Here is a 72,089-nt window from a genome sequence, read left to right as displayed (position 1 = left end):
AGCATGGGAGTTGATGGCATTGATGTTATAATGAGTGATTTTCTCATTATAGAAATAACTCGAAGTGCTCACATCAGTACTTTTCATTATTACCCTATCAATCAAGAGTCTTTGGGGTACTTCTATATCGCTCATCACTTATGATTTGTCTGACATCTTCGGGGAGTCCGCTCTCACCCATCCACGTGGTAATTGTCTCATTTTTAACCGCCACATTGGCAGCCTAATCAGCAAAACAGTTGGCCTCTCGATAGATATGGGAAATATGGCATTTTTTAAAGGTTCTAATAATGTCAATAGTAGAAGTGATTATGTTGTGAATCGACCATGAGGGTTTTGAAGTCCCATTGAGGCACTTTATTATATTATTTGAGTCCCCTTCTATCCATAGATAGGGGCAATTTGTCACTGATACCCACGTCCTTAATTGATCTGAACTTTATTTTGTCTCAGGTTCATCTTCTTCACACGACCCTTGCATCTCCCTTCCATGTGGGTTACGGTTGTGATTGACCTCATCTATTTGTTGAAAATGGCATGGTAAGCAATTTTTTGATCAACCACAAACCCCTTCGTTGCATCGGCATGAAACTATATTAATAAATTTGGGGCTCTTTTTATTGCATCGGCTTCACCATTTTATGACAATTAGGTAGGCGACAATGGTTTTCTGGTGATTGATGGCCAATGTTGATTTATTTTATGAACTTCAGATTTCACTGAAGTTGTAAAATTTGCTCCTTAAAGTTAGTTTAGGGTCTTTCTATACGTTAGAGACAATTTGTGGGCTCATTTTGTTTGCATGGTATAAGGGACTTTAGTCCCACATTTTCAGAGCAATGGACTCTTTCCCATTGTGAGTGCTCGCAAAGCATCAACTGCATGAATGCATGAATACCCTTGTTGGTCGGGTGCTTAGTAATTGGACTTTGCTGAATTGGTCTATGTGGCACAAGCCACTTACCACCTAATCATGCTATCACCCAAAAGGGGTTTTTTTCTACCCCCATGTCTGTTAGTGGTCGGATGGAGTGATAAGGTGCTTTTTTTTGCATTAAACCCTTTAATGCTTTGAAAGTGCCTCTTATGGGCCTTTTTTTCATTTCTTTTTTTCAAATTTGCATAACTTTTGCAAACGGAAATCGATTTTTATAATCCAAATATTGACAGAAATCTCTTTTCGTCAACTTCGCAATGGATAAGGTATTTTCCAGTTATTTTGTTGTTTGATGCTAATTTTTTTTTGTTAAAATCGTATCTTAGTTTCACACAATTTTTTTTTGTTGATCTCTATTCATGATGTGAGAAGTGCATAGGTCATGCAGCACATCCTTCTGTTATCACTATGACTAAGGAGAATTATGAGCCATAGGCAAAAGGAATCATCACAAATATGGCTTAATCTCTTGCCTCGTCTTTAGGAACAAGGCAAAGGCAATCAATTTGATGTAATTGAAATGATCATATTATAGATTTGATTGGTTGTAGCATCCTTCAAAGCTTCCTTTATGATGTCTACCCCAAGTTCATAGGTGTATAGTTTGGCCCATTGTTTAGGAGATTTTTGGAGATCCACATGTTCCTTCATTTCTAGATGATCCTACTTCAGATTACCTTCTTACACTTGATGATGTTGACAATATTCCCTTTGATGATAGTATGTTAGAGGAGTTTGAATATGAAGCAATGCTTGAGATTTATGATGATCCAAAGACTCCACTTGTAGCTCCTACTTCTCTAGTTGGGATCACACATTCATCTTTTGTTGGTGATTCGTTGAGATCTATTTGTCATCTTGTTTGCAATTCCTATTTGCCATGCATTGGTGTTGGCTTGATGATGATTTGAGGCATTGTGATTGATGGCACATGTATACACACAAATATGTTCCATTGTCTTAGTCATCTTAGTTAAGACAAACTGGTATTACTCCTAAGTCTTTGCATTGCAAAACTAGTATTATATGTATAGTTAAGTTCAAACTATTTTGAGGGTGTCTAACCAGTATATGCAGACAATCGGTATACTCGGGAATAGCATAACACCAGCTTGGAGATTCAGTGGAGATCATCAAAGAAGCAAAAGGAGGAAAATCAGTCTATGAGTTGGAAGAGGTTAACTGTTAACCGGTATTGGTGTTCCAACCGGTTTCACTGATGTGTGATGAGTTATCACCGGTCGTGATGAGTTATCCCTAACCAACAGATTTGGTGGCAATCTATGATGAGTTATGTTAGATTGTCCAGATACACTGCACCTAGGAAATTGTGATATGATTCCTGAGCCGACATGAAATCTAATGTCTATATAATGACATTATCATGAACTATTTTAATGATGCAAGATAGAAGTGTTAAGTTGTTATGATTTACTGAAGGCGTAGCAGAGTATGTTGGTGATGTAGTTTTGAGTGAGCAGAAGAGGATCTATTCAAACAAGTTGTGCTACTTCTAGATCACACCACCTATTGTTTTCTAATCACTACAACAGTCAAATCCCCTAACCGGGTAAGCTCTAACAAGCTTCAATGTACAAATCCTCTAACAAGGTGATCCATTAGTTTGGGTTTGAAATCCTCTACCGAGGTTACTCCTAATAGGGTACTACCTTTAACAGGGTATAGCTCCTAACAGGTCTTTGGGATCTTTAACAGGATTCGCTCCTAGTAGAGCACTTTTGTAGACCTTAACTGGTCAGTTACCTATTACTGCAGATAGTTAACTTGTGAGTCCCATCTCACCGTGGTTTTTCCCGGTTGGGTTTTCCACGTATAAACACTTGTGTTATGGTGGATGTTTTACTTGTTGTGGATGCTTTAATATCATTTTGGATTGCATGCATAGTATTAAGTAAATTGGTTAAGTATCTTTACCGGTCTGTATTTAAAGTGGTATTGTTTTTGTTGTCACTGATTCACCCCCCCCCCCCCCCTCTCAGTGCTTTATAAGTCTATCAATTGGTATTAGAGCCAAGCTTCCTTCAGGCTTAATCGCTTGGAAGGAAACCCTAAAGCCACCATGTGGGAGATGAGTTACTTAGAGATTGCTAGAGTGCTTGATGCTACAAATGAGGAGCTTAAAACCCTAAGGGTCAGATTTAAAGCTTCACAAGTCACAAGGAGAGAGTTGACTAAACAAATATTGGATATATCTGATAATAGTTCTTCAGATGAAGCTAACATTGATGCATTGGCTGAAGAAGTTGAAAAACTGAATGGTGAAAACCTAAATCTAAGGAGAGAGCTTGAAGCCCTAACCATCTGCATGAGCCAAGAGCTTGAAGCAAGAAGGGCAGCTGAAGACCTAATCAAAGAAAGAGATCATGAGATTGATAAGATCAAACAAGAGAATGCAACTTTGCATGAGCATTGGCATGAGGAGAAAGAAGAGAAGGAGGTTTTGCAGCTAGATCTTGAAATGGCAACATCTCTAAGAGAGACTCTGACAAAACACAATGAAGATCTTACCAGAGAGCTCACTGAGGCTAATGGAAAGTTGGAAAAGTTCAATAAGGGTTCTTCTATGTTGGATGAGAGGATCCAATCTTAGAGGATGAAAGGTGACACATCTGGACTAGGTTTCAATAATCTGAGAAAGGAGAATCTTCTGGTACAAAGAGCAACATACACAAAGGTAAAACTAGACACAAACCTAGACATACTACAAATGTATGTAGAAGCAGACCTAATGAGAATACATGCTATAATGCAAATGCTAGGTATATATCTAGGATATATGAAGGTCATTGTTTTACATGCAACATGTATGGACATAGATCAGTTGAATGCAGATATGGAGCAAACAATCTGGCACCACACATGAATCCAAGACCTAATGGTGACTGGAGGAGAACCTATGACAACCAGGGAAACATGAATTGGCCAAAACCCTATGTCAACCGGTTTAGGCCATTTCAAATAAAAAAGGTAACTAATATGATTTGCATCATTTGTAACAATTATGGTCATGTGGCTATGAACTGTAGAAGGAGAACTAGAAGAGGCAATGTGGGACCTTGGAGAACAAACCGGGACACATGGAAAAATTCTATAGAACCAGGAAGGACAAACCGGTCAACCACTCTGAAGATCGGAAAGGTAAGCAGAAGGTCAATGTTGAGGAAACCAGAGAGGAGATGAACAAAATCTAGAAAAAGAAGAGTGAGGACAAGCTTGCAAAAGAATCTATCCCTTCACCCAGTGTGGAGAATCCTGCATGGGAGAACTAAGTCTTTCAAACAAGCCTAAGGGGAGCATAACAATAAATCTACTTCCAGGCCCCTTGAAGAATGTGTGGTAAGAGAGTTTGTATTTTGAGTTGTTTTGTGAGAATTCTTGATATCTTTGTCTATCAATTTTTCAAAAGATTGTCAACCGGTTATATACCTGTCTATATTGGGAAATTTTGTTAAGCGGTATATTAGGGTTTGTTACCCTATCGGTCGAGCAATTAATGCAGTAGGTAAAGTTTATAAAAGTGAGATTTATATGTTATTTTTACCCTAATTGCATTTGAAAGAGAGTTTTTGAGCACCTGCACAGCGAAAAATAGATTTGCTAGCTGATTGTAGATGGATTTAAGTTGAGGATTGAAAAATTCAATCGGATTCGAAGATTAGCAAAGGCGAAATGGGTGTACATTCGAGAGCGAAGGAATTAAGGTATTCTTTTGTTAATCTCTCTCAAATCGAGTTTATCCAGAATGGCATCATTGTCTAAGCAAGTAGAGAGACTCATGATCATTGTTGAACCTATGGAGTCTATAGAAACAAACAAAATAGTGTCATATAATGCTTTGTCTCAAGTTCCTGATGGTGTTATGATAAAAGGTGATTTATCCAGTTACATTAACTATAAAATTAAAGATTTAGGATCATTATCAATTTACTCTCAACTGAAATCCTTGTGTGATAAAAGCGGCAAAATCAAACATGAGTACATTAGGGTTTATGAAAAGGGTTTTCACAATGCGGAATATTTTCTTGAAGATTTTGAAGAAGAACATGTTAGGATAATTCTTAGTCGTGTGCATGGTGAAAATATGTATCTTGAAAGGTCGCATACAATCATGAAGGAAGCAATTCATGCAGTGACTGGTTTTTGGCAAACCGGTGAAGTTCCAAAGTTGAGGAAAATTTCAAAAGAGACTGTGGTTACGCTAACTTAGACTATCTCTGACGGTCATGTGTTTTCAGTCAATAACATCAAAGACCAAATATTTATAGTGGCAACTATGGTTATTGGTTACAAGATATTTTATTCCAGCAAAATGAACAGTGTGCCATCTGCAATTGTGCATGCAGCTTACATAATGATTGTTGAGAATGCAGATTATGACTTATGTGAGGCTATAAGGAGTCAATTGATGTTGAACCTGCAATCAATTAAGAAAGACAACAGTCAAAAGTTCAAATTTGGTCAACTATTGATTGGTCTATTCTTTTGTTTTCAGAATTTCCTATCGGGAATAAGTGACATTCAATGGTCAAAGGACCTACCGATAACTGCTCAAATCAAGAACATCATTAAGGTTGTAAAGAACACATTCTCTGCTGCAATAAATAGATATTTTAATGAGTTCCAAAAGAATATGAGTGTGAGGGCGAGGCTATCTGAAGATGTGGTGAAATACTTTGCAAAAGACATCTGTTTCACAATCACTACAGATTTTTGTCTTATGGAGGTCGTAGAACCCAGGGAAGATAAAATGGATGAAATGAGTTATGAAGTCAACTATGACTTATTAATCGGATATGCCAACAAGCTTTTGGAATCTCCCAAGGATAAGAAGAAGAAAAGACTGGGAACTTATGAAGAAAGAAATGCACCTACTGAACCCAATTCTGCCAAAGAGAAGAAGAAGAAGAAAGTTGAGCAAGTACCTTCAGTGACTACCGGTACAAGGGTGACAAGAAGTGTCCAAGTCAAAAAGGAACTTGCACCCAAAGTGAATGCTATGAAGCAAACTGCAACGAAGAAGAGAGGTAGGCAACTTATTCTTCAAGCAGAATCTGAGGATACCAACACTAAAGAAGAACCCAAGAAAATGAAAGCAACTGTTAAGAAAGCCAAATTAGTAGAAGAAGTGTCAAAGCCAAATATTCCTATTACTGTTTTATCTTACAAGCCTATGACTAATTTTGAGAAGACATTGAAAACATTAGGGAGGAATAAGTTTGATAATGTGAAAAAATGTTTTGATTCATCTGATGATGATCAAAAGCAACAAATAGTTCAAGAGATAATCAACCACTTGTGTCAATACAATCGGTTGCCTCGGGATATTGAAAAGGATATTTCTGATTCTTTGTATTCTATTCTTGCAAATAAGTGGCAAATGGTTGTTAACCAAGATCAAGAAATTATTGATAGTGTTTTCATTCAATATTTTCCTGAATTATCTAGAGATGAATTATTAGCATTCCTTGATAATTTCAAAGGACAGTTTCTTTTGAAGGCAAGAAGATTGAAGTTATTCAATTGAAAAGCTCAATCTGTTGAAGTTGACACTCATCAGATAGCTTGAAATATTAAAAGAATGCATGAGAAGATGAAGTCTCATAATGATGACCAAACAGAGACTAGAGATAGACCAAGGCTAGATGAAGAAGAGATTATTCCACCGGATATTGTCTATCCTATTAAACATAAGGATGACACTACTTCTCTACCGGTTATCTTTGTAGATGATACTAATGAGATCCAAGACACTATTGATGCAACTGGTAATATCATTGAACCAATTATGGAACCATTACAGCAACCGGTCATTCATGTTACACGGGAAGCAACTGAAGCACCGGTAATTCAATCTAGTGTGGATATTCAACCGCCACCAGAAAAATACCACCGAGTGGAAAATCAACTGCCACCGGTTACAACAGAAACATGGGAGAAACAAACAAAGGTAGAAATAGAGAAAGAGGAACCTAAGAAAGAGGTTGAAGTGAAGGAAACTAAACAGACAAAAGGAGGAAGAGAAAGAGAAAACAGAGGAAAAGATATCAGCTGAAAAGGAAAAAGCAATGGTTAAGCAGCAAATTGATGATAAGGATGACTCAATAGGCATCAAAACACCTATAGATGTAGAAAATATGAGTGCATCTAAACTCATGGAGATTGCAACAGTAATGCAATCCAGGGCTTAGAAGAAAAGATTGAAAGAGTAGAGGAAGGAAGCATAAACAATTCAAATTGTCGTTGAGATTCTGTCCAGTCTTCTACTAGAGACTGACATTGGAAACTTGTCAACTCCTATTGGCAAGTTTGGCCTGTTGGTTTCTGATGCTTCTAGCCAACTGAAGTCCCTTGAAGAAGTTGCTCAGACTTTAGCTGAAAAGAATTACAAAAATAAAAGAGGAGAGCAAATAATGAAAGATATTGATACAGGGAAGATTGTTTTATCGCTGAATAAAGATCTTTTGAGGACTGCTATTGAAACAGGAGGAAGGATAGTAGCCCATACATATAATGTTTCATTTTTCTATACTGATTTGATTAAGAGATTAGAAGAGACAAAACAGGAACTGGAAAGGATATGTACTGCCTACATACCTTTACATGATTCAGCCTTAGCATTTGGCAAATCAGTTGATGATTTGCAAAATTGGTTAGATGTCTATGATTATGAATAGGCTAAGAGACTCTGATCCTTAAAAGAGCTAAAGAACCAGTTAAGACCCAAAGTAGACATCTTACAACAGGCATACAAGGATGCAGAAGCGGTTTTGGCTACTCCAAAGATGAGCACAGTGGATGTGATGGAAGAATTCGTTGCACAAGTTATAACAACCATTGAGATCACTAAAACCTTATTGGAAACATGGGAAAATGATTTTTCTCAGATGAAGATCACTTTTAGTGACATTTTCTTGAAAATTGCAGTGAACACTCCTTGATAAAGACTCATACATTTTTTTTTGTATATGTACTTTTTGATGCAAATTTTGATATAATATATATGTATTTTACTTTTCAATTTGGCATTGTTGTCAAAGGGGGAGTAGAAATATGTATGTGTTATGAAAATTTTGTATGTATTGTTAAGGGAGATTAGAAATATGTTTGTAATTTTTTTGTAAGCACACTTAGTTGTAAAGTTGTAAAATTTTCTAAGTGTTGCCATAAATGCCAAAGGGGGAGATTGTTGGCTTGATGATGATTGTAATGGATGAATTCATGTGTTGTCATTGATGGCACATGTATACACACACATATGTTCACATTGTATTAGTCATCTTAGTTAAGACAAACCGGTATTACTCCCAAGTCTTTGTATTACAAAACTGGTATTATATGTATAGTTAAGTTCAAACAGTTTTGAGGGTGTCTAACTGGTATATGCAGACAATTGGTATACTCAAGAATGGCATGACACCAGCTTGGAGATTCAGTGGAGACCATCAAAGAAGCAAAAGGAGGACAATCAGTCTATGAGTTGGAAGAGGTTAATTCTTAACCGGTATTGGTGTTCCAACCGATTTCATTGATTGTGTGATGAGTTATCATTGGTCATGATGAGTTATCCCTAACCGACAGATTTGGCGACAATCTATGATTAGTTATGTTAGAATGTCCAGCTACACTGCACCTAGGAAATTGTGATATGATTCTTGAGACGACATGAAATCTAATGTCTATATAATGACATTATGATGAACTATTTTAATGATGCAAAATAGAAGTGTTAAGTTGTTGAGATTTACTGAAGGCGTAGAAGAGTATGTCGGTGATGCAGTTTTGAGTGAGTAGAAGAGGATCTATTCAAGCAAGTTGTGCTACTTCTAGATCACACCACCTGTTGTTTTCTAATCACTACAACAGTCAAATCCTCTAATCGGGTAAGCTCTAACAAGCTTCAATGTACAAATCCTCTAACAAGGTGATCCATTAGTTTGGGTTTGAAATCCTCTATCAAGGTTACTCCTAAAAGGGTACTACCTTGTTGGTTGAAAATTTTATACACTTGGGGAGATATACAAAATTGTGGTTTCAACCACAGTGCGTGAGTAAAACTCTCCTAATTAAGGGAAGACTCCCCCTATCTAACTACTTTAAAAATAAAATAGGATGGGACAACAGTCTTTCTTCTTCTTTCAAGAAAGTCAATATCCTTTTCTCTTCACAGAAAAGTGATAGCAATTTAACATAAAACAACAATAACAACTTTTGAAATGAAATGAGAGAAAGGAAATGAAGTTTCTTGAAAGCTCAAAGACTTTCGTCACTTCCTTCGGGACGGGACAACAATATCAAGCTCAAAATGTTGATTATATGAAGTCCTATCTACCCTTTTCTATATTAACACTATCAAGAACAAATTATAACAACTCAAAGACTAGAATATCTTATTCTTTTCTATTTAAAACAATGGGAAGTAGTATAAGCTCAAAGACTCACAGTTATTTCTCACAAAATCTACTTCTAAACTCTCTTAAGAATAAGTGCAAGCACAAAGACTTACAACTCCTCTCAAAACAATATTTATTCTAATTTATATTAACCTCAAATACTTGCAGCACAAAGACTGCAAATCAAATTCGATTAAGTTCTTTGAAGAAAAACTTGCAAGAAAGATAATATAGAACACAAACTCAAGTATGTAGCACAAAGACTCAAAGCTTGAGCAATTTCATTCTATTCCTTTCAATTTTTGAATTCACATGTGAAAGCTCAAAGACTTATTTGTTGTAAATTTGGTAGAGTTTTTGCTTGCTTTCCAAAAGATAAAAAATTACAATAGACCCCTCAAGTATTTATAGAAGAGGAGCCTTGAGAAAAAGGTGGGAGGATCCTAACTCACTTGAGAGATTCTCTCAACCACCAAGACTTATTCAATAACTAACTAAGACATATTCCAACTACAGTCCTAACTGAACACAACTTGTAGTTGTCTTACATGTAATTACAAAAGTGCAAGTAAAGACTTAACTTGCAATTTACAAAAGGCTTTTACATGTAACTTGTCAAAAGAAAAACTATAACTAAAAGATTACAAATTTGGAAAAATACAACTAAGTGTTGAAAAACACTTAAGCTGCAACATGTGAAAACATGAATCCTTCAAACTTATGGATGATCATTCGTAGTTCATCAAGATCCGGTTCATGGGTGTTCTTGGCAACAACCATGGTCTCTACAATGGTATCATGAGATCGGAGGAGCATAGAGTTGTTCTTCTCCAAGATTGACTGAATTTCATGCAAAAAGATTTGGTGTTTCATCAAAATTTGAATTGAAGCAGCTGAGAATTGTTGGCTCCTCTATTCATTATGAATCCTCATTTGTAAATCTGCAAGAACTTCTTCTTCTGGTATCAACTCTCCATCCTGACTTATGGTGTTGCAAGAGGCCTTTTCACAATGAGAAACAAATATCTTGGAAAAATTCACCCCGTAATCTCATTGCATCACCAATCTCCTCAATGAGGGATTTAAGAAAAAGGGCCTTATTTTCCAAAAGCTCTTCAAATTCCAAGTACATGACCCTGGAAGGGATAATGGCATGCTCATGTAGAACACTCAACTGTTGTTGGGGCATGGTGCGCCAGATTGTCAAACTACCTTCAACACTTTCCAAATTCTTCTTAAAAGCATTGGAGGTATGACTTAATTTATCTTCAATAGTCTCCAACTTAGACATCATCTGAAAAATGTCTTTCAGCACTTGTGCACATAGATCATGAAGTTGATCAACCCAGGAATCCAATGCTTGTACTTTCTAAGCAGCCCTTTCAACACTACAAATTGATTCTCTTACCTCGGTATAACTTGAAGGATTACTCACCTCACCAGTATGTTTTGTGATTTTACGAACAGCTGCAACAAGTTGTCAGTCGTCCTCTTCTAGCTTGTCTTTCTTAGCTAAAAGTTCATCGCACTGTTGTACCAGTGAAGCTACAGAAAATTGAGCATCATGTTTAATCACCTCGTGTGTTTGCTTACCCAATTCTATCCTTGTAACTTTTTAATAAGCAGCTGACATCTCTTCAAGTGGCTTATCTGCAAGGGGTTCAACAATTTCAGCTACCTTCATCTTGTTGTTGTCAACAGTTACTCTTGAGATAGTCTTGGCCTTTTTAGCAACCTTGGGTCTAGACTGTTTAAGTTGTTGATAATCAAAGGCATCAGGTGAGATTTCTTGCTTCTTCCTTTTTGGAGTAAAAGAACTAAGCCACGGAGGTAAATCCATTAACTCTCCTTCAGTAACAACTGCAAGCAAAGGAGAAGCAGTTTATGTTTGAACAACTGTGGTCATCCTAGGAGGAGTATCTGTTTGGATGGCGACCACAGTTTTCTCAATATCCAATGGGCATGAAGATTGCCTCATAAATTCTTCAAAGCCAAAAGTGGAGGTATCAATCTCTGATAGTTGGATACATGTAGGAGTATCTACAGGAACTTCCAGCACACTCTCTTGTTGATGATCAAGGGGCGGCTCATATGCTGAAATAGGAACAGCATTCTGAGGAGACTCTTCCACCATTATGTCAGGAGGAGAAAGGGGCATCTCAATGGAAACTAAGGAAGGGATCTCATGAGGTGAGTCCAAAGTTGTAGACTTAGGAGCATCATCAGATTGTTGCCCTTCTTCTGGATTATCAAGATCGATCACCTGAACATGAAACTGTGACTTTTCCTTCCCACGAACCGTCACCTCCTCAGGAGGAAGCACTACTGCCCGACTAACTCGCAATTTGATCCTGGTGCCAAAAGATGATGCGCCTTCCTTGTTGTCAACCTGAATCTCAGACTTACGTCCAAGAGGCCCCGTAGAATCATCTTCTTTCCCAACATTGATTTTGATGAGTCTAACATCATTACTTTTCAGCCAAGCGTTGGTGTTAGCCAAGATAGGCTAAAATCTCTCAAGAATGGATATGCACTCCTTGTGTGGCCATTAGATTAAAGGAAGTGAAGCTTCCTCAACCCTTCATGAAATATATTCAAGATCAAGTACATGCCCATCGTCAATCATCCCTTGTGGAATATCCACCAAGTTCAAATCAACAACTTGCTCAACAGTGAGCCTGCAGTAATCCATCTTCAGAATTTCCACTTTTGTACAGAGATCTACCCAGATATCCTCAATACGATGCACGTGCACGAAGGACTTTTTGATCTTTTCCTTCATACCTCGGTAGTCAAAATCATTTCTGGACTTAAACCTTTTGAGCTTAATTTCCTGCATCTCAGTCTCCATAGCCTTGGCTTTGACGGATGTGACAAGAGAATACCGGCCAATTTTCAATGGGTTTGTTGTAGAAATTCCCATTTTGACCTTATGTCTGACAGACTGATGAGCGTGGACAGCCATGATTTGTCTTCCCAACTCCATAAGAATGATCTTATCAGTTTGGTATCTAGGGAGCATGTATGGCTGCCCACTATAGCATGTGACTCTCATATAGGTAAAGGTCAAGAATTGAAGAAACAAGCATCCATACTCATTCACTCTTTCCCATGCCCTATCTGATACTCTTTTGTTCTTCAGAGTTCGGTCAAACTGACACATGAAGTAGTCGAAGAATGCATCTTGAACTCTTCTGAAATGCAATCTATTGGGTCTCAAAGGCAGTTGATCATAGTATTCCCATACCGGTATAAGCGAGCAGTCACCCTTGGTAGAAAGACCAGGGAAATGTCTGAGTGACGCTGCCAAATATACTAAGTATGAATTCATATAGAAAGTCATGGTGGAAGGGACTGCTGCAAGTTGTTCGCACAAGGCATCGCTGATGACTTCTCCCCATGATAAATGATGGGACTTCCTTATGAACATGACGAACTGGTACATCCAGGGCTCAAAAACATTAGAATTTTTAAGACCCATTATCCTGCTAAGGAGAGTAATGATGTCCCCAATCTCCCATTTGAAGTCACAACGGTATAACTTAGCCCACCTTGAGAAGGCATCTTGTGGCTCATGAATCCACCTGTTAATATGACGTTTGCAGTCCTTTTCCCTTTTTACATAGTACTCAGCTGCATATCTTTGGAGATTTCCATATAAATAGGTGCAGGTGGTATTCTGAAGACTTTCTCAATTGTGTCTGCGTCAAGGCGGATTATTGCTTCACCATCATGATTTTTAATGGTTCGAATCTCCTTGTCAAAGTAATGGGCACAAGCGAGAACAAATTCAGGTTCTAGGGCAGCCACTGGAAAAGAAGATGTGTGATGGATATGGTTGTCCAATAGTCGCTGCATATTGCTATCCTGCGGATCCTCTACCCTCTTGACAAATTCTGACATGTCCACATTCCCTATCTCTATATCTTTTATGTGATCCAAAGGAGAAGAGAGTTGAGAAGGTGAAACCTCATTTTGGTATTTATCATATTTATACTTCATCTTCTTCGGAATTGGAGATGACGGTAAATTTGATATTGAAGGACAACCTGGTATATTGCGATGAAGACTTGAAAGTGTTCAGGCAACATCATAATCAGCTACAACTAACATTTTTCCTTCTTCAAATGAGAATAACTCCAACCCTTGCACTTCACGATTTTGTGAGAGAAAGAGGGGAAATAAATGGGAAATGCCAGGAATCTTGACTTTGACCAATTTCGAATCTTGGGGAAAATTTTACAAGTATACAAGTTTGGAAGAGTGCACATGCAATCGGATTTTTACAACCCGAATGGAAGTATACTTGTAAAATGGTAAATGGTAATGGGTGAAAAATGGGAATTAGACTTGCGGGAAATGACGTGAACGGAAAGTACAGATATAGGCGTTATGGGTGGATAAAAATGGAAAGATTTTGGGAATGACATTTTGATGAATATGGGAAGAAACTTGAACATGCAATCCGGTTCTAAAAACCCGATTTTGGAAGGATGTGCATTTTTCATCTTTGCAACTTAGAATTCCAACAAAAGATGGTTAAAAAAAATTTAACCGTAAGGGAAGAACAATGATTTTCATCCAACTTGTAATCGGGGTTTAAAATCTCGAATACAAGTAAAGAGGGAAAATGGGGAAGAACAATGCAATTGACAAATTGCTTTTCAAAGGGAAAAATCTCTCTCACAAAACCAATTTTTGGGGAAAAAAATAACATGTTTACAAATTTACAACTAGAAAGGAAAAATAAGAAAACAAGAAAACAAGAAAAGGAAATAAAACATACCTTGTTTCAATCTGAAAATGCCTCTCCAAAAGATGATCAATCTTTGGAAGAAAGAAGAATAGCTCTTAAATAGAGATAAATCACAATCAAAAACCGTAGCCACGTTTTTACCAAAATGTCATAAACTGAAAAACGTGGCAGTAAATGCAAATTAAATGGCCCAAGGAGGGATCAAATCTTCTTCCAACTTCAACGCCTAGGCAAGAGAGGCATAAACACCTTAGGAGATTGCAACTTTATGGAGTAAAAATCCTCCAAAATGTGGATTCAAGGGACCACGTGGTCAACCGTTTTTGCAAAAAATAAGGGTAAATCATCACAAAACAGAAGCAACGTGTTCTTCAACCCACATAAATCACCTTGCTACAAAATCGGCTCTTTACTCCTTGAATTTTTCCACAAAAAAATTGGGAAGAATTTGTGGGAAAATTGGCTTAGGAGAAGAAAATCAAGTTTTTGGGAAGAAAATACAAGTTTTAATTCATGTATTCACATGCAATAGAGGAAATCGGGTTTTAATTCCCATATAACAAGTTTTAATTGTCACTTTTCCCTCAACAAGGCAAAATCGGGTTTTTAAAATGCAATTACAAGTTTAAAATTCTCCAAATTGCACTTTATAGAGAAAATCAAGTTTTTGGGCAAAATAGCAAGTTTTAAATGTCACTTTATTTCATTTCTAGGCAAAATCGGGTTTTGGAGAGAGATGTGCAAGTTACATTTTACTTGTAAAGGGAAAATAAAATCCCTACAACAAGTTTAATAACTTGCACATATGTAATAGAGGTTAAAAATCCCTATTACAAGCAAAAGACATTAAAATAGGGGTTTTCCAAAAGAATTACTAGTAAACTTGTAACTTATCCAAAAAATCTCTATTTTAACTTAAATAACCAAAAAGCAACAAGGGGGAAATAAAAAGATAATTACAAGTTCTTATTTTTCAATAAAGTGCACTTGTAATTAGCAAAAAATTTACCTACAAAAACCAAAACAAAGAAAATCATTAAAACTTGCAATTCAAGGAAAATTTTCTACCTGCAGTCAGGGAGAAAAAACCCGAAATTGAAGGAAAGACATAGCAAACGAACCCAGAATGCGACGAAATTCGAAACACAGTTTGAGGATGGACTAAGGATTAAGCCAATCCAAGGATTAGGCAAAATTTTGCCTTGGGAAGTGTGCCATAGAGTAAAAAATTTCATTTTTTGACAAAAAATTCATGTAATGGTCCTTCATTTTTTAAAACAAAAATGAGGACAACATACCTTTAACAGGGTATAGCTCCTAACAGGGCTTTGGGATCTTTAACAGGATTCACTCCTAGCAGAGCGCTTTTGTAGACGTTAACCGGTCAATTACCTATTACTGCAGATAGTTAACTTGTGGCTCCCATCTCACCGTGGTTTTTCCCAGTTGGGTTTTCCACGTATAAACACTTGTGTTATGGTGGATGTTTTACTTGTTGTGGATGCTTTAATATTATTTTGGATTGCATGCATAGTATTAAGTAAACTGGTTAAGTGTCTTTATCGATCTGTGTTCAAAGTGGTATTGTTTTTGTTGTCACTGATTCACCCCCCCTCCCCCCTCTCTGTGCTTTATAAGTCTATCAATTGGTTCATTGTTTGTAGAGCCTCACATTTTAGATTTGGAGAACACATTTGAGGATTTATCTCTTATTTGATGATACTTGTTGCACATCAATTGTCACTTCATCTTTGTCTTTCAAGCTTGTTCAGAATCGGTTTCCATTGGTTCCTTGTTTGTCACCTTATATTGTGATTGGGTGTGTGCCTGATTGATTCATGGCATCTTCATCATCCAAGGATTTGGCGATATATGTGTAGATTTCAAAGACATCGTCTTCATACATTTGGATTTCACTACCTACCAATTCGTATCCTAAATGGGAAGCATTCCTGCATTTGTAATTGATTTATATTCTTCCTAAGAGGAGAGATGTTGTTTGTAGGCATTGGACTATGTTTTGTCTTCAAGCACTCACCATTTTTGCAGTGGTGACTTGAGTCTATGTGGCATGAGCCACTTACCACCTCACCATGTTATCACCCAAAAGGGGTTTACTTTTCTACCCCCATGTCTGCTAGTGTTTGTATGGAGTGATAAAGTGTTTGCCACATTAAGCCCTTTAATGCTTTGAAAGTGCCTCTTATGGGCCTTTTTTCATTTCTTTTCAAATTTGCACAATTTTTGCAAACGGGGGTCGATTTTTGCAATCCAAATATCGACAAAAATCTCTTTCCATCAACTTCATAATGGATAAGGTATTTTTCAATTATTTTGTTATTTGATGCCATATTTTTTGTATTGAAGTGACATCTTGATTTTGCACAATTTATTTTTGTTGATCTCTATTCATGATGTGAGAAGTGTATCATTGAGTAATCATAGGTCATGCAACACATCCTTCTGTTATCACTGTGACTAAGGAGAATTATGAGTCATGGGCAAAAGGAATCATCACATAGATGGCTTAATCTCTTGCCTCATCTTTATGGACTCGTTTCTGAACCAAAAACAAGGCGAAAGCAATCAATTTGGTGTAATCTGTCACAACCCTCCTTTATCACCTTTGGATTTAAAATACAAACTCTATTATATTTTTTGATAAACTATTTAAATGATTGAATGAATATTATAAAAGGATAAAATAATAAAACACACACACACACACACACACACACATGGAAAATATACATTTTTCTTAATTATTTATTTAGTTTTCCTCATCCAATTATGGCACATGTTGTAGGAAAAATAAGAAGCTTCTAGAGGATTCTCCACCACCTTGCATGTAACTCCTCCCACTAAGTCTAATCAATTTGCATGAAGTCCAAAATTGGGAAAGAATCTCCTTTTTTTTAATTAAAATTATAGATATTGGAATGGAGGGATATTTCTTATAAATGATATGCAAGTTTTCAAAGATGGGAGTTGGTTAGTCCATAGAGAAATTCTTCTCTCAAGAAATTCTTTTTGTAGTCATATTTCATTTTTGAAAATAGCTAAGATTGCTTTGGAGGATTTCTTTCAAGTTTGAAGGATCAAGGGAGGCTAATTGAAAGATTCATAGGGATTCTACATCAATTGCAAGCATCCAGGTTCTTTTTATTTAGTTTTACTTTATTTTGAATCATGCATCTTGTTCTTGCTGCGAATTAGAATTAGATCAATTGTTTCAATTTCTTGATAGGAATTAGATCAATTTGTTTTTCTTGATAAGAATTAGATCAATTTCTTGTTGAAGAAGTAGATTAGGTCCATCTTTATTTCCTCCCTCTAAATTCATCTCTCTGGTTTTTCGAATAGAAATCTGAATCTCATCCTTTAAATAGATTTTTGTTGTGATTATTTCCTCTGTGATATTCTCATTTGATTTCATTATCTAGTTATATATTTCTCTGTAAAAATTAGTTGAAATGAAAGGATAGATTTTCGATGTGATTATTTCCTCTGTGATATTCCCATTTGATTCCATTATCTAGTTATATATTTCTCTCTAAAAATTAGTTGAAATGAAAGGATAGATTTCGCTATGAATAATCCTCTGTGATATTCTCATTTGATTTCATTATCTGGTTATATAAATTCTCTGTGAAAATTAGTTGAAAGTAAGGATAGATTTCACTGCGATTATTTCCTCTTTGATTATTCTAAATTTCTCTCTGTAATAATTTTAAATCTCTGTGATTATTTTTAATCTCTGTGAATATTTCCTCTATGGTTATTCTAAACTCCCTCCCTGTGATTATTTTTAAATCTCCCTGTGAGTTGAACAAAGACCTCACTGTGAATATCAGATGAATAAATCCTCCTGTGAACACTGGAAATGAATCCTGGAAATAAACAATTTCCCTATGAAGTCTGGAAATAAACTCCCTCCCTGTGATGGCTGGATAAAGCTCTCTCTCTCTCTCTCTCTCTCTCTCTCTCTCTCTCTCTCTCTCCCTCTGTAAATGATAAACACCTGTTTACTGTGATAATCAATCAAAAAAAAAAACAATTATTTGATCATCTATTTTTATTCTTACTTTCATAAATAAATCTCTTTTGTTTTCTTTTAAGTAAGGAAATATGAAACCATATATATATATATATATATATATATATATATATATATATATATATATATATATATATATATATATAAAGTTATTTCGAATGTTAACATATATATATTGATGTCACATTACAAATATAATAAATTGCATTAAATGTCAACATATATTAATGTTCGGCTCGGTCTTAGAAAACGTTTGAAGGCATGCAGGGCAACGGTATTGAAACCGCCGGGGGTAGCGGTACCCCCCACTACCCTGCGGTCACTGTAAGTGGTCGTAGGGGAGTGGAGGGGACCACGAGGCCCCCTCAACCCTGTGGGCCTGCACATGCAGGACCGCAGGGGGGTGATGGGACCCGTGGTCCCCACTCCCCCCCCCATTTGCAAACAAAACATTAATTCATTATTTTTTTATTTTTTTTTTGTTTTGTAAATAGTTTTTTTTAATCTTTTAATTTGTAAATTAGAAATTTTTAGTAATTACTTTGAGATTAAAGTTAATTGCTTAGATTTTTTTTAAAATTTTAATTGTTAAACTTAGAAAATATTAAATTCCTTCCTTAGTATAAATTTTAGGAAAGTATATAAATATTGGGGATTATTCATGATTAAAGTATCCTTGGAAAATTTTATATTCGTAAATTATAATGGACCAATTCTTTAACTAGAATCATTCATTCCATATAAGATCCATTCGGCACTTAGTTGGCCTTTAGCAACTAATTCACATTAATATAATTTGAATCGAATGCCTAAATTAATCACTATTTTTTGGTTCCTTAATTATGCATGCAAGTTACACTATTCTTATATCATGCAAATTTCTTATAGATTAACTACATTTGTTTGATGATATCATGCAAGTACACATGTAATTATTAATATGCAAGTTTTTCATAACCAAGTTATATTTCAAGTTATGGTTTTATTCTACGTAATTCATCAAGTAGTTATTTCAATCAATTAGAAATTATGCTCGTTCAATTAGTAATTGTTTTCAAGCATGATGTTTTCATAACTTCTTAGTTAGAAAACTAAATAAAGGAAGATGGAAACCTAAACCTAGTAGCGTTTGATATATACGGTGCCTATGGGTCACGCTTACGGGTAATGTTGTTGTGTTGAACTACTGCACTTAACGCCTAATAAAGCTACATCAACGACGTCTGTGGCATCGTCCCTATAAATCGTCGGGGAGTAATAAGGGACACTTGGAAGTTAAAATCCAAGGGGCGGGTAATTCCCCTTGGATCAATAATCTAATAAGATAATTTTTAAATGATTTTTCATCCGTTGAGAGAAACCATAGTAAACCCCTTTTAGGGTTGGATAAGTAAAATGCTTTTATGAAATTGATTTTTAATCTTGAAGGGGTATTGGTGATTGACAATTTGGCCAAGGGTGACGCTCATGATAGGTGTTAGGATGTAGTTGTTAGGCCACAAACAATAGGCCATCTTGAGCCTTTGTTTAAGTGCTACCATTGTGGGTAGCAACCGCAGAGAAACTGTCTGGGACATTGACCCTAGAAAGGGTTGCGTACCCACTAATCAGTTTACATCAAACCATAGAATAGAAAATAGAACTACATACTTTATGCCTTGATCCCGTGCCGAAGCGGGTATGTAGGCAGTCTTGGGACGGAGTTGTCCCTCGTACTCAGGCGTTCGTGGGTGGGGTCTAGGCTTGGTAAAGGAAGGATTGAGTAAGAATCCTATTTTGAAAGATAAAGATAATTAAATTGGAAAAAGTAATTCAATGCATACTCGGAAGGAATCCTGTATGGGTTCGCTTGACTTCCCGAGGCTTTAAGACAAATTCCGAGGCGGAATTCAAGCTTGTATTATGTTATTTAATTACTCCCAAGGATGGCAACCTCGGTGCACTTCTGTTAAAAGAGTGTAGTACTTAGTGAGTGGCTCAGGACCCGAATGGTCCCGATGAGTCTAAGTCTCTGGCTAGAGCACCTCCTATCCCGTATTGGATAGATGCCTACCCCATATGGGTAGATGCCTATCCCGTATTGGATAGATGAAATCTTATGTCCCGTATGGACAAATGTCTAACCCATATGGTTAGATGCTCATCCCGGATGGATGAATGCCTAATCCAAATGGATGGATGCCCAGAGTATGCAATTGAATCAAACATAATGATTAAATTAAACACAAAAAAAAAAAAAAAAAATACTCAATTTTGTTGAATTAATTATGGTGGGTTATTACATAATCGAAATGATCATATGATAGGTTTGATTAGTTGTAGCATCATTCAAAGCTTCCTCCATGATATCTACCCCAAGTTCGTAGGTATTCAGTGCCCTCGCACAGTTTGGCCCATTATTTAGGAGAATTTTAGAGATTTACACATTCCTTCATTTCTAGATTATCCTACTTCAGATTTCCTTCTTACACTTGATGATGTTAACAATATTCTCTTTGATGATGGTACCTTAGAGGAGTTTGAATACGAAGCAACACTTGAGAGTTATGATGATCCAGAGACTCCACTTGTAGCTCATATTTCTCCAGTTGAGATCACGCATTCATCTTTTGTTGGTTATTCCTTGAGATCTACTTGTCATCCTGGTTGGAATTCTTATTTGCCACACATTGGTTCATTGTTTGTAGAGCCTCACATTTAGATTTGGAGGTTGCATTTGAGGATTTCTCTCTGTTATTTGATGCTAGTTGTGGCACATCTTTGTATTTCAAGCTTGTTCAGAATCAGTTTCCATTGGTTTTTTGTTTGTCACCTTCTATTGTGATTGGGTGTGTGTCTGATTGGTTCATGGCATCTTCATCATACAAGGACTAGGCGATATATGTGTAGATTTTAGAAACATCTTCATACATTTGGATTTCGCTACCTACCAATTCGTATCTGAAGTGGGAAGCATTTATGCATTTGTACTTGATTTATCTCCTTCTCAAGGGGAGAGATGTTGTTTGTAGGCATTGAGCTATGTTTTGTCTTCAAGCACTCATCATTTTTGCATGACATATTCATTATGGGGGAAGGGGGGCTATGTAGTCGCCTTCTTTCCTTCCTATGGGAAACGATTGATTGTATGTACATGATGTATATAGTCCTTGGGGGTATTAGTCAGTCCTCCATGTACATCTTCTTGTTTTATTTTCTCTCTTTTGGAGAGGATTTTTGTCCCGTGGTGTTTGCTCCTTTTCTCTGCTTTGTGAGAGATTACATTGCATTTGCATTGTACATGGGTACTCAACATGGCCTTGTTGTCGGGACCCATATTCATAATAATCAACCATTCACTTATGCTTAAGCTTACTTAGGCATCCAACATTACTTATTAGTTATTAGTGGATTTAATAATTAGTTGGTTGTCGGTTATGTTTACCGGCTCTCTCTTTGCCTTTGTAAGCAAGGATTTGTACATTATTTTTTGCATCTCAATACAGCTATCTACATTTTGGTGAAATAGCCTCTTTGCATCTCTCATGTGTGTGAACATGGTTGTTTACAAATTGTGGTCCTGAGCGATGATTTACACGAACAAAAAGTAGGGATCAACAATAGAGAGAGGAATTCAAAGTCTTGATTGCATATGGCAATCACATATCATGCAAAATAAGATGAAGACTATCCAAAGCCCTATGAAAGAGATTCATGAATATAGGTGCTAAAGTATGAAGAGTAGTAATGAGATGATAGGTCTATGTTGATAAATAATGAAAGACAACCGAGAGCAAAGAATAGTCAAAACAAGTATCCATGATCCTACACACAAAGATACAAGTTGTCAAAGAACAATAGATAAAGGCAAGAGGATAGCCACCATGGTATGAATAATTATGAAGCAAAAGGATAAAGTTCTGGAAAAGATTGCATACATGCTTCTAGATCACAAATCTTGATAACCACCCACCCTGCATGCTTATTCTAGCCCTCGTCATGAAAGAAATGGGGATAGAGAAATGGCAGGGACACCTATGCAATTATGATAAAGTGGTCAAGGATAGTTATGGTAGTATGTCAGGAGTTTGTGTTTGCTTTGATGATGGAAAACCAAAGAGGGCATCTTTTAGGGAAAAGTTGTCAATAAGAGTGTGAACTCTACTATTTCAAGGGACTGTTTGAGAAAATGGTAGACTTCCAAGCAAAAGTAGTAGGGGCAACAAAGAAGCCTTAGAGAAAAAAGATAGTCCTTTAAAAAGAGCTAAAAGAAATTGAATGCATGCATATAAAGGTATGGCAATCTCTTACATGCTAGCAAATGACAATCCAAACAGCAGCAAATGACGGTCTTTCTTTAAGAAGATAATAACTGAGTATGAGGATAGTCACAATGAGTGACATTCAAGTCATAACTAGGGACTTACTTCAAGTATTTATCCTTTTGGGGTTCATTATGGGTGAATAGATATCATAGACCTAGTAGTGATGAATTGTTGTGGACAATAACATGAGAAGTTTGAATGAATTTGAGAGGTCATGATGCATGGAGTGGTGAGTTTCATAATAAGGCAATCAAGCTTGTGTCTATTGATGATAAGGATGAATTTATAAACAAAATATGACAAGGACCTCATGGTAAATCGTGATAACGCCTAGAAGATAGCAAAAGGGACCTATTAGAGGACAAGCAAGAAGGATCAAAAGACAATCAAAGCAAAGGGCAGTAGACCAAGAGCAAAGTCAATCAGCCTTAGTGTTGAGAAAAGTGAGCAAACCAATGCATATGACATAGATTTAAGAGATATAGTCATAAAAGGAACAATCATGTTCAAATATGAAGATGGCCACTAAATGAAGTTGAAGATACTTATAAGAAGAGCAATTGATAACTCCCAAATGACCCTTTTCACATGTACAAAGACTATCTATGGGTTAACCAAGCATCTAGGAGCAATTTTAAGCCTTTAAGTAGTTTAAGGGGTCTCTAATGGCATTTTTGTTTTCATCTGACCCAAAGCACTTGCAACACAAAAGGGAGCATAAAAACATGTCCAATAAGTTACAATGTTGCTTGAGGAGTTGGATAAGGTGAAGTAGGAATGGAGACATAATGGAGAGAATATAGGGCACGTTCGTGAATTGTTGAAGTGGTTGAGAAGTTTGAGGTGGTTTTGACTTAGTTAGAGCTTGTTGAAGATATATAGGAGTTGATTGAGGGCACTGTCAATAGATGGGTCAAGCTAGAAGATTTCTCATCTTTCCATTATTTTGGAGCACTTTTGAGGCCTCAAAAAAGGGGACACATCAATTGGACGCCCAAGGAGGTTTTGACCAAGAAAGTAATGGAATGCTTATCTTTTCTTCTCTCAACATATGTTCCTTCCTTGTAGCAAGTTATTGCACACTATAAAGCACAACTTTAGGCTTTTTTCACTTAGATCCTTCCTTGTAGCAAGTTATTGCACACTATAAAGCACAACTTTAGGCTTTTTTCACTTAGATCTTGCATTTTTGGTGAAGGATTGGTACCTAAAACAAGATTCTTTCAAATCTACTATGTCTTGCAACTCAATAGTAACTTAGTTTCAGACTGAGAAGTAGCATTACAAACTTGTGTAAATTGTTGTAGACACTTTTTTATCAGTAAAATCAAACGATTTTAGCTTCTTAGAGTTGTTACATTGTGCAAGTTTGTCCAAGATGATTGATGTTATCTTGGGATGATGTTTTTCCTTGACTTGTGTCTCATCTTAAATTTTTTATCAACAAAAGGCCGAAGCCAATAATATTAAATATATAATAGCAAAAAATGCATAGATAAGGTTTAATACGCTCTAAAGTGACATACCCTAAAATAATACATTAACAATTTTGCCCTAATATTACTTAGGACAGAAACTTTGATCTAAAAACAAAGTCTCTTACTTAACCTTAATACTAATACTAACAGGACTGAATTTTTTTTCCAGAACATAATATCCTAACCTAGCCATGAAGAGCTTTTGTCAAACTGGATAATCATCAAGCAGGAGAAGAAAGTCCAGGGTTGAGCGAAGTATCCACCCATTGGATAATTACTGGAAAATTCTTGCCCGTCCATGCTGGATTTTTTGGAATTGGGACTTGCATTCAATCACTTCCACCAGCGGTCTTGGACCCCCACGAACCATAACCTCTTTGAGTTTTGTTTCCCAGTACAAGAGCTAGTTCTGTTTCCCAGTACAAGAGCTAGTTCTGTTAAGCCATGGAATTTATATACTTCCTAATCCAATTTTCTTCAATTGTTTTGGTCATGTAATGCTTTTTCACCCTAGGCTCTTTCCTAATCCAATTTTCTTCATGGAATTTTCTTCAATTGCTTTGTTTTGGTCGGTTTATTCACCCTAGGCTCTTTCCCATGGCAAGAGCATTTGGTCATATAATGCTTTATATGATTGATATTTCACCTCCCTTTCCCATCGTATAGGTCATTGTTATCTCAATTCTCACCAATTTGAGATAAATCTCTGTTTTCTCGATCCTCCCAATCTAGGATCAATATAACTCCTCCCAATTCTCACCAATCTGGATTAAACTCATGCTTTGCAACCTTTGGCCTCTTTTCCTATTGGCACAAAATTTAGAGCATGTTGTAAAGGTCTTACCTAGCACTCGTCTCAAAATTCCCACCAATATAGGATCGTTCAAATTAAAATTCATTCATGGGTTTATGTTTAATCATTTCAAGATTACCTCAACAAACAGTCATTACATTAATTACACGTTTCCTCATTTATTTTTGTAATAATTACAACACCAGGAAACCCACTTGTACACAAACACCTTCGAGCATTTATTTGAATGTGCTGGTGCATTTGCTGTAGAATATACAGTAACAAGTAATATATCGTCTAACAAAATAAAACCATTTTTATGCAACACTACGAATGGCAACAAAAGTATCTCAATTAGAATGTCAGAATACAAATCAATCTAGCATGATTGCAAAATCTCACCATGTAAGGAGAAAAGGTAATTCTAAAGAAAACGTATCAAATAAAAATAAAGCATCCAACTGCATTCTGATTAGATACCCAATAAAAAGCATTTTCATCACAAAAACACTCAGAATATACTCAACTCAAATCAGCAATAATGTTTTAGCCCCTCACAATTCAACTTCGAATCAAAGATGCCAAACTTCAAAACAACTACAGACAATAGATGAATAAATCTGAGCATTCATGTTTTGTTCCAATGGGAACATCATATAACATCGCTAATTAAAGCATTGGGATGCCATGACCAATTTTTATTTCAAGTTCAAACAAAGAAACCGCCTTTGGAAGTATATATTCAAAACTAATTAAGACCGGCAGAGGATCCCAGTTTTGAAAACCTTGGGACGGAGCAACCTCCTAAATCCTCATCTGAAGAAATTGACCTGCACTACTCAAAAAATCTGTTCTTGTTAGACGTCTTCCAGTTTTCATCAAACAAGGACATATAGAATGGTCAACAGAAGAATTTAAACTAAAAGTGGTTTCCTCAAAACCCATATATGGTATTTATGTAAAAACAGTCAAAACCCCTATACCCGTTACAATATACATGTATACTCTACAATATAATCCCTCCAAGTAAACGAAATGGAGAAAAAGCATCAATAATTAAGAAGCTAAACCCACTTGAGCATTTACTCTTACAGAATTTCCAAAGCCCGTATAGATGGTCACACACAACATATAATAAATTTTTCAAAACATTCATGCTGAGTCATATCTTCCTGGAGTTTTCTAAGATAAAATCGTGCCTCATTAGATTAGCCCGCAAAAGCATCGCCCGTACATCCCTGTCAAATTCGACTCCAGTTTGTAAAACACGCTGAAATGTTGTATTCCGCTGATCAGCATGGCGAGCATATAAGATCTTGTTGTGCGAATCAATGCGGGCCTGAAATGGAGAATAAATGAGGCACAAGTTTTCAGTACAATTGTGCAATTACATTATAACAAAATTCAGGTACATACACCCACTAGCATGATACGTAACAATATGAAGTAACTCCTCTCACACAAGAACCAATACCAGGAGAAAGCCTTACCTGAATTTGATTATCCATTATCAAAGCCTCAAGCTCTTTTTCAAGACCACCCACACTTGTCTTGAATGCATTTGCCATGGTATGGAGGTCAACTGATATGAAAGGGTTCGTATACTGGATTAGTGCTTTATGCCGAATTTGATCATATAGTGTTTCTACATGACCATGAAGATGTATATCAAGTAGTAAGTTTGATTTGAGATTTTGGAGATATTCCAAGCATGATGCATATCGACTGCAACACAACAAAATGGATCATTGTCAGATAAACAAAAACCCTTTAATTTTTTTAAGAAAACAATAAAAACAGTTTTTCACAGAATGGGCAATCATGGAAAAATAGAAACTCAATAGAGAACAGGCAGACAGCTTAGCTGATCTAAAAAGTCTTGAAGGACATTGAAAACCATTATAGTGGATCAAGATCAAGTACTAGTCCTTCTATGGCCAATTTATACAAAGCTTGGATGAAAATAAAGCATGTTCACTGTCATACCTTTAAGAGACATACAACAACACAAAACAAGATCAGGCCCAAGTGTGTCCATTACTAAAAACAGGTTCAAGTGTGGTGAATGAAGATTGATGTAAGAAATTATGTCATTCAAATCCAATTCATATGGTACGCCACCTCTATGAGGGAACTAGATTGTTCCATGAGGCTAAGGGGATATAGAGGGTACTGCCCTTGGAGGAGACCAATCATAGTGAGAAAGGGAAAAGGTTGGCCAGATGAGGGGACAACGGAAAAGTAACCTCACTGGATAGACCACCTCATATGGATGGCATGGGTCACATGAGGCCAAGAGGGATGGTACATCCGCTCTTATGCCTAGGGTAGAGGGTCCAAGACACCCTATTGAAGTCACATTCTCCCAAGTTCTCCAATGGTTGAGTTCTCCAGAGATATTTAATATTTTATGGCTGAACTAATAATTCTGCTATGAATTTACTGATTATGATAATCTGATTTAATTTACTGATTATAATACTCTGATTATTATTGGAATCATTGTTGTAAGTAGCTTCTAATCCGTATGCAGAGTTTAAATCAGGAGAAAGGTATACTCTGATTATTGTTGTAATCTGATTATTGGAATCATTGTTGTAAGTGGCTTCTAATCCGTTTGCAGGGTTTAAATCAGGAGAAAGGTATTTTCTAACACACTTATCTATTTGGAAATTGAGAAATTGAGGCAAATTTAGGGCATTCCCAATTAGGGGATATTACACACGATCATTGGCAAAGCTTAGCATCATATAAGGTCAGTGAAACCCAATGTCATATGTTCGGAGAACTAGAACAAAACAAAACAGTATCAGGTCCAGGTGCATTTGTTACTAAAAACAGGTTCAAGTCGTGTCTGGTGAGATGAAGATTGATGTAAGAAACTGTCATTCCACTCCAAGACATAGTTTATAGTATGACCTCCACTAGTTTCCTATTGGCACCAGAGCCCATTCTACCTACCGAAACTTTAGAATTTTCTTCGGTTCAAGCTCGAACTTCAACACAATAGTTGGTGTCATAGAACTATCACTAGATCCAAATCAATTAAAAGCAAACAAGCTTGCTTTGCAATTTTACCTAATATCCCTAGGATTGTAGGTTGACTATCACATTATTAGTCCTACACAGCCATAGCTTTTGCCTCAGATAGCCACAATCGACTGCTTGATTTTTGAAAGCCTTGCAATGGATTGCCCTTGACTGCTCAACCTTTCCTTTTCCTTGCTGGTTGGATATTATAATCACAGTTATAAAAACTGCCAATTAATCTCAAACTATGTTACCAAAATCATTTAAAATTGATTGTTCCCAGGTGAGTCATAGGGTATGAGTTGGAATTGACTGTGCAATCAGACAGGTTGAGGCTTGTAGCAATTAGAATTTTCTGGAAAAATTCCAGGGCAATCCCCAGAAATTCTGAGGTCGTAGCAATTTCATAGCAATTACAGCAGCATTGGTGAAGTTTTCAAGGCATTTTTCGTTGACTCTTTGACCCATGAAACCTTAAATGACCGTCCCCAATCACTATACCCACACATTTTTCAAGACATATTTACTCATTACATTTGCCAAGTGCAGCAACAGGGAAAAAGTAAAAAATTAAACAACATTTCTTGTCAGGCACAGCGAAAATGAAAGTCGTCGCTGTAAAAAAAGGAGAGGTGCAAACAAGGAAAGGAAACGAGGTGCGTTCAAACAGCTGACAACTCAACCACCTACCTCGCAGCAAACAGCCAACTAGCAAAATAAATTAATGTTATTAAGTGGCAATTTATTTAGTTATATATACATTTATTGTAGTGGCAATATTATGACGTGGTAATATTTATTTTATTTGCACCGTTAATTTCTTTTGCATATACATGTTTTATTTGTGTGGCATTAGGGTTAACCACTGCTCAGTTGACTGTGCAAGTAATTTATTTTATGAATGGCATATTTGTTTAAAAATAAAAAATTAAACTATTTTCTAATTTTTAAATAAATGAAATATTTAAAATATGAATTTTATAACCATTTAGTTTTTATGTATAGATTAATATTAATTATATTATTAAACTTTATTCAGACATTTATATCTAGTATCTACTTGTATATGCTACTTCAGACGATAAATTTATATTGATTTATTAACATTTTTAGTATATTAATATTATATTTTTTGTATGGACATACCCAGAACGTACCTAGTTGCCATACCGGTCTACTGTACCCACATAGCTATATGGGTACCTATCCCTGATTCCAATTTGGTAACTTATCTCGATTAATCACCACAAACTTCCTTCCTAATTTATCTTTTAAAAAATAGCAACTTTTAAATTTAATCTCTTGACCCAGATTTTGACATTTTCTGAGGGATTTTATCACGAAAAAATAACATGCCAATTAATCCTGATTAATCACCACTCAAGCCCCTTTTCCTCCCCCTGCTGATTTTATCTCTTATAAGGTAAGAAAAGGATTGATCTCCTGAACTCTGTCAGGCACAAAAAATAGATCATATTTTGTTCCAGAAATATTGCACTTCACAGTGTGAATGTGTCCAATGTAGCATCTTTTTGCTTTCTATTCTGTTTCCACAAGCACTTGCAGCTCACAGGTATCTCTGTGGAGTTAGTTCATTACCATAATCCTTATCAATCAGCCTTCTGGGTTCTTTATATATCCCAGTTAAAACATGGAACACAACTCAAACACCAAAATCTAATTCATTGCCCATCAAAGGGATGTGAGATCACACTCAGAAGTTTCATGGAGGTTGACAATGAGGTCTATCAGTGCTTCATCACAAGACAAATTAGGATCAATCTTCACCTCTAACCATGGCATTCGTCAACCTTAACTTCTTTGGCAACAGGCTTCCTTTCTCTTGGCTATTTGTAATGCTTGTAATTGATGGCATTATTGATTTCCCAAGTTTAAGGGTCATGGGTTTTAAAACCTGGATACTAGGCTCTTCATGCAATTTTAATTTAGTTTTACCTTAAAACCTCTAATTGGAGCTTCCTTTTGTTCCACTTTGCTATTCTATTTACGCTGATTGTTTTGGTTCTGTGCTATTTTGGTAGTCCATGGACGTTAGTACAATTTCTTTCTTTCTTTCTCAAGGAAGATTAGGAAATAGAAATTAGAGAACCCAAATCCTGTTCAAGACTCAATTTTAGTATCCTTTAAAAGGATCTGAGAGTCCAAGATATGGAGAAACATATTTTGCAAAGGACATTTTTGTTGGAGTTATTTCCACCACACAAGATTTTTCTTGCCACAAATGAATATATATATATACATATCAAACATACAATTTCCATTTTTGTGCAAACGAGATATTGTTGGAAAGGTAGTTCCGAGTCCAATTTAGTGAAAGAGGTGATTTTCCCACCTTTTTCTCTTGGTGCATTCTATAGGCCTTTGACATCAGATCTAGGAGTTTGTGCTTCCAGAACCATACCTTACACATTCGGACTGCTTTTTTGCAATTCTTGCAGCACCAAAAAGCTAGTTCAGTCCTCTACACATATCTCAGGCCTATTTTTCCAAGAATTTTACCAGGTACTTGTTATATTCATCAGATCTCAGATTTATTTTTTCCTTTCTTGGAAAACGTGCAAATCGAGTCATTGTTTTTTATCAAAGGGGAAGTTGTTTGCATTGACTTCATTTTTGTACTTTTTTTCATCATTATATCATGGATCCAAACCATATTACTCCCCTCGCTCCATTCAACTACTATGGTTGGAAAAAAAAAGGAGATTCATCTAAAGAAATGGGGGTTGTATAGAGTGATTATATTGGTATAACAAAACTTGAGCCTATAGGTGTTGTGTATAACAAAGCTTGATGTTGTCACGAAATGTGAGTTGCTTATCTTGAATTTGATCTTCTTGACTTCTCCTTGTGACTGGTCCTCCTTGCTTCTTTGAATGCTCATCTTTCCTAGCCCTTCATCTTCGTATCAAACGTGAAAGACCAATAAAATGCTTCGATCAAAATTGTAACAAAAACACTAGGTTAAAGAAATATGAGATAATTCACGGGATTCATTTCATGAAACTCTTCAACGTCTGGAAATAGCACCAAGGGGTTCTGCACATGATAATTCAAATCTGCAAATGCACTTTCAGACCTACAAATGACATATCAGATATGGATCTGCACAAAATTAGGGAGTAAAACACCCAGATTTGAATATGAACAGCTTGTTTGTCCTCACGAATTGCTTCCCTTCTCTGATTCGACTTAAATTTGATATTTCTTCATCAAATTGCATTAATCTCTGCTTGAACTCATATCAGGACTGAATAAATTTATTTCCAAAATCTGATGTGGATTATAATTCATGTCTGCCAGATTATTCACTTAGATCTGCACCTCCTGAATTCTCCTTAGAACGTGATTACCTCAATTCAAATATGAGTTCGCACCTTTGTCTTGTCATTTACTTATGCTCTGATTTTGAATTTAATCCTCCAATGTTTTGCTTATGTGACACATCTCTTTTTTCTTTTTAAGGGCCAGCTTCTTTATTTCCTTAGTGCCACCTTGCCTCGTGATTCAACGTGGATTAAAGGGGCTTAGGCATGTGCTGGGGATGCTGAGGTGGATGCTCTCCCTTTTGTTTAAAATGCCTTAGAAAAAACTTTTTCTTTCATTTTAGAACTTGGTGGGGTCCAACATATAAAATAGCAATGTTTATATCTAAAATAAACTTTTTAAATTTCCACCTCAAGAGCTTGTGGGGCCAGTAATGTAATACGGTAGAGAAAATCAAAATGCCTTAAAAAACTTCAAAATCTCCATCTTAGAGTTAGTGGGGGCCAAACATGTGTGACATGGGGGAAGAGAAATGTGAGGTGTTGTGGGGAAGGGGAGAGTGGAGTGGTAGGGAAAGTGCCGTGGAGGAAGAGAAATGGGGGAAGAGAAATGTGAGGTGTTGTGGGGAAGGGAAGAGAAGAGTGGTAGGGAAAGTGCCACGTGAGGAAGGGAAGAAGAGGATGTTGGGGGAAGGGAGACATAAGGGATATGGATGATGAAGGTAGGAGATACGTGGGGTAAGGTAGATTTAGGATGTGGGAGGTAAAAGGGAATAGTAGAAGGGTAAGGGGGTAATGAAAGGGGTAGGCTAGGATGGGATGGGGTTTAGGCTTAAGATGGGATGAGGGTTAGGTAGGTGGGGGTAGGTAAAGGAAAAGGGTATGGTGGTAGGGGAATAAGATAGTGGATGGGTAGGCTAAGGGAAGGGTAGTAGGTAAGGAAATAAAGGGAGGTCTAGAGAATATATGGGAAGGTAGAGGTAGGAGTAAATGTAGGTGTAGGTAAGGGTGAAGGTATAGGTAGGTGTAAATGTAGGGGAAGGGTAGGGGCAGGGGTAGGTTAGAATGTGGGATGGAAGTTAGGAAATATAAGGTAGGTTATGTAGAGGGAGGAAGGAAAGAAGTGAATGGGATGGAAGTGGAAAGGGTAGGGTGAAAGATGAAGAAGGATGGAGGGATAAGGGGTGGAAGGGTGGAAGGGAAGGTGAGGGTGCATAAAAAGAAATGGAAGAAGATAGGAGTGAGAGAGGGAAGGTGGAAATGGAAGGAAATGGACAGTGAAATGATGATGGCAATGGTGAGGAATGGAAATGGGTGTGATCGGGTTTGGGCACCCACTGACAGTGCTGGGAGAAGTGGAAGTGATTATGCCTTGGCTGGGAAAGGAAGTGTTGTACCTCACTTCATCCTAAAGAGAGACTTGATCAGCCCCTGAGCAACTACAAATAAGAGGCTAATAGCAAAGACTCGACAACTACCAACAACTAAGCTAAGACAACTAACCTAGAAAGCGAAAAAGTTGGGGTCCCTATTTGCAATGGGGAGCTATTATTTCCATGTCGTGTGTTTTTGTAGGTGCCATTTTTTCTGTCAGAATATTTGAAGTTAAGCGCTTCATGGTTTTGACACCTCTGGGCTGAGTTAAACACATCATTTTTTTTTGGGTGGTGAAGGCGGCAGTGGTTCTGTGATGATTCTTTTAGAATGTCTTTGGTGTCCGTTTCTGGGTGAATCAAAAAAAAAGATCGTGGTCTATATGTTTTGTGTATGTGGTTGAGCCATGAAGAATGTTTTTTTTGCAGGCGAAAGATATTAGATTCATTTTTTGTTGTTTGTTGGTGCGTTTTTCTGGGCGAGTGATATTCATTTTTGGAGAGCTGCCGTAATTTTTTGAGAGAAGAGTCGTTTTTGGAAAACCCTTTCGGGTAAAAAACCACGGCATCAAAAGACTTCCATTAACTTCCATGGGCACCAACCCAGATTACACGGCTAAATTCAAAGAGAGCAACAACTCTCCACTCAGCACCAACTGAGACCAGTAGAGGTTCCAACCCCATACAAAAGAGAGCACCAACTCCCTTCAAAACCCAAAATATGAACTCAGAATTACAAAAATCAGAACTTTGTCACTGATAAATAAACATTTAAATTCAGTTCTTACTTTGCGTTCCTTCTCACTGCAAAGAAGAAGTTTGCCTTTCAAAATACTTCAAATATACCCACGATCGCTCACTGCTTCAAACAAAAGATGCAGTCTATATAAATATATACAAACTCCAATAGAGTTATCTCTTAACTAAACTTGCAGCATCACTTGCAACACCAAACTGTGCGAACTCATACAAACTTTATAATTTTCAATTCCTGCCCTTTAATCTGCCAGCCGCTAATATATTTTTTTATTTCCTACAGGCGACTACATATATATAAGACTCCATACAGAAAAGAATTTATATACCTCCATTAAGCGCACTACATCAGTAAGTACAAAACGCATACCCAAAAAAAAAAAAATTCCACCACAAAAAAAAACGTAACTAGTGCGCAGACTTCACACACTATCTTGACCACGTCTAGCACTCCTCAAAATTAGATGCACCTTATTTTTATTTAAAGGCACCCCCGATAAGAATTTTACAACCAACTCTGTTCCTTCTTTAATGCGCACACAGCTGAAGCCATAACGTCTTTGACCTCACAGCCAAAAAAAAAAACTTACGCCAATGTTTGGAGCACAACTTCCAAGTTATTCGCCATCCCTTCTATCGAACATACGCAAAAAAAAAATCCTTTCATATACCACACATCTGGCAGCCACTCTGACAAAGCTATAAAAACATATCCAAAATGATAACAAACTGTTTAAATACGTGCTTATCGTGGAGATAGCCATCATGCGTAGAGACAACGCCAAACTTAGTAAGGTGTTACATACAAAATCTGAACCTTGCAGGAGTATGTCGCTGAATATATTATCTCCAGAGAAACGAAAATCGCCATGAATAGCATAAACTCGGCGAGTCCGAGCCATGCTCGCCGACTCTCTGGGACTCGAACTCGGACTCCGAGTCTGGCGAGCAAACTCGGCGAGTCCCAAGCCTGAAACTTGGCTACTAGCTGGGTTACGTAAAATGACAAAAACAAAAACATTTTAAAAAGTTTTTTTAAAATGAATGGTCTCGTCTTTGTTCACTACAACCTCCGCCTAAGAATGAGAAAAATTAAAGTTACAACATGTCAGCCAATAGAAAAATAACACCCAACGCCTTTATTAAATAATAAGTTTTTTTGGCCTCACTGCCCCTTGACCCCGCAAGGGGCGCTGCCCCCAAACCCCCGTCGAAAAATATGGGGGGAAACTGCGTCGATAGAAGTAGGGAAAATTTAACCTCCGAGTCTGACACTGATTGGATCGACCAGGTAGATATAGAGCCTAAGACTATAGCCATGGCAAAGGAGGAGCGAAGAGCACGAGCACGGATAGGAGATTCAGAGGCAGATAGTGACACGGATGTTCCTAATGTTGGTGAGCATGGCATTGTGTCACAGGGAGCGGCTATGGTTGTCGAATCATCCAAGACAATATTTATATATCTATGTTTGTTATTTCCTTCAGCTACAATTTGCGTTTATGCTTATGTGATTGATGTATACTTGTGTATGTAATCAAATGAGCCGAGTTTGATGATGTTATTGTGTGTTTAAGGTGTATTCAATAAAGGGTGCCTGAAACAAGTTTTAAATCTTTTAGAATCTCTAAATTTCTTGAGTTTTTCACTTTCCCGAGTCCAGCAGAGTCTGAATCCGAGTCCGATTCGGCCTTGCCGAGTCTGAGTCCCGTTTCTTTGATTATCTCAACCTTCCACATCAGCTAAAGAAAATTGTCTTCATCTTGAATAAATTCAATGCTAGAATTAAAACTTAGCCGCCACACATAAAAGAAATCGAGCCTCTTGACTTAATCAAACAATGACATGGCCTTTAGGTTGACTAAGCAGTTGACAGAAATGACAAGTAAGCACACACCTTGCTGAAGCAGACACACACATAGCTCAAGCGCCTCAAACATGTCAAGCAGCTCAAGCACCTCAAGCAGCTCCACCAAAATTGAATAAACAGTAACTCAATAAGGCACTTCAAACTCAGTCCAATATTACTTTGAGTAATCCTCCAGCTTGAATAGCACAAGCTTGACAAAAACACTTGACATCAATGACAAAATATCTAACACAAACATCCCTCAGGGGAATGGACAAGCAGAATCTAGCAATAAAAGCCTTTTGACTATCATCAAGAAAATCCTAGAAGAAAATAAGAGATCTTGGGATAAAAAATTGAAGTTAGCTCTGTGGGCAGATAGAATAACAGTTAAGAAGGCCATTGGAATGTCACCTTTTGAACTAGACAGCCCATCCCAAGGATAGGTAGCATATCAACCAGTTTTTTCTTTTAAAAAGTCCAAATGAAAAAAGAACTATTTTGATATTTTTTATGGGCCCCCAAAAAAATTTAACAAAAATAAGCCTCACACATTTTAACTCGTTTTACATGCCAAAAAAATTGTAGTCAAGTTGGAGGAAAAAGTTTCATTTTGGGTAGGGTTTGGAGGTGTAGCTGAAAAAATCAGCATTAGTGAGTGGCAAAGAGTGAGATAGCAAGAGAAGTGGAAGACAAAAGTGATCTTTCTTTTTCTTTTTGTGATGTCCCCTTATTGACTTACTTCGAAAGTGGGACAATTTCTTAGATTCTTCTTCTTACTCTATCAATTGTCCGTATGTTTCTGAGATACAACTTCACTATTTGCAATCCCTTGGTGCCGTTTATGCTCTGTATTATTATTGCTTGTCCCCGATAATGCCACCAGCATCAGTTTTTACTTAGCAGATCCAACTGGGTTAAATAAATAATATAATTTCCTCCTAATTGCTGTATGTCTGATTTATTGATGAGGTATGAGGGTTCAAGTGTTACTATCACCCTTAATGTTATGATGTTGCAACTGAGAGGATGCTGTTGCTGTGCCTTATGCAAATGTTAAGAGCCCTAAGGTTACTCTTCCATATTATTGATATCCAGTCTAAGAAGTCAAAGATGTCCTTCCATGCTGTAAAATCCAATACTCGACTCTCAATATCGCGATGCTTGTAAATGGAAATTAGTAGCAGAAGGTATCAAATCGTCTATATTAACATTTCCTCCCGCCAGGTAACTCAACGTCTTTCCTAAGCACGGTACTATTAACTTAATCAATCTATATTGTTAGGTGGCGATACTTGATGAAATCGCATATTCCTTTATCACTGTCAATACTATTTCATCTCCTCATAAGGTGGTTGCTGTCATTCTTTGGCAGATTGTGTCGCTGCCACATATACTCTTAATTAATCGAATAACTATATCGTTTTCTACCTATTTCCAATAAGGAGTCTTCGGCAGTCTTTAGAGATATGACTATATGTTCTTTGAAGGTCGTGGCATATGATTCTTTATAAGTAGATTATATTCAAATCGTTGTTGAATGTCCTCATCCTAGTTATCCAGGGCATATAGACTATGATAGGCAGCGGTACTATAATTAATCAAGATGTAGTGATCGTTTCTTGATAAAATACTTGTAATTAATTGTTTTCATAATAATAAGTTTTTAAATCTTTAATTAAATCTTATCTTAAGCGTATATCTTTATGTTCTGAATTGGGGAACATTACAGTCTCCCCTCCTTGAATTTGCTTGCCCTCGAGCAATATTATAATCTTGATTATTGGGTCTGCAATCACATTTGAACAATACATGGAAATATACATATATGCATCTCCCATTGAAAGGATTAAGCAACTACATCATAAATAATATAAGCATGTTAGACTTTGGAAGGAAGAGACGGGATGGGTTTGCTGAGAGCCATTTCCCCATCAAGGCCTCATTTCCCTAAGCACTTGCCATCTTGTGAACTTGGGGGGAGAATGTCAAAACTCTATTGCATCTCAAGCCCACAACACAAGACTTGTGAAGCTGGGGGGAGAATGTCAAACTCTATTGCATCTCAAACCCACAACACAAAACTTGTGAAGTTGGGAGGAGAATGTCAATACTTTGTTGCATCTCAAGCCCACAACACAAAACTTGTGAAGTTGAGGGAAGAATGTCAATACTTTGTTGCATCTCAAGCCCACAACACAAGATGGGTTTCATACTATCAATCTTTATGCATTTCCTCTTGCACAATTGGGGAGAAGATTTTAAGGGGTGACTTGACTCTTCAATTGTAAGTACCTGCTTTTGGGTCACTTGTGAGCCCCTCGCGATCCATATCTTACTCTTCAGGCCATTTCCCATATTTAGCATGCATGCGAAAACATGAAGTATACACATGAATGCAATGAAGACACTGAGCATACACAACATATACACTTGTGCAAACACGGAGCATACATTTTAAGAACTAGATTGTTAGATTAAGATTAATACATGTTATCTTACATGTATTAATATCGGAATCATACCATAAGTCTGCTTGGAATTTCTTGAGTAAGTATCCTCCTTGCCTTCTTTCGAATAGGAGCTACAATGATTCTTGTTCCTCCAAGAAGCTCCATCTCGAAGTTTCTTCTTTTTTTGATTGCAGGTTCTTAGGATCTTCCTCTTTGTACCTTACCTTCTTACCTATATTCTTTTGTGCTTCTTCATCAACGGATGCTTCAATCGTATGGATTTGGTTTCCCTTTCCACATATATGCCTTCATCCCCAAGGTTCATTGCACTTAAAGCACAAATTCTTCTTTCTTTGATCATCTAGTCGTTTTTGGTCATTTCCCTTTTGGCATACATGTCCATGTTCCCATTTCTCATTACAATAAAAGCATGTCTTTCCTTGGAATTCCTTCTTGTGTTCCTCCTCATCTGAATTTTTGGAATGTGTATTTGATGTTGAAGTTTCGGATTTATCTTTGGATGGATGATATCGAATTTCATAGCCTTTAGGATTGCTTCCTCTAAGCTGGTGGGGTCCATGGCACTTACAATATTGTGGATTGATTCTTTTAATCCTTCCACAAAGAGGTAGACGAGTCTTTCTTGAGAGATTTCTGGTACCATGACAGCTAAATTTTGGAATTCGGAGGCAAACTCTTCTACTGACCCTTTTTGCCTTAGTTGAGTTAGTTCTTTGAAGTACCATTGTGGATGCCTTTGATCGAATCTCTTGATGAGTTTTTGTGTAAACTCATCGTAAGTGCTTATGTATTGATGGCCTTGCGTGATGAGACCATGATGTCACCAATCATGGGCTGTTCCTGTTAAGTGTAGCACTACAAATTTAATTGCATTCTCCTCCGTCATTGGGCTTAGTGACAGATAAGTATCTAACTTTTGAACCCATGAACGTGCTGTAAATTTTCCAGATCCGTCAAAACAAGGAAGGGTTATTTTGTTTATTCTATCTTTAATATCCTTGTCAGATTGTCTTTTTCTCTTCATATTAGGGATGGCCCTCATTTTGCAATCACAATAATCTCTAAAAGACACATTTCCCTTTAATTCGGGATCAAGTTTAGAATATGCTTCTAGGATTGCATCAACATTATCCGTCGGTCGAGTGTTTGCTTCTTCTCCTTCTTCCTCCTAAACTTCATTTGGTAGGAAGGGGGGTCTAGTTGGCCTCATATTACAAGTATTATTGTTATGATTATTTTCTGAATGGTTGGAATCGGTGTCCCTTCCATTACTCTGGTGTGGTCTAGTCTGATTGTTACTAATTGATTGTATAGCTTGAAGGAGAAGTTGATTAGTTCTCTCATTTTGTTTAATCAATTCTTGGGGGGTTTGAGCTGTTTGCTATAAAGGCTCTCAAATCATTGCTTAGCTGTTCACTCATCTTGTTTCCCCTTCTGGTATAGGTTTGCATGTGGTATCTTTCACAGGCTTACTTGGAAAGTGGGACAATTTCTTAGATTCTTCTTCTTACTCTATCAATTCTCCATATGTTTCTGAGATACAACTTCACTATTTGCAATCCCTTGGTGCCGTTTATGCTTTGTATTATTATTGCTTGTCACTGATAAAGCCACCAGCATCAGTTCTTACTGAGCAGATCCAACTGGGTTAAATAAATAATATAATTTCCTCCTGATTGCTGTAATGTCTGATTTATTGATGAGGTATGAGGGTTCAAGTGTTACTATCAGCATTAATGTTGTGATGTTGCGACTGAGGGGATGCTGTTGTTGTGCCTTATGCAAATGTTAAGAGCCCTAAGGTTACTCTTCCAGATTTTTGATATCCGGTCTAAGAAGTCAAAGATGTCCTTCCATGCCGTAAAGTCCAATACTCGACTTTCATTATCGCGATGCTTGTAAACGGAAATTCGTAGCAGAAGGTATTAAATAGTCTATATTAATATTTCATCCCGCCAGGTAACTCGACGTCTTTCCTAAGCACAGTACTATTAACTTAATCAATCTTTATTGTTAGGTGGCGATACTTGATGAAATCGGATATTCCTTTATCGCTGTCAATACTATTTCATCTCCTCACAAGGTGGTTGCTGTCATTCTTTGGCAGATTGTGTCGCAGCCACATATACTCTTAATTAATAAAATAACTATATCGTTTTCTACCTATTTCCAATAAGGAGTCTTCGGTGGTCTTTAGAGATATGACTATATGCTCTTTGAAGGTTGTGGCATATGATTCTTTATAAGTAGATTATATTCAAATCGTTGTTGGATGTCCACATCCTAGTTATCTGGGGCATATAGATGATGATTGGCAGCGGTATTGCTATTAATCAAGATGTAGTGATGGTTTCTAAATAATATGCTTGTAATTAATTGTTTTCATAAAATTAAGTTTTAAAATCTTTAATTAAATCTTATCTTAAGAGTATATCTTTATGTTCTGAATTGGGGAACATTACACTTTTCCAAAGTTTTAAGGAAGAAATGTATAATATTTTTCATTTATATTTTCAATTGACACTTGCATTATTATTTCAGAAAACAACATGAACAGTAGTAATAAAGGTAGTGAACATGAAATTAAAAAAGAAATGTGAGCATTTCAACGTCAATTGGGGGCTCATCGAGGTGTGGGAGTGTCATGGGTGTGTTTGTGTTTTCTAGTTAATTCTCTGAACTTGTCTAAAAGTAAGCTACTTCTTGTGGTTAATATTAAAATAATATTGTAATATTGATGTAATGGTCATCTTAGTCATTAATTTAGTATTTAGAAACTTCCATTTATGTCTTTCGTGTTTGGTTAGTTTTAGGAAGTTTCCTTTCTATCTTTCAGGTTTCTAATCTCAATCGTTTCCATTAAAAAAAAAATAGTCTTGTAATTTTCTATATAAGGAGTATTCCTCTCCTTAATTAATTACAACATCGAATTATCATGATGGGTTCTTTCTCTACTGGAAGGTTCTCTGAATTTTTTCCACAAAAAAACATGATGGGTTTTTTGAATGATTTTTCATACAAAAATTGTGGATTTTGAGAAGCCGATATCAAAGGTCGGGATGGCTTTGTTACCCAACATTATGCTGGAAGGATTGTGGTAGAAGGATTATGGTAAACTTGGCCATATCCAGAAGTTCTGCAGAACTAGAGAGGGTATCAACAGCAAGCTCATGTCGCAAAGCGTTCTAAGAAGTGGGGAGCCTTCTATGCATTCGTGACCAAATGACCTGTAGATTATGTCAAGTGTTAGTAGAATGACAATTAAAGGAGGGTATTAGAATAATATTGTAATATTGATATAATGGTCATCTTAGTCATTTAGTTAGTATTTAGAAACTTCCATTTATGTCTTTTGTCTTTAGTTAGTTTTAGGAAGTTTCCTTTCTATCTTTTGTGTTTTTATTCTCAATCATTTCCGTTATAGAAAGATTGTCTTATAATGACAACAAAAAAACTTTACTTTTATAAAAGGCAGCTTCTATTTTATTATTAAATCACAAAGTCCCAAAAAGTGTGTTTTTAAATGAGGAATTAAAATATTATCAAAAGTGTCACTAGGAGAAGAGGGCAATTTGAAATATTAAATAAAAAAGCAAAGAATTTCTAGAGACTTCTAAAGGAGGCTAGAAATAGCAAGCAAGTGATTATAAAAGAAGCTAGGCTTAAGGAAAATGATTCATTGTTTGTTACCAAAAACTCCTTTTTTAAAGATTAAGCGGGGTGTTCTTTTTTGGCCAAATGAAAACCATGTTGGCAGCAAGATCAAAGGGTGAAAAGTCTCTTGGTTTCCAAATTGGATTTGGGGACTAAAACTTTCTTATCTAGCATAGGCTATTCCCTCTAGGAAGTTCAAATGTGTAGAAAAATAATTTTGGGAATATATTGAAGATTAAAGGATTTGTGCAGAAGTTCAAAGAAATGTCAAATTTCAATAGTTTGTGGTTTTCTAGTTTCAGCTATTTGTGTTGTTTGTGTATTTTTTCTAGTTTCCAATTTGAAATGAGAATCTAGTGATCTAGGGAAACCTAGGGACATGTTTCCAACAAACATCATGGCATTTCAGAAACGGAAACTCTCCAAGGACGAGGGGATGTCCCCTTGTCATCACCAAAACTCAGGAATTTGGCATAAACATTTCAAACAATCAGAAACGATGGAGACGAGTTAGGGAGGCAGCCAAGGACATCTCCTGATCATCCCTAGGACAGGCTGTCAGTCCCCCCTGTTGATTTTAGGCAATCAGATGTTAATCTAGTTACTTAAATTATACACAGACTGAGAATAAGCAGAAATAATAATAAAAGTACACAACACAAGACACAAGTACCCTGGGAAAACCTTCCTCTTGGAGGTGAAAAACCCAGCAACAAGATCTCAGTTTATATTAGACAATATTAGTATACAACTTTGCTTCAACACTTGAAGCAACATATAAATAAGATCAGCAGAATGAAGATTCCAAACTAGGGCACAAGGAATAGCTTGATAGACTTATCTGCAATATCAAGGTTTGCTACTTGTTGTCATACAGATCATTCGCAAAGCATAGGAGTGAATTCGCTGACTGTGAATGTGATTCACTGCCACTGAGACAATTTGCTGGTTCCTAGGACTGAATCGCTGCCTCAAAAAGATAGTTCGCTGCTCTTGGAAGGATGATTCACATAAGGCTAGCAGTGCTTAAAATGAAGATGATACATTGTGTAGAATGAATCTTGTTTATATACAAGATTCATGTTCAAGTCTTCTAAGTCGGCCTTAACCAATTCCCTTTATTTTACATATTTCACTTTACACTTTGGCGCCCAATTTGGGCCCTACGTAACTTGCAACTTGTGACACGTTTCCTTTTGGGCCCAGCCCTATTAGACATGAAATGCTTAACCACACGTTACATTTGGGCCCAGCCCTATAGACATAAATTGCTTAATCACATGTTACATTTGGGCCCAGCCCTATAGACATAAATCACTTAACCTTATTACAATAAGATAATATTTTAATTGCCACAAGGCAACATTAAAATATGATCCGAACTAGCTAACCATTTCAACACCCCCTTATTTGCAATGTTTTTTTTCAACTCTTATTCTATTGCTTAGTGGCCCCCACACTTCCAGCTCAGCCTAATTGAGTTAAAAAACCTAATTTCTTCATTGCTATCTCATTTTGAATGAGAGCAAAAAAAAGGAGAAACAAGCAGCAAGGTTTGGAAGTTTTAAGTTAAAAAAAAAGGGAGGAAACAACAGGGTTTGAAGGAGCAGTTGGAGCATTGAGACCACTCTAGGTGAGTCCCTTGTTTTGTTTTGTTTTCAAGTTCAACAAAAGAAGAAATATCCATCAAATGTCTGATTTTTTTTCCTCACATTTCTGTACTTAAACTTGCATTGCACCCATAAAACATGAGCAACAGTGGCAATGACAGTAGTGATCAAGAAGGGGAAGAAGTTGAAAATGAAATAAATATAATTGGGGTGGAAATGAGGGTATGGGGGTGAAACAACCACAAAACCAATTTGAGGGCCCTTCAGTTACCTTAAAAAGCTATGCACAAGGGCCCTTTTAACCCCAAAAAAGTTCTTCTTTGCCCTGTTCATCCCATAGATTTTAGAGGGAGCTACACAAGGGTGTGGTCTCATTTCTTGGGCGTTTCAAGCAAAGGAGTTAAATTTTGTAAAGATATAAAGGAGGATGAGAAGATAGAGTGTTATAGATTACATATGTATGCAGAAAACAAATGTAAAGGTGTGCCCATGCCAATGCAATTTCCTTCACAGCCATTTATGCCTGTGTCATCCAATGTTGGTAGTGGTAGTGCTATTCATAGTGTGGATGCCAAAAAAGGAAAGAGAAAGGCTAGTGTTAGTGGGCAGCCGAGGTCAGTTTCAAATATGTTCAATGTGCAAGCATGGGATATGACAAAGACTTCCATTGCTGATGTTTTTTGTGCCATTACTACTCTATCCAAACTTCAACACACCAGAGGCAAGGATGGATAGAGCAGTAATGGCACAAAAAACCCCATTGGATGGTGGCAATGGCATGGGTCAAATGCACTAGAGTTGAGGATGCTTGTCATTTGCCTCCTTTCACAGGTTGCTATTTCCTCCATTTTAGGGAGGAATTGGTCTACATATGGCTTTATCCACTCCATCTAGAGGAATAGGCTTAGCTCAAACTCCATGGTATCAACAAAGTCCAGCTTTACAATGGGATGTCAATCCCAAAGACGCCACACAAATTTATGAGGCAATGCACAAAAGGGATTGGTTGGGATCCCATTGGATGAGCAACCTTTGAGGCTGAGACTAACTGTGGCAGTGACACTGATTTTGATGAAGACTAGGGGCAGCAGCATACTTTCTTCGTTTTACTTTTGACTCTTTTGAGACTTTTGACATATATGATACTTTTGTTGAAACTTGCAGCCTTTGGGCATTTTGATATTCATATAATTACATGCATATAGAAAGTGACTCGAGATTCAATGAATTATATTTAAGAATGTATGAAATTGAAAGCAATTTGAAATAACTATAGTTATATCATGTATATGAATTTATGAATTTAAACTCAAAAGCTATGTATAATGTATATGATGAGTGATTTTAGATTTATCAATGTAATCATGTAAATATATTTAAAATTGCCCTACACATTTTAAATTTTCCCTATTTTTTATATAGTTGTCCCCTCTGTCCTTTCCTCTATCCCCAAAAATGGCAAAAGAAAAATCTGTCTTAGAAGCTTGGGGTAACATAAGAATCTACTTATGTGTGAAGGGTTTTTTGCAATTTCTAGCAAATATTATTTGAAAATTTTAATATTATTATTAAGTAATAAATTATGTATCCCACCAAAGGGTCGTTTGAAACTAAACTTTGGCGGTGCCTCCAAGGGAAATCCTGGACCATCTGGTGCTGGTTTCATTGTAAGAAGCAACACTAGTAATCTAATATGGGGACCTTCTATTAAGCTTCCTAACAACACCAACAATGATGCCGAATTTGCGGTCCTCCTTGGCGACCTAAGATTATTTAAGGAGTGGAATCTTCTCAATGTTGATATTGAAGGAGATTCCCTAAATGTGATTCAAACTGTTAGCTATGGAAATGCCCCAAGTTGGAAATCTAGAATGTGGGTGAACGACATTCAGGAGATCCTGGATGGGAAAGGATTTCTCGATAAAACATGTGTTTCATGAAGCAAATCAAGAGGCAGATTTCCTATATAATCATGCCATCGATCAAGCAAATGATGTTATCATTTCAAATGATATCATGGCTTGGATTGGTCTAAGCCTCAGTGACGTTGCTTTTGATGTGCTCTGAAGAAGGCAGTTCTGAAAACACCCTCATCAGGATACGATTGTGCACAAGTGGTACGTAAGGAGATGTCAAGGGGATCTATCCAAATCTTGCAATGCCTAATTCGCTCGGCATTCTTCATGGAAGTTGCCAACGTTGCCTTCCGTTATAAAGCCAAGCATGTAGAAGGAAGTGAAAACATCTTGGTGCAAAGAATGGTGGGGTCGGTGTCTGAAGAGGTGGATATAGTGATTATCCCAGAATGTGAATGTGACTATAACTAGGTGTCGATGGAAGCACAACTGAAGGAGATCTGTGTTCTAGATGGGGATGAGGCGTAGGAAGCGGTGAGGAAGATCTTAGGGGATGAGTGCCTAGGCCGTGACCATATGCACAATGCTGAGCTCCTTGAGAGCTTTGTCTACATTCTGGCACGGACTACTGGGGACCACAAAGCAGTGGAAAAGCTATCAAGCATATGGTTGTCCCCCATCTTCAGGACCCAACTATGAAGGCCCTGAAAAGACTTAAGTCTGAAGCCTTCAATGGTCTGGTTGCTGATGCTTTTGACATAGAGGTGATTCTAAAAAAAAAGATCATGCATGATACTGTAATGTCTCTAAGAGATGGCTTGAGTATGAGCAATCTTGAGACATATGACTACATGATGGGTGTAAATGGGGATTTGTTCCTTCCTAAGCAGCTTAGTATCAAGAGGTCATAGAGGCCATAAAGCCCTTGTTTGCTTACTGCTGCTAAAATCATGTATCTTGTTTTCTTTGTGATTAATGCAATGGAAACTACCCCCTTGGTAGCAATTTGCCAAAAATAATAACAATAACAATAAATTATGTGATTTTGAATAACAAAAATTATCATGGTTGATCGTACTATGTTAGTAAGGAAATGTTAATACTGATTTACTGTGAATGCCATACATGGTATGGAATGAACTGCATCACATAATTATTGTCATACTATTTCTAATCACGGTTTTTATTTAATTCTTTTGATGTTGCTAAACTTGTGAAGATTATATTAAGGGACTGTCGTAACTGTTCCAAAGGCATCATACAGCCCAAAAGGGGAGAGTTTGGATGTTGAAAAGAAAAACATCTGAAATGATATACAGTTATTGGGACAAGCTGTTACAATCATTGAGCACCACGATCATCAACACTCTTTAGAGTGTAAGGAGGAAACCAAATACAATGACAGCCCAAAAAGTCAAAGCATTGATCCTAGATTATGAGCAGTGGACTCATGTGGAATATGTTCAGTCTCACTAGGCCCATTGTCAGCATAGTTAGGTATGTTGAAACAAATCATCCATGTTTGGATGAAATTTATTATGGCATTGAATCCATAGTTGAAAAAATATAGACCATTACAGAAGCCAAGGAGCATTACCATACAAAAGCATTAGCTCAAAAATACTTTCTTTGCAGATGAGGGTGGCACCATATAAAGATAAAGGGACTGTTGTGGACTGTTGTTGGTTACATCACTACATTCAAAATATATACAGAGTGTTGCCTTGAGTGAGTTTGACCACTTTGTATCTTCAAGGAATCATGATGTTTGCTCTCTTTGAGACAAGTACAGGAAAGATGCTCATGAATGGCGGTACAAGCATAGCCAAGGCTCTGTTTACTTGCAGCCTTTTGCAATAAAATTTCTCTCTCAAGTATCCATCTTTTTTTTTTAAGTTCTCATTTTTCATTCATTGTTATATAATATAATTTATCTTTTGTAATTGTAAATGTTGTATAAAGTTGAGCTAAATTGAAGTGCATGCTCCTTTTATCCACTCAATTAAGTGCAAGATTGGGTGCAAAAAAAAAACTCCAACTTGCATCTCTAGTCATATTAAAGACTTGATTACAATGAAAGAGTGACGAGGAATTGGTATCTAGCTCTTGAGTGTGCCAAATAAGACACAACAATTGCATAGCTTGCCAAAGTCTCTATAGATGAGCAACTTCTACATGTGACATGGCTAGAGGGAGTGGCACTGTAGCTGATTGTGGTCCAAATTAAATTGAACTAACTGCTGACTATGATGCTCTCAATAAAGAGCAACATAAAAGTTACTGAATATTGACTGTAACTTTCATTTTGTATTTAATCACATTTGGAAAATCTTTGAATTATCATATTGTAATTATTAAGTATTTAAATATTTTGTTTTTCAGTAATTATGAATGTTACTATTTTTAATTTTATAATTTTTAAATTATATATATATATATATATATATATATATATATTAAAACTGTACTCATACCTAAGGAAAAATAAAATGTACCAACATATCTACCTAATCCCATACTCGTCCCTATACCAAGACTAGCGACTTAGATTTTGTGGGCAAGGTGAAAAATAATAAAGCAAGTTTGGTTGCTAAGAGTTGTTGCCATATAGAGGAAATAGATTTCGATGAGATATTTTCTTTTTGTTGCAAAGCTTACATCCATTTAATTTCTTTTATTTATCGTTGTTGCTACTAAGCTTGATGTTGAGGAAATGGTTGTTAAAAAAACTTTCTAGCACGGAAATATGGAGGAAGTGATCTATATGACATAGCAAAGCATTTCACGGAAAAAGGTGGGGAGAAAATGGTTCACAACTTAAAGAAATCTCTTTATGCTCCTAAATAGTCTCCTAAAATGTGGTAGTAAAAGATAGGTTCATATGTTTTGACGTTGGGATTTGTTAGAGCCATATAAGATCATTGTGTTTATTATATCAATGATCAATTTATTGTTAATGTTTTGTATGTGAATAACATGTTGGTTAGTGGCGATTAGCATATCATTATGGATGTGAAATCTCAACTTTTATTATGGTTTGATATGAAGGATTGGAGAGCTGCATAGTTATCTTAGGCATAGATACTAGAAGAGATAAAGCTAACACAAAACTTTGGTTAAGTTATGGGAAATATGTCGACTCCAATTTGAAGGGTTTTAACAAGCAAGATTGGGAAAATGAGTGAACATATTCTTATGAAAATAACGCTTTTAGTTGGGCAAAGTCCTTCCACACCAAGTGAAATGGAGGACATGAGGCATGACCCTCATGCAAGTACAATTGGGTGTCTCGTGTATGCTATTGTCTACACCAAACTAGATATTGCACAATTAATGTTAGTCTTAAGCAGGTTTATGGAAAATGCTAGCAAGGGCATTGGGATACAAACAAGAGTCTTCAAATATTTGTGTGCCACATCAAAGCAATGTTGGTGACACCTCTAGCAATGCCTTGGATCACCTATAGCAATGTTGGTGACACCTATCACAATGCCTTGGATCACCTATTGCAATGTTGGTGATGCTTCTAGAAATTCGGGTAACCTACAACATGCTTGTAGTGGTGTTGGTGAGACTTGTAGCACCGTGTTGGTCACCTAGAGCACATGTTTTAGCAATGTTGGTGACATATGTAGCAATGCTAGAGGATTCTAAGCAATCAATTGGATGAGTAGCAACAAATTGTGATCACTTATCCAACTACAAAGATAGAGCACATGGTAGCTATTGATGCCTATAAGAAGATCTACCTGCACAAGTTGTGTTATGATGTTGCATTGAATTGAGGAGTAATGCAAATTAAATTTGACAATGAAAGGGCCATCACCTTGGCAAATAACCATGCATTTCATGTGCAGACAAAGCATTGATGTGTGGTACCACTTTGTCTATGACATGGTGGAGAAGAGGAGGGTTATGCTCAAAGAGATGCATAGTCTAGTGAACATTGTAGATGCTTTGACAAAACTTGTGAGCATAGAGAAGTTCAAATGGTGTAGTGATGCTATGGCATTTTAGTTGTTAGTGATTAGTTCACTTTTGTTAGTTTATCTTTTACTCTTACAACCAAATGATAGAATTTTAGGGTTGGGTGTCACACACCTTGCAATTTCTAATGTTCATAACTTCATACTTATTAATTATTTTGAAAATTATGGGCCAAGTGGAAAATAGGTGGTCCATTTGGTTCAACACTCTTCTCCACTTGTAAAATGTAATACGACGTGTTGTAAAAGAACCTATGTCGTGTAAGATGTGTAAGAGTAATATTATGAGCATGTTTGGAGAGATTCCATGGCAAAAGTGTATCATTCTACCATGCAAAGAAATGTTTAGCAGATTTAACTGAGACCAAAAGGAAAGTCATTGGTTGATTCCAACTAGTTATACAAGGTGACGCATCCAATGGACAACAACATAGAGAAGTACAAGGCAAGATTCGTTGCATGTGGATTCTCCCAAAGAGAGGGAAATAACAACGAGACCTTTTGCTCCAACTATGAGATATACTTCCATCATGGTAACTATGTCTCTCACATTTTATTTTGATTGATCTTTCTATTAAATGGATGTAAATATATTTTTTTTGTGTAGCAAACTGGAGAAAGAAGTGTATATCAAGCATCCTAAGTGGTTTGTGGCACATGGGCAACCCATGTATGCAAGTTGAAGAAGGCCCTACAAGGGTTGAAGCAAGCACCACATGTTTGGTATTCACAGATTGATGAGAACTTGTTGGATTTGGGATTCACCAAAATTGTTGCAAATCCTAACTTTGACTATCTATTTGATATATCTAATATGTCAATTTTAGTCCTATATGTAGATGACCTAATCCTCACAAGTAGCAATGAGAAGCTCAAAGTATGCTCTACTTTCGCAGTCTTGAAGTGTGGCAAAGTACATGTAAAAATCTCCATTGTTCAAGGGAAGATGCCAAAGAGATTTTAAAGAGATTTCAAAGGGTGGATTAATAGCCCCTATCTACCCCAATAGTTCCAAATCTGAAGTTGACTGTAGATTTAAATTCAGTTTTAGTGGATCCTTTGGCGTACAAGCAGTTGATATGTTTCTCATGAATTTCATGACTATTCCAAATAGTCCAACCTAATATTTGTTTTTCAACAAATACATTGAGGTTAAGCTGAAGCAAATTCATCAGACTCCTGCAAAGCATGCACTTCCATACTTGAAGGGCACACTTTATTATGCGTTGAGGCGTGTTGGAGATGGACAGTTGATGTTGCAAGGCTTTGTAGATTCAAACTGAAAAGCACATGATAGTGCTAGGAAGAGTGCTTCAGATTTTTTGATATCCAAGTTCAGCAGGAAAAAAGTGGAAGTGGCATTCAAATCTATATGTACAGGATTCATGGCAGCCTTTGTTTACTAGTTGTGATGGTATTTGGTTTTGCAAGTGGATAGCAGAAGCATCCAATGAGATGTTGGAGCCAATAGCTGCATATACTATCAATAAGAGTTGAATCAGGCTACCTACGAATCCTTGCTCTAAGCACATTGGCATTCAGTACAAACTTCTCAGAGACAGAGTTCGGAAGGGAACAATGGTACTTAAGTATGTTCACCAAGGATCCATGGGTTGCAGATATTTTGACAAAGCACATGACTTAGGGCAAATTTGAGATTAGCGAAAGAGACTCAATTGGTGAACCCTCTCCTCACAACATAAAAGTGAAGATATTCTTCCTTGAGTTGCTCTCTACTGTTCTCACAATGATAGCACAACAGTGAGAGCAGCAGATCCAGAACAATGTGCAGTAGAGAGACCAGCATGGAAAGAACATAATCATATATGAGAATAAGGCCCAGGCTATGTAGGGAGTCTTCTTTAAGATAACACCCAGTTCATTATTTGAGACTTGAGTGATTTGTGCATGTAATTGAGTTTCAACTAATTTAATTAAGACTTATTAGTTGTTAGACTAGATTGATTGATTAGTCAAACTAGTTGATTATTGAGTCAAACTGAGTGTCATTGCTGTGAGTTGGAAGCTTAACTTGGAGCTTTACTTGACACTTCATCTAGTTTCTCTTAGACTCGTAGAGTACTTGTCTATTTAAAAAGTACTTATTCTAATTTTAATCATGTTGCATATACTCTCTTTTCTAAAATTTCATTCCAGTGCAATTTATTCCTTTTCAGTTTAAATAGAAGACAGATACAGTACTGAAAGTTCAGAATGTGAGTATTTTCTGTTCATATTTTCAGCAGTATGTGTTTGTAGATTAGTATACTCAGTTCTGCTGTTTTGGTTAGAGTTTTTCATTTTCAACACTTTGCAGTTAAGAAAAACTTGCTGAGTGCATTATCTGCTTACTATGGTCTGAAAATTAAGAACTTTGGGGACTACATTGCCTTAACTCTTAAGCTGGGCCTCCAACTGGATCCTCCATGAAGCATGTCTTGATCCATGGAGATTAACTAGATTGAAGTCTTGTTCTCAATACAGATTGAGCTGCTGCTGTTCACGATGATTTGTCATAACATGTTCGATCCATTGATGTGGTAAATGATAAAATGTAACCAATGCTTAAAAGGTGGTCAAATCTGATTAGCCAATCTTGCTTATACTGAACCCTAGGTCTAGGGAGAACCTCGGGTTAGGGCAAACCTTCAGGTTAGATCATTACTTTCAGAGAGCTTAGAGACTAGAAAAGTGCAAAAGCCAGACCCCAATTGAAACATTGCAAGGAATGTAGATCTCCAAATGGATATTAATATTTTGTAATAAGCTGCCCAGTAAAGCTATTTCTTGAGAAGTTTAAACTAGCAATATTTTTGTTGTTTAAGATTCTTGGGCTGCAAAATTTCAGGGTTAGGCATGTAACAACACAATAAACCCTTTAGTCAAAAAGGATCAACAGTCCTTCAGAATATGTACTTCCTTTAGTTGAACAGCAGATTTCTTAGAATTGCGATTTTCCCCTCGAGTAGACTTACAAGCCTAGTAACTCTCACTTTGATACCTAGTAAAAATTGAAGTTGGCCTTGAGATTGAAATGACATAAACTTGAATCAAACAAAACAATAGAAAATAAACTAAGTTGACAGATTCTTCCAGAATTTCTCAGGGTCCTGATTCAGTTCTGCAGAAGTTCTGGTTATTTACAAATTTGCTGCAAATTCTTCCAGGGTCCCGACTTTGCCCTGTGGGTTCGCTGGAAAGGACCCGGGGAGAATTTTGGGGATTTTGCAGTGAATTTCAAATTCAGCGGCAGAACCCTGGCCGAATTTGGGCGCTAAACACGTTCTTTCTATTTTATTAAAGTTTTTTTATTGCCTATTTTGATGATATGTTTGATGACTTTTGATGATATTTAATCAGTGATGGCTGATTGTTAATATTGACATTATTATTTTTGAACTAAAACATTGATATGGTGGTGTATTTTGGCATTTTGCTATGTTATTTGCCATTTGGACTAAAACATTAATATATATGGTGGTGTATTTGCTATGTTACTTTACTATTAGTCTATTATCATAGTTGACACTTGACAGTGGTGTATTATGAATTTATTTGCTGCTGCATGTATGTATATATTTTTTATTTTTTATTTTTTATTTTTTATTTTTTATTTTTATATGTTTTTGTATGAACGAACCCAAAGCGAACCCGAACCCACCCCAAAAAAGATTTGAACGAATTTGTGAACCCAAATCTTGAACCAGAATCCGAATCCAAACCGGGACCAGCAACTTAGAAAATAAACAATAGAGACAAAGGATGTGGTATATCCTGTATTCAAACACTTTTGTATATCACTATAATGAAACAAGATCATTGGTAATAAGGTAGATATGTGCAAATATAAACATAAGTCATTGAAATATGACAGGGCCGACTTGATCCAATATGATATTAGGCATTGTTGCATTGCCTTGGGGCTGACAACATACAATTAAAACCATTGTCAAGATTACACAAGTTCCAACAAACTTATTGTATGATCTTGAAGGGACCACTAGGATAACTCTTGATATTTGTACTTCACTCTTGCATGGCTTATTTCAAATAAGGCACTCCATATCACCTACAAATTGATGCAACATTTGGTGCTGGTTGTCAAGGACAAGCCCGGCATCTCGCCTAAGGCACACACTAAAGGGTCTTGAGTTGGTATTAGCTAACTGAATTTGTTCTAAAAACTTGTTTCTGCACTCAATGTCACTCAGCTTGTCACCCACTAAGATATGCTCAACAAAAAAAAAAATATTAAACAAGCCCCAGAAGGTCATTGTCCAAACTGCATGATTATCACAACACTGAAAATATGGAATGATTTTGTCTCAAAAATTCAGATGCTTGTTGTTGTATCCTAACAACAAGTGAACTACCTATCCTGTCACTTATGTCTATCTATCAGTCTACAAATGCAACATTGAACACTTCAACTTGGTGCCTAGCATCCACAAAAAAGCTGCCCAGAATTGACTCGTAAATTTGTTGTCACAATTTTTAAAATTTGGAGATGTACCCATACAACAACAAGAATAAATAACAACTTTGCAGCTTTGTTGCCATTAATTCTTCTTGAAGGGCATTTTACTTCCATTTGAACTTGTTGATTACAAAAAATGGATGGTTTGTCCTACATTGAGTCTTGGCCAAAAGGTCAAAGAAATCTATTAGATGCTCTTCATGCGTGAGTATTAATATTGACAATAGAGTACACAGACATCATCTAACACAGCACTGAAAATCTCATTGCATATTTTGCCAGTAAAAATATTTTTGTAAATGGCAGCAGTGTCTTACCGGTGACAAAATGACCTGAGACTTGGCACAAATTGGCATAGTGTGATAGCTTAACTGTTTCTTTTGAAAGTCGGTATACAAAGTTTATTTACATTGAACAGCAATCCAACATCTGTCTATATCGAAATGAACTTATTGATGCAATACCAATGAATTGCACATGGATATGACAAACCAATAACTATAGTTAAATTACTATCTATGTTCAGTATCTTCATCATATGGGCAGTCTTCATCTGTAGCATGACATCCATAACTTCTTTGGCAATGAGGCCAGTCTTACTTTCTCATGGCTATTTGTAATGTTGAGAATTTTAAAGTACATGGCATTATCGTTTCAAATGTGTTTGGGTTTACCCTCTTTGAGTTTAGACCCCCTCAGTAACTACGGAATATTTCTAGTATCCTATAGTTGGATGTGAGAACCCAGGAATGCAGAGAAAACTATTTTGCAGAGGGCATTTACCAGTTAAAAGCAGTGTTCCACGGGGACGCGTCCCCCCCTTTTTGGGCGCGTCCCCCCGTCAGAGATGTCTTGGGGACGGGGGGCCGGGGACGCGACGTCCCCCGCCGTCCCGCCACCGCCACCCAAACGCCGCCGGGACGTGGAGACATCCCCACGTCTCTATGTCTCCCAGTGAGACGTGGAGACGTCTGGGCGTCTCCGTGGGAGACGCCCAGGCGTCTCCCGCGTTCCCACGTGAATGAGGAGAGAAAAAGGCACTTTTTTTAAAACATGTGCCTTTTGGGGGGGTTAAGGGGTAACCCTAATTAGACGTGGGCTCCACCCTACCCCCCAAAACAACACAAAAGCATGTTTATTTTGGATTTCACTCTCATTTTGGAAAACTGATTTTTTTTCCAGCAACCTGAAGAGGAGGAAATACTTGAAGAAGATTGATTGAAGGGGTGAGAAAAGTGATTGCAAGCGTGATAGGAGCTAGAAGAAGCAAGAAGAAGAGGAAGAAGAAGATTCTTCTACATTTTGGAGAGATTTTTCAAGCACAAGGTAGGGTTTTTCAACTTCTTGTTTTTTTTTCTGATTTTCATTGTTCTATGTCATTTTTGGTTTTTTTTTCCCTATTCAACATCAAATCTCATTTTGAGATGAATAGGAAAAAAATTTAAAAATATATTGTTAAACTAGGCTGATTTTATTTTTATTTTTATTTTGTGAAATGCAGTGTCAATTTCACAATGAGCTCCCAAGGCATGAGTGAAGATGACATGGAAATCCATTCTCATAGTGAGAATGATTCAGAATATGAACCTGAAAATGAGGGGGGTGACCATGGGGCTGATCCTGGAGCCCAATCTAGTTCTATGGCGAGTGCACCAGTTAGTACAGGTTGCCCTTCAGAGTTGTTGGCACCATATGCTAGGGGTCATTTTCATCCTAAGTCTCCTCTAAAACAGTTTGCTTCACGAATATCAATACAAGGCACATCACATTCAAGTGGGGGAACAAGGAAGTGGAAGTGCAATATTTGTGACAGAGAATGGTTCGGTAGCATTAGTAGGGTGAATGCACACTTTCTGTTTTGGAGAGGAAAAGGCGTGAAACATTGTATGTTTTTGGAGGAACCCCAAAATATACAGTACAGAATTGAGTTTAACAAGCTTTGGGGGGTTCCAGATGACACAAATATTTCAATGCCTACTACTTTGTTTGCTAGGGCATCACTTCACGACAACCAGAATGTGCCACATACTTCTCATACTTTGCATGCAGGAGGAATGATGTTTGGATCTCCATCCACTTCCACTTCTACTGCAGCCAGGGCTGGGAAACGTAGGTTGTAGACACCACAGAGCAACCCCATTGCTGATATGTTTAATGTGCAACTGAGAGATGAGATAGATGAATCCATTGGCAAGTTCTTCTTTGCCAATGGCATTCCATTTCATGTTACACGGTCTCCTTATTATAGGGAGATGATGGCTATGGTGGCCAAGGGAGGACCATCTTATGTGCCACCAGGGGAGACGAAAATGAGGACCTCAATCTTGGATAAATGCTATTCCAAGATCAATATTTTGATGGAGAAGATGAAGGCATGTTGGGTGGCATCGGGGTGCAGCATAGTTATGGATGGGTGGACGAACATTAACCATCGTCCACTCATCAACATCATGGTCACATGTGCAGAGGGCCCATACTTCCTTAGAGCAGTTGATTGTACAGGGCATCGTAAAGATGCTGATTTCCAGTTTCAGGTCCTCAAGGAGGCTATTGAGGAGGTTGGGCCACAAAATGTGGTCCAAGTAGTGAAAGATGCAGCCTATGTGTGTAGAGCAGCAGGGAGACTCGTTGAGGCAGCCTATAGACACATTTGGTGGACCCCATGTTGTGTGCATGCCATGAACAATGCACTCAAGGACATGGGGAAGATTGACTGGATTAGAGGAGTGGTCACCGATGCGAGAGATGTGCAGATGTTTATCTGCAACCACCACACTTCACATGCACTCTTTAGGACCTTCGCGAAGAAGGAGTTCTTGAAACCAGTTGAGACTGGATATGCATCCTATTTCATTCTCTTGGAGAGAATGATTGAGTTGCAAGAGGCATTGCAACTCATGGTTATGACTAATGAGTGGAATAGGTGGGCTGAGGCCGAGACAGAGCAGGTGAGAAGGGTGAAGGAGATAGTGAAGAGTGATGTGTTTTGGACTGATGCGAAATACATTGTCTCCATCATTTCTCCAGTATTCCAGGTGATCAAATATGGGGATGGGGATGCACCTAACCTTGGAGAGGTGTATGAGTGCATTGACTCTATGCTTGACCAAATGAGGGCTGCTGTGCGAGTGAAGGACCCCTCTCTAGCATTCTACAATGAGCAAATCCGGCCTATCATTCAGAGTAGATGGGACAAGTTGAACACTCCTTTGCATATGGCTGCCTTTGCCTTGAATCCTAAGTGGTACAAGGCTAGACCGGGTAGAATGACACCGATTCAGGATGATGAGGTGAAGGCGGGTTTCTTTAGGTGCATAGAGATGTTTGATTCCAGAGATGCCGGCACAATGCGCACTGAGTGGGGAAGATTTGCCACTCTTAGAGGTTTTTCAGATGCGGCAAAGATGGATATAGACACTATGGCACAGGAGGACCCACTTTTGTGGTGGAATTGTCATGGCCCGAAATCTTTGACCACCACTCTAGCCATCCGTCTGCTATCCCAGGTTTCCAGTTCTTCAGCTGCTAAGAGGAACTGGTCTACATATAGCTTCATCCACTCTCTTAAGAGGAACAGACTTACCTCTAAGAGAGCAGAGAAGCTTGTGGCTGTACACAGTGCTTTGCGTCTCATAGACCGCAAGACACTCGTGTACAAGGAGAGTCCAGCGGCACGATGGGATGTAGAGCCAGAGGAGCCTTCACAGATTGATGAGGATGATCCTACCACTTCAGATGCAGGGCTAGTTGGTGTGAGCTTAAGGGACCTTGATCTTCAGGAGTCCAGCAGTTCCAGTGAGGAGGAGTTCGCAGATGATTAGAGGCCTCCATTAGCTACATTTTGAGTTTTGTCATTTTGACTTTGACTCTAGTCTCTTTTGTAATGCTATTGCTACACGTATTTGTATTTGGCTACTCATTGTAATGATGAATCATGTAATCATCTTTATTATTATAGACTTTGCAATGGCATCAGATATTCGTATTTTCGTTTTCCTTTTTCGATATTCATATGATAGAAATGAGAAATCTCCAATTTGACAATTTCATTTGTCAAATTTTATTTAGCATTTAGCAATTAGTATTACTAATCTAAGTAATCTTGGTATTTCCTATAGTTTCATTTGAAATCTAATTCTTATACTGTTATACATCTTTTCAAAACTAGTTTTTCAAGTACTATATGTATATATATGAGCACCACCACCCCGCCACCCCCTCGCTGCCGTCCCCCCGCCGTCCTCCTGCCGTCCCCAAATTTAGGCCCTTGGTCCCCCCGTCCCGGAAACGCGTCCCCCCCGTCCCCCCGTCCCCGACGCCGTGGAACAATGGTTAAAAGTCCAAATAAAATTTTAATTTAGTGTAGCATAGAAACAGATACTTTGACACAAATAGAGCAAATTTTCAAGACTCTCTAATCTAGATACAGCTAGATATAACATTCATAAAAATACATAAATAAATGTCAGTTATTCATACATCCAAAGGAATATAACATAACATTAAAAAATATTTATTTATATAGTTTTATTTTTATATTTTAAGTTTAGGATATTCTTTTGTTCTGTTATATTTATGTCTTTAGTAAATTAAATGTATAAGTGAATGTAAGAACAACTTATTTTTAAAGTTTTTGAACAAGTTTTAAATGTTTTTTGGATAGCCCTTTACTAGATTCTGTACTGGACATTCTGGTACTGTATCTAGACATATTACATAAGGCCCAAACATAGCACATGTGTGGATATGTCTGATTACAGCAGCCAAGAGTACTGTATCTGTACCCATAATCCAATAGATACACATATCGAAGCAAGGGAGAGGAAACATCTGTCAACTCTGGTAGAACAAACACAACAAGCGTGATTCCATCACTTGGAATATGTGCCGTGGATAACTGCTGGAGTCAGACTTCCTGGGGTACTAGAACTTCAGAGTACTCAATAAACAAATCAAACTGCATCTTAACCTAGACAAATTAACAAAAAATTCTAGAAAGCCCCTAGTTCAGTCAGAGAATTATTAACTTGTTAGCATCCTCTGCTTGGCTACTGAACATAAGCACTTTCATTTCAGCTTACTTCCATTTAGTTAAAAAAATTAATATATCTTTTACACAACATTTTCAAGGAATCGCTTGCAAACTACCAATGAATTCTGACCATTAAACTAATCCAGAGAAGGAAGCCTCTTATAAATCATAGCATTTAAGCTTCACCCAATAAGACCACAAGATCTTCCATCTAACTATTTAGCAGTTTGAGGTCGACCATGACATAGGGTTTAAAGAGCATATATTAGGTTAAAAACCTAAAATATTTTTTACATGACATTTGTGAGTGCTTGCAATCTACAACGTGCATGCTGGCAATGTACCCTGACCAATAAAGTAGGTTCCATAGAAGGAAGCCTAATATAAATAGTTGTATGTCAGGTTCATCGAATAAGACCACAAGATCATCCATCAAACTATTTAGCAGTTTGAAGTTGACCACAACATGGGGTGTAAAGCTTAGAAAAAATACACACACACATGCACCATTCAGCATATAATGCTATAAATCATTCACAAAGGCCATTTAGCACATTATGTAATAAATTATTTACAAATCATGGAATTAATAGCAGATACTGAAAACCTCTTATACAATTTATCTGTTCTAAACTCAATCGAGATTCTAAAAACGCATATATATATTTGACATGATGGTCTATTGCTTGAAATAAGGTTAGATACATAATGATAGCAAAGAAACCTAATCTAGAGTATACAGGAACTAGAACCTTAGGAACCGAGAAATCAATGTAAGGAAGACATAGGAAAATGAAACATTTTCTTCAAATTTATAAAATAAGTAAACTGCCGAGTTGAAAAGGGAAAAAGCAAATGAAGAAAATTAAAACCATACCTTGAATAGAAATCATGAATAAGTTCCCTTACTTCAGGCACCAGTTCCAAGAAATTCCGGAAATTGCTGTTGTCTATAACTTTATTCTAGTGGGAAGACATGACAAAATAAGGCAAAAACATTATGTTGGCATAAGCAGCAACAAATTTGTTTTTTATCCAACAAATATACCAATATTACAAATTAGAAAGAACTGCACCTTAAGTTCTGATCTATCAAATGATGCAAGTGCACACAGTGCTCCATATGTGGCAACATCTTGTGGAGCAATAACTTCTGTGTAATTGTTTCCAAGATCAATGCTTGTCTCCACAAACTGCAATCACATAACATTGTCTTCAACAAAAAGTTATAAATTACAACAGCTCCTACTCTTTACGGTCATGACTGTGTCGTGCATTTAGTATGACTGTTTCAACAGCTTTTATGATTAAAATTAATTAAATTGGCAATCTAGGGCTTCTGAGACAAGGATATGTTCTTTATTTTATGACAAGGGAATGCAAGTCTTGTCAATAGAACCAATCTAAGAATCAATATACAAATAGAAAGCACAACATATTTAACTTAAGAACATGATTGTGACATATTCTTTATTGCCTTGTATGTAAAAGAAAGGAATCAAAAGTCATTGATGTATGTGTGTGCAGTAATTATGTATAGAAAGACAAAGAAAGTGAGATTACCTTGCGAGCAGCTAGCTTGTATTTGGAGGCATGGAGGTGGGCAAGTCCAGCAGCACATTTGAGCTTTGCGGGGAGCAGGTTGTCTTGGAGGTCGGGAGATTGCGTCTGGGTCTGTTCGGCCTTGGTAACGTAGCTGGAGACATGCACAAACTGCCCCATTTCGATGCTTACCAAGATCACATTGAGGCACATCTGGATTATATGCTTTGATGTGGTGCAGTAATCACGAGTCCTCACATAGTTCTTGAAGGCCTCTCCCAGCATGCCATGCGCGTAGAAGAAGTCCCCAAAATCATTGTATCCCATCCGAATGCTCTCCTTTATTAAATTTGTCTGCGAACCCAAAAGCAACATCACAACCAACCCTCAGGACCAGTGCTCTAGTACAAAACGGACACAATAACCCAAAAGAGAGGCGGGGCTCGATTCCTTTCCAGTAGGGTCGAAGTAATAATCTACTTGGGGCAGTTTGAGGAAGATTTTACAATCCCGGTTTAATGTTACCCCCTAAAATTTATAATTTCTTCCCATACGTTTAATATTAGGACTGTCGATGTTTTCTAATCGCAATGCTGCCTTGATGTTTAAGACCGAGAAACTTTAAAACTTGCCCCTATAATTGAATTGTGTATTGAAAAGCGAACACAGGAGGCAGTAGCGTGAGAAAGAGAAAGCGATACCTTATATCCATTGAGTTCGTTGTCGAGCTTTTCTTTGCGGTGTTGAGCACGGCGGTCGACAGCGTCCATCCAGTCGTGCTCGTTGGAGAGTGAGAAGGGAGAAGAGGGGCCGAGTCTGGTCTCGAGCTTGTGCAGCACATCTTTGAGCAACGCCGTATTGTCGCCCTTCTTAACTTCATGGTAGGCCATCCGCAGGGCTTCCAAGCCCATGCTTTCATTTCCACACCTGTCCGCTATGAACATCAGCCTCATGATCTTCGTTCTCCCACTGTAAAGAGCGGCGTATGCCTCCACATCCATTTGCTCACTGCCCATCACACCCCCACCATTTACATTTGCAACGTCATTCCCATCCGCGCCTTCCTCCCAATCCATTTAGCTTGGACTGGCACTTCTGCAAGCGTATCAGTAAATTATAAACCTTCCGCAGTTTAGTTTTTATGGCGACCTTCATGGAAATTTCTGTTTGCAAATTTTATATAGAGAAGCCAATGGCGGTTCATTGTCAATGTGGCCTCCATTATTTGGAACGACTATAACTAAATTTTGCTTACAATTTTATTTTATTTTTAATATGTAACTATACCTTGATACGCAAGGTATTAATATTCATCACAATCAAGTAGTAATCGTTTTCTGTTAAAATTTAAAAAAATTAACAAATAAAATATACATTTTTGAAATTGGAGAACTGGGTTCAATTTCATAAAATATTTTGGTAAATTTGTGATAAAGATTTTATTCTTAATTATGGTGAAGGTATATTATGCTCACATGTGGATGTAGAGATATGTGTTAATAAAAATTGGAAGCATTTAATTTGATGTATTTGTGATATTTAAATGCATGAAAATAGAAAAACATTTTAATATTATTTTTAATTATTTAATGTTAATTATATCTTCACTTTGACCTTACTACCACTCACTCTAAGTTGATAGATGAAACAATTTTGTTAACTTTATAATTATCTCAATCTAATAAGAATAAGAAGGAATATAAAATAAAAATTAACGATATGATAATATAATAATAATAATATAGTCTTAATAGATTGTTTTCTTTGATCAAGAGTTTAATAGAACATAAAAATATAATAATTTGGTACTATTTTTTTTACTTTTGTAAAGAGTGTAATGAAAATATAGAAATATAAAAAATTAGAATATATTAAAACATAATAATATAATCATATCTTAATAATAATTTCATGTTAATTACAATATACTAATATAATAATTTTTTAAGTGGAATAATGAACAAATATGATATTTTTCGACGTACTTTACCTATATTCCTCTAAAGATAGGTATGCCAGTTATATTAAGTTTGAAATGATAATATAGATATTTAAGTGTATTTTTTAAAATTAATTGAATTAAAGCATGGTGCATATGAGAGAGCCATCACAATTTCCAATAACATATAAAGATTAGTAATCTATGAATTGCTATGAATACAATAAGCGACTTTACACCTCATAACCATGAAACAAAGAATAAGCTTACAAATCATTCAATATGCACTAAAAAGGAAGATTTTGAGTAAACGATTTTGATCAAAGTTCATTTATAGCCTTGATTGTGGGTGTCCCAACATCTTTATCCTTCAAATGTATAGATTTGGTAATTCCATCTTCGTCCATCATAATTTCTTATAGAAGTCTTTATAGCCTCTTTTACGTGATGTTTATTAACATCAATCCCAAACACTGATGGGAAAGATCTCTTGATAGTTCTGACATCTTTGATGATCTTGACAAGATTCAATTGATTTACAACATGTGGAGTAACCATTGTAAAAACTATTGCCTCCAACTTCTTAACTACCTTTGCAAGGCTTCCATAATCATTTGTGGATCAATAGAGCAAAGCTTCACCTTTGGAACTGAAGGACTTCAGCAATAGAACCTTGTCAAGGTTAAAAGTTATGGAATCCCTAAAAGTATCATTAGAAAAACAATCCTCAAAATCATGTGCATTAGGAATACCTCACATGGCTTTAGAGAAGAATGTCGTATATTTGTATGTAAATTTGCAACCATCATAAAATTAGTAGAAACAACATTAACAAGTGTAGTGCTCAAAATTTCTATAAAATTCCTCAAGTTGTTGACAAACACAAAAATCATATGACCTGCATTAACAAGTTTAATGTCATCCACACAACTTAAGAGTTGGATGATATGACTATCAATCAAAGACATCATGACCATAACAATTTAAAATTGAAATTCATCTTGTTAAACTACACTTTCTTCAGCATTGCAGAATTGAAGACTTCAATTCCCACCTTGGGAAAAATTATGGAATTTAATCTAGAAAGGAATATTGTTTGACATCCTAGGAGATAAATAAACATGAAAATTCCTAGCAATTATGCATTCTCTTTGCTAGGTCATCTAATTCCCTCCAATGATGTCTAGCTACTCCAAAATTCATCGATTTATTCCTAAAGCTCCTTGTTAGCTTGTAAGGTATCCAATGAAATATTTGTATATTTACATCTTGAAAAACAGGGTTAGATAGAAGATCTACAATTGCAATTCCAAGAATAATCGTGTTGTAAACAAGTTGTGTTGAACATTTTTGTTTCTAGGTAAAAAAATAAGATTGTTTAAAAGCACGATTCAAATATGGCATGACGAGGGATATTGACTCCGCCAATATGGATTTCTATGTAAGCTTCATGTGAAAGATAGTGGTCAAAGAAGAGATGATAAATTTTTACAATGTATGAGAATGAATATAGAACCAAAAGAAATGTTTGGTGGGTTCTATTTTTTATAAAACAATGGAAGGCAACCAATTGCAAGAAGCAAAAGTGGTCACTGATAGGCAATTTGTAATGAAAAAAATTATAAGTTAAAAATTCAAGTTGAGAATTGCATTTTATTTCTAAAGAGTTTGGTTAAGCTTAAACCATTTAATGGAAGAAAGGAGCATCTCCATTTAGAATTGAATCTATCATCTACATGGAAAGAAGGAACTAGCCTCATGTATGTAGCTCTAATAGGAAAACTGATAATGTTACAACTAGTAGGTCACACCAATCTTTTAAAAATTACAGATCTCATATGAGTGGAGAGTTTAAGTTGTAGTTTGGGGGAAAAGGGACTACATAATCTGAATATTTATTTTTATTATTTATTTATTTATGAAAAAATGTCAACATACATATATGTTAGAATCTTAGCCTTTGTATAGCAGATTACAACATTTTGATTAAGCATACATCTAAACTAAAAGCCTCCTTCGGCTAAGCAACCACGTGTAGGGAGATCACGTCCGTCAAATCCACCCAAGGGTCGAAACTGGCCCAAATAATGTGAATAGTTAGCAACTAATTCTTAAATAGATTGAATTCTATTTTGAGACTATGATCATCCTTCTATAATATTTTAGATAAATCCCACAAATCCATAAAAGTTTGCATACCTTTATTGAATAGCATTTTTCTTTTTAATTATTTGATAAGAGAGCAATTTTTCATCTAGCTAAACTATTATCTTCCACCAAACTAAAGAAGTTGAGAAAATCAAGCCATTGCTTAGAGAATTTTCTTGTCAACACAAAAGAGATGTAACAACCTACCAAGACTTCCAAATACTCTTAACTTGTTCTAAATCTCAAATCTTGAAGAAGGGATCTGGTAGGATTTTATTTTTCCATCAAATAAAGATCCAACAATTCAAGGTTGTGATTTTGTGAATTTGGAAATAAATAAGATCCTTTCAAGGAATTAATCCTTATAGAAATCCAATTATCTGTTTTTTCAACAAGACATGTTCCTTCCTTGTAATGATTTGTGATACTTGAACCACCTGATTCTTTCAACTAACTGCAATGAGACCAAGTAGAAATAGGCATTCCTTTTTTGTTACCCCATTTGGTCCACAAGAAATTTCTAACAACTTTAGTAAATTGATAGTAGCACGGTTTAGATGGAAGCCAAAATGACAAGATACGCACAAGGTTATCTAAAAGAATTGTGTCAATAACTTCGATTTTACGTACAATGAAGAAAAAATTGTTTATCCAATATAGCAATTTGTATTTAGTTTTTTGAGATACCATTTTCATGTATCTTTTAATATAACTCCTAGACTAAAAGGGACTAGGTAACTCGGGAGAGATTCATGTTTGAGTAACTTCTATTATGGGGGAATCCAATATAAAGGAGGTTTGGAAGAAGTCATAAAGTATTGTATTTTTTCATGGGAAATTGCAAGATCTAGAAGCAACATAATAAACATCTAAACCATTAAGAGAATTGGTTATTTCCTTAAATGCTAGACTTTCTAAGAACAACATCTTGTCGTTAGAAAAATAGGCATTCAATGCAACAACATTACTATATAATCAAATAACTTTGATTTAGATTTTATCGATGGGCATATTGAAGGAAATAAGAAAGGGCATCAATTTTAAGCATGCAAAGATAAGAAACTAGTGGACATCCTTCTTTAATGCATTGTTAAATAGGGAATGATTCAAACAATGACCCGTTGATGACTATTTAAGCATTGGCATCCCTATGGAGGATATAAACATGTGAATTAATTAGTCACCCTTAGAAAAATGTATATGGTTGGTGATTTTAATATGGCAGAGGATCCTTTGAACCATTATTGGTTTTGATGTAGGAGCATCCCTAGTTCATAGCAATCTTGCATCAACCAAAAATATTTCCTTTATGTTTTGCTTTTTGTTTGCAGTTTCAGCATTTCTTTATGTGTGTCCCGAATTTGGCTCACCAGAACCTGTGGAGTTGGATTTTTCTTGAAGACCTGATCATCTTCCTTATTTCCAAACCGTGGAGCATTTGGATCATTTTTTGGCATGTTATCACTACCGGTTTTCGAGACAATTTTCTGTTATTGGTTGCCTGGACCTATTTGCGAAGCCCTGAGCGTTGATTCTGATGTTCCTTGGCATGTGGATGACCTTTTCCCATGATCTACACTTCATCCTTTGGATTTTTCGAAGGAATTTCTTTGGCGAAGGCCGACCTTGTTGGTTTTGCACATTAGGTCTTGTTCTTCGGGTTTTGATCACTTTTTGGGCCGACTGGATCCCCTTGGATTGTATAAATCATTGTAATAGAGCATTAGAATAGAATCAAGAAGTTAGATTGAGCATAGAAGATAGATATTAAGATTTGAGGTCCCAGTTGTAACCTGTTCTGTATTTTGAGCATGTTTTAGCAGGCCTATGAGTCGGTTTTTGTAACCCGGTTGTTACCGGTTGGTTGTAATAAGTTTTCATGATATAATTCAATTTTTTCTACATTGCCTCCATCATGTCCCTGTGTTTCCATTGTGTTTACTCTTGCTAACTGGTCTCAACCAATCTCTTTGAGGTCCCTCCTAGCCGGTGACTACTTCAAGTGGTATCAGAGTGAGATTTCATTTTGGAGATTGTGTTGTCTTGAGAATTTTGTTGTAGGGTGGCAAATTGTGGATCCGACCTACAGCTACAAAGGACTAGCGTAAAGATGGTGTGAAGAGGAACTAGGAATGGTGGAGCGCGTGGCAATGCAGACCTTGTTGTGATGGAAATGTTGTGAGGAATAGCAGCCTGGTTGGAAGCCGTGGAAACAACCCAGATAAGAGGTCGACACATTGAACATGTAAGTGAATATGAAGGAGAAGAAGCCCCGATAGAACAAGTAAACCCACTGACGGTTGATCCGGATGAGGAAAGGTTTTTGAGGGTTTTGAGTAGGGTGAATACTAAACCTCATCTTACCCCACCGGAATATGATGGAAAGTTGGATTCGGATGAATTGATGGATTGGATCTCGAAGATGGAGAAATATATTGATTTTGAAAACACTACATAAAAAAGGAAGGTGAAATATGCCTGTACCCGGTTGAAAGGTCATGCATCTCTTTGGTGGGAATATTTGCAGGTTGATAGACAAAGAAGAGGTAAAGAGAAGATCAAGACATGGGATCGGATGGTTGGTAAGTTGAAATCAAAATTTATGCCCGCTGATTATCAAGTAAATTTGTTCCAAAAGTTGTAGAATTTGAGACTGAAGGAATCTAGTGTGAAGGAATACACCGAAGCATTTTACAAGTTGAATATTAGATCCGGACATGTTGATGATGAAGTTGAACAAGTTGCAAGATATTTGAATGGATGGTGGGTGTCTATACAATATGAACTCAGTTTGATCAAATTACAGAGTGTTAAAGAGGCTTACCAGTATGCCCTGAAGGTAGAAGAGAAGCTAAACAAAAGACATGAGCAAAGGCAAAGAGGCAGAGGTGGAAGGTTTTCTGGAGGAATATTTAAAGGAGGAAGAGGATATACTGAAGGTAGAGGAACCTGTACAGATCAGCATAAGGACAAAGAAGTGAGCAAAGAAGGTAATTCATACCAGAAAGATGATAGAAATTTCTACTGGAGGAGAGAACCAGATGGCTACCGGAATGAGAATTTTGGAAGACAAGAGAGGAGAGTGTTTAGAGGAAATTTCTATAAGTGTGGAGGAGAAGGATGTCGTGATTTCAAATGTAAGAAGACATAGAATACCAAAAGAACAACAGTGGTGGAAGAAAACCCCATTGGATCATATAATAAACCAGGAGATGGAGAATTGTTGATGATGAGGAGAGATTTGTGTCATACCAGGAGAGATGAAGAGCCCTTACAGAGAAAGAATTTGTTCAAGACCAGATGTAAGGTATCTGTTAAGTGTTATAAAGTTGTTATTGATACTAGTAGTTTAGATAATCTTGTTTCAGAAGAGATGGTGAATAAGTTGAATTTGGAAAGATTGAAACACCCTAAGCCTTATCAGATAGCATGGATTCAGGATGAACATAAGTTGTTAGTAAGTGAGCAATATTTGATGAAATTGAAAATTGGGAATTATCATGATGAAGTCTTGTGTGATATTATGCCTATGGATATTTATCACCTTTTGTTGGGTAGACCTTGGAAGTTTGATAAACAAGCAATACGTGATGGGGGGAAGAATACATACACTATTGTGGCCAATGGGATGAAGCAAACCTTGTTGCCCTTGAAGGAAACTTTGAAGAGTGAAGTTTGTATGAATGCTAGAGTCTGTTTGGTGGATGGAAAGAAATTCCTAGACGGATTGAGACAGGAGAATGTGTGCTTGGCCTTAGTTCCTAAGAAGACTGAGAATCTGGAGCATGAAGAGGAACAACCATAAGAGATAAAAGATTTGCTGATAAAATATGAAGACATTATTTCAGATAATGTGCCTGATGGATTGCCACCTATGAAAAGTATCAATCATTGCATGGACCTGGTTCTCAGAGCTAGTTTGCCTAACAAATTTGCACACCAGATGACACTGACAAAGAATGAAGAGTTGAATAGACAAGTGCAGGAGTTGTTGAAGAAATGTTTGATCAGAGAAAGTTTGAGCCCTTGTGCAGTACCAACAATATTAGCACCTAATAAGAATGGAGAGGGGAGAATGTGTATCGATTCCAGGGCAATAAATAAGATCAGAGTAAAATATTGGTTTCTTTTGCCTAGGATGGATGACATAATGGACTGTTTGAGAAGAGCCAAATACTTTACAAAGATAGACTTGAAGAGTGGATATCATCAGATTAGGATTAGAGAAGGAGATGAGTGGAAGACAACATTCAAGACAAATGAAGGACTGTATGAATGGTTGGTGATGCCTTTTGGGTTAACTAATGCATCGAGTACTTTCATGAGGCTGATGAACGAGGTATTGAAGAAATTATTGGGTAGGTTTGTTATTGTATATTTCGATGACATTCTGATTTTTAGTAAGACAAAAGAGGAGCATTTGTTGCATTTGAGACAAGTTTTGCAAAGGTTGAGGGAAGAAAAGTTGTTGATAAATCTTAAGAAGTGTACTTTCATGAAAGATGAATTAGTCTATTTGGGATTTGTGATATTTGAGGATGGTTTGAAGATGGACTATGAGAAAGTAAAAGCAATTGTTGAGTGGCCTACACTAGAAAGCATTGGAGAGGTAAGATCATTTCATGGATTGGCTAGTTTCTATCGGAAGTTCATCAAAAATTTCAATTAAGTTTGTAACCCTATGACTGAGACCATGAGGGGAGATCGAAAGGAATTCAAGTGGACCACCAGAGCAAACAAAAGTTTTGAACCGTTGAAATGGAAAGTGACTGAGCAGCCTGTGTTAGGTTTACCAGATTTCAATAAAGTATTTCAATGGATTATGATTCAAGTGGAACAACAATAGGAGCAGCATTGAGTCGGGAAGGGAGAGCAGTAGCTTATTTAAGTGAGAAATTGAATGATGTCTGGAAGAGATATTCAGTGTATGATCAAGAATTTTATTCCATAATTCAAGCCTTGAAGGAGTGGAGACATTACCTGTTGCTTAAGTAGTTTGCGTTGCATATAGATCATCAAGCCTTACAGTATTTGAACAGTCAGAGTAAGTCGAATCAGAGACATATGAGATGGGTAGAATTTTTGCAGAGTTACACCTTTGTGTTGAAGCATAGAAGTGGGAAATCTAACAAAGTTGTTGATGTATTGAGTAGGAGAAGGAATTTGCTGACAAAGATGAGAGTGATAGTATTATGATTTGAGGAATTGAAGACCTTATATGATGATGACCCAAATTTTGTAGAACCTTGGAGAGCATGTAGAGAACCAGTTGTGGTAGATACAAGTAAGTGGTTTTATTACTTCATTCAGGATGGTATGTTATTTAGAGGAATGCAGTTGTGCATACCTAAGAGTTCTATGGGGGAGAATCTAATAAAGGAGAAACACAATGGAGGATTAACCGAATATTTTGGTATTGACAAATATGACCGGTTTGGACTGATCTCTTTAAGGTCCCTTTCATGATATCAGTCCCAAATTTTGCAGAACCTTGGAGAGCATGTAGAGAACTAGTTGTGGTAGATACAAGTAAGTGGTTTTATTACTTCATTCAGGATGGTATGGAATAATTAATTATGCACATATTAAAATTATTAAATAAGTTTTTCTACTAATTTTTAAAACTTGTTTGTTTGTACTTTTAAAGTGATATTTTATAGGATTTAATTGAAAATTTTGTTGGAAATGTATTCTAACCAAAATTGATAAGTAACAACAATAATGTCTAGATATAATCATTATGATTGAAGAGATTGATACAAATTTAGAAGCCATGCCTAATGATAAAAGGCAATGAATAATGGGCTCTAAGATAATTTTTTCAAGTCTTTATGATCTTACATTAGAATGGATTTATTTATAGTGTATCTGGAAGCCTTTGAACATAGTTCTCTTTGGCCTAAAATTAACAATGGGCCCATTAATCTTATATAAAAAAGTCTAATTTAGTTTGAGGATGAAGGCCTATTACACTCCTTAATATTACATATAAGATCATAGCTAAAGTTCTAGCAAGACACATTAAGATCACTACTCAAGAAATTGTCCAACCAAAATAAACCAATTTCTTAAGAGGAAGACTCATTCTAGATAATCGTGTCTTAACTCGGGATTCAACTAAACAGGCACAATAATTTTTACCCAATACTCTTCTAATCAAATTATGTTTTGACAAAGTCTATGATAGAATAAAACATAAATTTTGCAAAATACCTAGATGGTTTGGATTCGGTTAAAGAAATATCTCATATGTTCAACTCCCCTTCAAGGATGTTAATGCTTGAATAACCATTAATATTTATTTGTATGAATAATTTCCTCTTCAAAGGTCTATCAAACAAGGATGTCCATTGGTTCCTCATATTTTCACGTTCATGACTGATGTTCTTGGTTATATCTTGCAACATTCTCATTAGAAAATGCTAACAAAAGGCATTAGTAATGTTCTAGAATTAAAATCATCTTGGATGATGAAAATATTTTATTCACAAAATTTAGTAGAAAAAATATCTAATAGTGTTAATAATTGGATGCTTATTGCGTTATGTTTGGATTTTAGTTGCCCATGAACAAAATAAAACACTTTAACTTCTTTTAGACCTCCTTCAAAGTGGACTACCTCATAATGAAAATTTCTTATACATGGATCTATCTCTACACACTTTGGCATCCCCTTTAATATAAATGTTTCATTAGAGGATGTATGGAAATGGTATATTGAAAATTTGAAAAATAAATTACAATATTAGCCAAACAAATTTATTTCTTATGAACCAAATAGAGTAATAAAAAGGGATGCTTATTTCTACTTAGTCTCATTGAACTCAACTCAAAGAATGTGGTGGTCAAGTTATCATCAATCCATACACATGATGAATATGCAGATTGGTAAAATGGATAGTTGGATCACTTGAAGGATTATTTTCCTTAAATAGTATTATTTATTTCTAAATTAATATAACCATGAAATCCAAATCATAGGCCTCTATTCAATGTCAAGATGAAATCCTCTTAGAACCTTGGTTTAAGATTGAGGCTTTGGAATAAGTGAAGATTATTTGGAACCTTGGAACCTTGGAACCTTGTTTTAAGATTGAGGCTTTGGAATAAGTGAAGTTTTTTCACTCTTTAGTGCTAGAAATAAATCTCTATCAACAATGGTTTAAGTTTCCACCCTTCTTCAATGTGGTGGTATAGAGTACTTTGGTTGGATGATAAACTATTTTCTCTTGCCAAACAATTAAGGGAGAAAACATTATTTAAGAAAGGGGTGAAAACTTGTATGGGTTTGTAAGGCCCCTCCATATGACCTACAAGGGTGATTACAACCTTAAAATATATATATATATTGGTCTTTTTAAGAATTAGTTACAAACAATCCATTTTATGTATTCCCTTGAATCTCCATGGTTTTTTCTTTTTGATCTGTAAGAAGTTGGAGGTCACAAGGGGGACCTCCTCTCCTTTCAACGTATTCAACTTAGAAGCCACATTAACAACTTTGGGGAATTCTAACATGGATCTCCACCATGAGAACCTTATGACCTTTTCATTTGAGCACAACCCCATTGGCCCTTGACTATTAATAGTTATAACTAAAGTTCTCCAATCATATGAGGTAATTTTTTTAAAGATGAATGATGGCACATTGGATACATTATCATCCATTTCCTATTGAGATATGTCCATATATGATATTAATTTCCTCATTATTTATAGATGAGTGACTAAAATTCAAATGGAGATGCTCATTTTCGTCAACCAAATATTACAAGCCCAGTAATGCTATTTGTAAATCAAAGGTTGTTTCTTAGGCTCAATTTCTATCTTTAAAAATCCTCTATTAACAACTACCTACAACTTGATCAACCATGCTTCTTTCAATAGATCCTCATGTGTTGTTTATTATGTAAAAATAAATAATCCAAACATCTATTATAATTCCATACTCATTCATAGGTCCTGTGATAACTTATCCTCTTTTTTGTATCATTCGCCTTATGAAACTTGTGTAGAAATTTTTATTATTAGCAAACAACATCTCTCGCCATTTTATCTATAAATATTCCATTATATTATCCCCTTTTAACTTGGAAATAAATATTTTTGAAAATATTTTCTAGTAATATGATTACTTTTGGAGTTGCAATTATGGATCTTTTATCTAAATTTCTCTTTTAGGTCGTGAACCTTGCAAATATGTTGCATGACACTTTGCAAACTAACAATAGGTTCAAGAAATGGATGGATGATATTTTAGACTAATTGGGGTTTATTGCTAAAATTATGGTGATGTGGCCAAGATAATTTAATAAATTACAAGGAATTTTATTCTTTATATTG

The 72,089-nt window shown here is 36.5% G+C and overlaps 1 protein-coding gene across 2 annotated transcripts; it reads right to left on the bottom strand.

The window, feature by feature from the left end:
- Positions 1–25,179: 25,179 nt before the first annotated feature.
- On the bottom strand, positions 25,180–60,865 carry LOC131038314 (COP9 signalosome complex subunit 1). 2 transcript variants are annotated; one of them, XM_057970676.2, is made up of 7 exons: positions 60,361–60,861; positions 59,681–60,013; positions 59,194–59,310; positions 58,995–59,080; positions 26,227–26,461; positions 25,936–26,075; positions 25,180–25,566 (listed from the first exon to the last, which is right to left on the bottom strand). In XM_057970676.2, exons 1-7 carry the CDS (start codon positions 60,733–60,735, stop codon positions 25,485–25,487), a joined length of 1,368 nt encoding a protein of 455 aa, XP_057826659.1. In that variant the 5' UTR covers positions 60,736–60,861; the 3' UTR covers positions 25,180–25,484. The 2 variants fall into 2 exon arrangements, with proteins under 2 accessions (XP_057826659.1, XP_057826661.1); XM_057970678.1 differs by lacking the exon at positions 25,180–25,566 and having other exon boundaries at positions 25,650–26,075; positions 60,361–60,865.
- Between the last annotated feature and the right edge of the window lie 11,224 nt (positions 60,866–72,089).

This window comes from Cryptomeria japonica, chromosome 6 (genome assembly GCF_030272615.1).
Source record: "Cryptomeria japonica chromosome 6, Sugi_1.0, whole genome shotgun sequence".
NCBI lineage: Eukaryota > Viridiplantae > Streptophyta > Pinopsida > Cupressales > Cupressaceae > Cryptomeria > Cryptomeria japonica.
This window is presented reverse-complemented; position numbering and strand designations above follow the sequence as displayed.

Coding starts and splice junctions, on each gene's coding strand:
- LOC131038314 (XM_057970676.2), bottom strand. CDS start 60,735: ATGGATTGGGAGGAAGGCGCGGATGGGAATGACGTTGCAAATGTAAAT. Junction 60,014..60,360: donor ACGAACTCAATGGATATAAG/GTATCGCTTTCT, acceptor TTGGGTTCGCAG/ACAAATTTAATAAAGGAGAG. Junction 26,462..58,994: donor ATTCATGATTTCTATTCAAG/GTATGGTTTTAA, acceptor GTTGTGTTGCAG/TCGATATGCATCATGCTTGG.